General features: G+C 32.3%; 5 protein-coding genes and 1 pseudogene across 5 annotated transcripts; 4 read left to right on the plus strand and 2 right to left on the minus strand.

Annotated features, from left to right (window-relative positions):
* Positions 1 to 15652: 15652 nt before the first annotated feature.
* LOC140874108 (tRNA(His) guanylyltransferase 2-like) lies at positions 15653 to 23899 on the plus strand (annotated as a pseudogene).
* An 11533-nt stretch (positions 23900 to 35432) lies between these two features.
* On the plus strand, positions 35433 to 39217 carry LOC140883215 (hydroxyproline O-galactosyltransferase GALT6-like). Its single transcript, XM_073289596.1, has 7 exons — positions 35433 to 36642; positions 37254 to 37486; positions 37561 to 37851; positions 37952 to 38080; positions 38161 to 38334; positions 38547 to 38654; positions 38751 to 39217. The coding sequence occupies exons 1-7, from the start codon at positions 35790 to 35792 to the stop codon at positions 38958 to 38960; spliced, it is 1998 nt and encodes a 665-aa protein (XP_073145697.1). The 5' UTR covers positions 35433 to 35789; the 3' UTR covers positions 38961 to 39217.
* A 3245-nt stretch (positions 39218 to 42462) lies between these two features.
* Positions 42463 to 44103, plus strand: LOC140892098 (AAA-ATPase At3g28580-like). The gene has a single exon (XM_073300850.1). It carries the CDS (start codon positions 42522 to 42524, stop codon positions 44016 to 44018), a length of 1497 nt encoding a protein of 498 aa, XP_073156951.1. The 5' UTR covers positions 42463 to 42521; the 3' UTR covers positions 44019 to 44103.
* Positions 44104 to 46091: 1988 nt separating this feature from the next.
* LOC140892152 (HIPL1 protein-like) lies at positions 46092 to 49247 on the minus strand. Its single transcript, XM_073300921.1, has 7 exons — positions 48944 to 49247; positions 48638 to 48795; positions 47707 to 48504; positions 47408 to 47624; positions 47126 to 47304; positions 46727 to 46968; positions 46092 to 46603 (listed from the first exon to the last, which is right to left on the minus strand). Exons 1-7 carry the CDS (start codon positions 49035 to 49037, stop codon positions 46210 to 46212), a joined length of 2082 nt encoding a protein of 693 aa, XP_073157022.1. The 5' UTR covers positions 49038 to 49247; the 3' UTR covers positions 46092 to 46209.
* An 8357-nt stretch (positions 49248 to 57604) lies between these two features.
* LOC140874178 (protein NUCLEAR FUSION DEFECTIVE 4-like) lies at positions 57605 to 60966 on the plus strand. The gene is made up of 2 exons (XM_073277458.1): positions 57605 to 58099; positions 59637 to 60966. Exons 1-2 carry the CDS (start codon positions 57635 to 57637, stop codon positions 60783 to 60785), a joined length of 1614 nt encoding a protein of 537 aa, XP_073133559.1. The 5' UTR covers positions 57605 to 57634; the 3' UTR covers positions 60786 to 60966.
* A 3641-nt stretch (positions 60967 to 64607) lies between these two features.
* On the minus strand, positions 64608 to 67924 carry LOC140875263 (DNA-directed RNA polymerases II, IV and V subunit 11). The gene is made up of 6 exons (XM_073278916.1): positions 67816 to 67924; positions 67036 to 67145; positions 66843 to 66932; positions 66664 to 66742; positions 65604 to 65699; positions 64608 to 64975 (listed from the first exon to the last, which is right to left on the minus strand). The coding sequence occupies exons 2-6, from the start codon at positions 67086 to 67088 to the stop codon at positions 64931 to 64933; spliced, it is 363 nt and encodes a 120-aa protein (XP_073135017.1). The 5' UTR covers positions 67089 to 67145; positions 67816 to 67924; the 3' UTR covers positions 64608 to 64930.
* Between the last annotated feature and the right edge of the window lie 4165 nt (positions 67925 to 72089).

Raw genomic sequence — 72089 nt, forward strand, 5'->3', positions numbered from 1 at the left:
ATGTTGTATGATTATAAACATTGTAGCATATTAATTGACTGATTTCGCGATTATGTTATATGATTATACATGTAAGATATTAATTGACTGATTTCGCGATTATGTTATATGATTATACATATTGTAACATAATTATATAAGTTTGACCAATAATTAAATAAATTTGACTCATAATTACAACATTTTGTCCGATGTTCATTGATAATTGTACATATTTCAACAATCCACAAGTATGTTCCATAATCGTACATGTTTTAACATATACAATTCACTAATTTCACAAATATGTTCTAAAATCGTACATATTTTAACATATGAAACCGCTAATGTCACAAGTATGTTGACATAGAATCGTATATATTTTAACATATGAATCCGTTAATTTCACAAATATGTCATATAATCGTACATGTTTTAACATATGAATCTGCTAATATCACAAGTATGTTCTATAATGATACATAATATGTGAATCCAATTATTTCACAACTATATTATATAATCGTACATATTTTAACATATGAATCCGCTAATTTGACAAGTATGTGATATAACCGTACGTGTTTTAACACATGAATCCGCTAATTTCACAAATATATTCTGTAATGATATATGTTTTAACACAAGAATCCGTTAATTTCACGATTATGTTCTACAATGATATATGTTTTAACATATGAATCCAATAATTTAACAAGTATGTTCGTAAATATTTTAACATATGAATCCACTAATATCACAAATATGTTATATAATTATACATGTATTAACATATGAATCTGCTAATTTCACAAAACCCAAATTTGGGTCAACCCAAGTATCAATTGTGTCTGGTCGACCCAGCACAATCTTGGGTCGACCCATTTTTACGGAGCACAACCTTGGTCAATCCAACTAACTTGACTTGGGTCGACCAAGCATATGCTTGGGTTTATGGTCGACCCAAGCAAATACTTGGGTCAACCCAAGCATGGGTTGACCCAAACATATGCTTGGGTCGACCATAAACCTTGGGTTGACCCAAACATATAAGGTTTATGGTTGTCCCAAGCATATGCTTGGGTCAACCCATGCTTGGGTTGACCCAAATATTTGCTTGGGTCGACCATAAAATATGATTGGGTCAACCCATACTTGGGTTGACCATAAACCCAAGGTTTATGGTCGACCCAAGCATTTAAATTTTTGGGTTGACCCAAACATATGATTATGCTTGGGTCAACCCATGCTTGGGTTGACCCAAATATTTGCTTGGGTCGACCATAAAATATGATTGGGTCAACCCATGCTTGGGTTGACCCAAGTATTTGCTTGGGTTGACCATAAACCCAAGGTTTATGGTCGACCCAAGCATTTAAATTCTTGGGTTGACCCAAACATATTATTGTGTTTGGGTCGACCAAGAACATATATGCTTGGGTCAATCCAAGCATTTAAATTCTTGGGTTGACCCAAGCATATGATTGTGCTTGGTCGACCCAAGCACAATGAATGCTTGGGTCAACCAAGCATTTTTTCAAGTTTGGGTCGACCAACTTTGATGTCTTGGTTAGTCGACTCAAATTTTTTTTTGGTTTATTCATTTGTTTTGAAAAAAGTGTACGGGTGGGTAGTCAACTCCTTTTTTCTTAAAAAAAAAAGTCAAAATCCTTATTTTTTAAATAATACCTAAGAAAGTCCCTTTTTTTTAACCAGCCCAAGAAGCAACAGAGTGAAGAGGACGAGAAGATATGTTCACAATAATTTAATCTGTATATAAATTAAAATAATAATTTAAATAATAAATGAGGGTATTTTGGTAAAATACAATCTATTTTGACCATGATATTGTGTTTGGGGTACGTGTGCAATTTTTTTAAAAGGTTAAGGGATTTAGTGCTTATTAATTTTTCACCGGGAAGAAACGTATCTTTTCAATATTTCATAGGGGTGTTTGGTGTAAATAACTCTATATATTTTCAATTATGTAGAATTACAATACCACTACATGCAGTTAGTTTATAACATGTTTTGAGTAAAAATTTCCATTGACTAAAGAAAAATGGTTTTCTGCTCGTGCTCTAACTATTTTGAATGAGGGAAAATGGTGGAGTAGTAGTCCAAATTGTTATGATAAATCTGTTTTCTTCAATTGCAAGATCAAGGGATCTATTAGAACACTACATGATCAAAGAAGAGGGAACTACTATCGTAGTTGTCAAGTTTACGATCGCAATTACTTGAATTTTGGAGACGGTGCTAATTATTTCTAAAACACAAGGTTTGTTGCTGAAAACTAGATCAAGCGAGAAATTTTTTTTTCCACTTCATTTCACCACTGTATGTCGCTGATCAATAGCTTCACATTTCACCGTTGTGACTTTTACATATATGGTCAGTGAAAATGTCAAGAATAATTCTCTAGGATAGTTGGTGGATAATTTGGAGGGGTGTGCTGAAATTGCAGTGATTCAATCATTTATAGATGAAACAATAACATATATTGCAGTATATAATACTACCCCCAAATACCACAATGATTTTAATCTTTGATAATAATGGGCCTCAGACATCTATGGACAAACTATCCCCTGTTGTTAGAAAAATAAACAATCTAATAGTTGCGTCCAAGTTTTGTTGCAAATATTTTTAGAGAGGAGACAGTGGAAAGTCTCGGAGATGGAATTGAATATTATTATGTAATTGAACTGATTAGATTTTTTGATTAGATATAATGACAAATTTTGTCTAGCTTCACTCTTGTTTGAATTATAATTAGTTCAAGAATATTGTGGTGTAAAAAGAATTTAAGAAACAAATGTTTTTTAGCATTATTTTTTTTGTCATATTTAGTTAAAAACATAATGTGTTCATTTGTAGTTATTAAAAAAAATTTATTATGTTTTTTTATTATTTTATTTAAAATGAATTGTGGTAGTTATGGGTTAAGGGACTAAGGGAATTTTAGAGACAAAAATTGGTATGACATAACTTGTATGTCTATGACTATCTATGCGACTATGTCTCAAATTTAATAATATAGAAAAGATATTGTCATTTTGAGTTATTATAATACAGAAGGACAAGAATACCTTTCGACAATTTTTCAGATATACATACAAAAAAAATATATCACCTTAATACTATAACTAAATTTTGATATATGTTTATACACTTTTTTTAATAGTTCTTTATAATGTTTTTTTTTTGTTTAGATGAAATATTGTTAAAATAAGTTCTTTTTCAGAAAAAATCAAGCAATATATTATAAATTTGTGAAAATTTTTAAATCTATTGATTATATATATATATATATATATATATATATATATAGAGTTTTACTATGCTACCCACCTATCATGCCCACCAATCATGTCCACCAATGATGTGGCACTATTCTATTGAACCTACAATTTATCACATCTTTATTACATCCAATAGAATAATGACACATCATTGGTGAGCATGGTGGTGGGCATGATAGGTGGGCAGCATAGTAAAACTCTATATATATATATATATTATGAATGTTGGATTTGCTCATAGTTTTGATATTTGCGAAACTGATCAAGCTAAGTTAGTGGCAAACTACACGCGCTCAACTAGGAGAATCAAAGAAGAAATGGTCAAATCGCGAAGCTAAACTGAATACATCAACTGAGTTGACTTTGACCAAAAGCAAAACCGAAGACCATCTAGCTATCAAGTTGTATTAGAGTAGTCGAGTAAATAAACTACATTTAGTTTACGAAGATAAACTGAACAAGTTTTTCTAAACCCAAGCTGCTCTTAGCTAAAACTGCACTTCTACAGTTAAGCCAAATTGTATTAAAGATCAACCAAAGTCTATCCAAATGCTCAACTGGATCATCTATCAAACTGATTGATTTCTTGATCACTCTAACCCTTATGGATAAAGTCAAACGTACAAGATCAAACGCCGCATAATCAGAATACATCAGTGTACGATCTTGTCAGGGAACGTCTGCGGAAAAGACAAGCTAACGACATTTGATTTTAATGCAAAAGAGCCGTTGTTCGCCCAGTATAAATACCCATCACCAGCAAACTTGGAGATCATCCGGCTTCTTAATAAATACTCTCACTATCAGAGGCAGTGGCGGAGCCACACTTATATTCACCCGGGCTTTAGCCCGGATGGGATATATTTTTTCTTTAATTTTATATATATTAAATTCAAAAAAATTTGAAATAATTTGATATTAGCCCAGGTAATTAAATTTATAATATTGAATGATTCAAGAGCTAAAAATTCTAGCCGGGATAGATTGAATTTTTTGGCTCCGCCATTGATCAGAGGTAAAATGAACACCTTCAGTTTACCCACGTACAATCAGTATGAACGAAAAGCTTATTTAAAATCATATTCAAAGAGCCGAATAACATAAGCACGCACATCTGTGTATTGAAGATCATATTATGCTAAGTGTTGAGTTGTAACACGAGTGTTGTTGTATTTGTAATTCAAGTGTTATCAGTTGAAGTGCTGCAAACTTCGTTGTAACAAAAAGCAGCCGTGAACTGTGTTCTTAAGTTTTCTAAGAGTTTTGGGATACGTAGTATGTGTAAGTCCTAATCTTGGAGTGGTTGTTACAAGTTTATTGTAATAGTCAAAGTTTTCTAGAATGAATCCTTCCGAGGTGGAAGAAGGGGTGACGTAAGAGTCTTTTAAATCTCCGAATATCCGTAAACAAACCTTCACGTCACTTTACTTTCAGTTTATCACTCTCACACACAGTCCATCGAATTACAAGTTTAATCTGTTATTTGACCTCATTCCACACTTATTTAGTTGGTCGATTGACATCGACACACGAGAAGAAGTGGTTCAGTTGACCATAACCTCAACTAAAAATTATTATCGAAGAATTCAGAATTAACTGTTACAGCGTCACTCACTGCCTTAGTGAAAGCAGTTTACTAACACCCCCAGAACCCGATCCTAACAATGAACAATATTATTTCGACATTTTTATAATATTATAACAATATTATTAAACCAAGGATATATATTGTTATAATAACTAGTATCTCAACCGTGTGATGCACGTAATGTTATTTTATGTAATTAATAATTAATGAGGATAAGTATTTGCATAAATTAGTTATAACTATTGATATGATGTAATAAAAAAAGAACTTTTATTAAACGGTCTTATATGAATCAATTTTATGAGATAAATATCTTATTCGATTCGACTTATAAAGAAAAAGTATTATTTTTAGGCTAAAAGTACTATTTTTATTGAGATAGGGATTGGGTTGACCCGTCTCATTAATATGAATCTGCAAGATAGTCTTAGAAAATATCTACTAATGTAATAAATAGATTTAAAATTTTAAACATTTGTCTAAATATTTTTATATAAAAATATTTATGTCATTTGAGATAACACTAAAATAAGTATATCAATATTTATGGTGAAATTGAATTTTTTTTATCATTGTATTCGATTTTTTAATTAAGACCCCGTTTGGATTTGGTAGACATTTTTTAAAAAAAGCACTTTTTTAACTTATAATTTTTGGCTTTTGAAAAAGCTCTAATTTTGACTTAAAAAGTGCTTATTTAAGCACTTTTTTGGTCAGCCAAACACTTTATTAAATGAAAATCACTTAAAAAAGTGCTTTTTTGGTCTGGCTTTTGAAACCAAACGGGGCCTAAGTTGAACTGATAATAATAAAAAAGAACAGAAAACATATATTAAAAAGAATTTTTTATTTTAACTATCAAATTTTTAAAGAATGAATAAAAAATTTTCAAAAATTTAAAATATTCTTGTCATTAATTAGATTATTATATTTTGATTAAAATTCTATAGATGAATAAATTTTGATTAAAAATTTATATTATTTTGAGAACATGTTAAAAAATATTTATAATAACTTTTCGATTAATATACATAATAATATTATAATTATAAATTTACAAACAATCAATTTACCAAAATTTTGTGATGATACTCTTCAACAAAAAGTTAGAAAATGAAATATTATCAAACATTTATTTTATTGATTATAATATTTTAGAAAATAATGAGAATTAAATATATTAATTGAATGCATAACTAAATTAAAATCATAACCAAAATTAAATTGATATAAACAATTAAATGTAGCTTATGTTTTAGAGGGATGTCAAATTTAATTTTGAATTTAAAAAAAATTGAAAAGACTTCACATTTAAAGGGTGTTCGAAGAGTTTATAAGCTCTTAAAAATAGCTTGGAGCTTATAAAATGTTTTTTCGAGCAGCTTATAAGTTGTCAAAATAAACTGTTTGTTTGGTCATTTGGTGTTCCTAAAAAATAATAAATATAAAACATGGAATGTATCAAAAAATTACTCACCACAAAAAAGGTAAAGATTAAAAAATAGATTTTATTTACTCTAAAACTCCAAAGACAAAATCATTTAGTTTCGTGACTTCCATTAATTTTTCTGTGTTGAGAGCAGTCTCTTGAAATCATTACTCCAATCACATCTAGCAAAAAAAATGACAAATATAGGAACTGTCAGATTATCGGTTTGATCTATAAAAAAATAAAAATATTATTGTAAATATAAAGCTAATAATATTTGTTAAATTCACGACACATGAAAAAACGTACCACAAAAATTCCTTTTCATCTATGATATATGCGTTCGTCAAATTTTTTGAAGCTTTTAAATTCAAACATCTTTGACGGAAACTATTATCGAAAATCTCTCACACATTTGTTTTATTGAAAATATTGATTTTGTATTTTTTTTGACGTGGTCTTGTATTTAAATATATTATGTGCAATAATCATGTTTTTAATAGCAAAAATATGACATTTAGGGGCTGGCATACCGGATCAAAATACCGAGTTTTCGGCATACCGTACCGAAATTTTTTCGATATACAGACATTTTTTCGGTTTACCACATTTTTTTTCAATATTTATACGGTATCAATATAGATTTTTTTCGTACCAAAATTTTTGAATTTCTGTATCAATATGAATTTTTTTCATACCAATATTTTTGATACGGTATACCGAAAAACCACCCCTTCTTTGAGTATTGACTTTAATTTCTCAAGAACACCATATTTTATAGTTGCATGTATGCGTGTCCCCTGAAAAATCGAGAAAAAGTAAATTATACCGACATTTTTTAGATAAAAAACATATATAAATCATAAAAAAATTATGTATACGGTATACCTCAACATCCATTGTGGGATCCCTTTTTGTTTTCGTATGGAAGTAGATGGTAACAACGCACTAACCTTAGTTTTAGCGCTCGATGTCAGTTTGAATGATTTAGTTAACGGATAACTTTAAACAAATGTGCCATTTGGTTTGCAATTGAGTGGTGGTTGTTTACTAAAATATTACATGATAGTTTTTGCATGTTAACTTTATTTATACATTCGGTGTCTTCAAATTCATATTGGAAATTTTATGTGTTTATGTTAAGTTTTTGAGTTTTAAATTATGGAAAGAAATTAAGCTTTTGGGTTTTCGAATTTTAATGGTGGAATTTTAATTTTTTTGGAAAGAAAAGATTATGAAATGAATGCTGAACTTATAGGATATATATTTTTTTTAAAATATTCTTGTATGTATTTTAATCTTAAGTGTCCTTTTTAAGCGGTGGTTTTTTTTAAAAAAAAAATTAGGTTATATATATATATATATATATGAGTGTATATACATACATAGATATCTATATAAAAATACATACAAATATGGCAAGCTAAATTTGGTTAAATATATATCATTTATCGAATATTTTGGTTATATTATATATATATATATATATATATATATATATTTGCATAAACATATGGTGAAATAGCAAAGTTTGGATATATATATATATATATATATGTATATTTAACATTTTCGAGTATTTTGAATTTTTATGACATTTTTTTAATTTTAAAGGTTTTTAATTCAATCAAGAAATTAGAATGATTGATTTTTTGTATTTTTTGATAGGTTGTATATTTTGAAAGCCACTATGATGGATTGCATGTATACCTAACTTATGGAATTTTTTGTATGTTTTATTGATAATTATCGATGTTATTATATATAGAGTATGAATATATTTTTAAAAAACTACTGGGTATTTGAAAAGTGTTCATATTCAGAATGTTCAGGTATGTAAATTTTTAAAAAATGTAATGGTTGGCGGAAATTAAGTGTTGATTTTTTTTTCCAGAATTTTAAAACGAATTTAAATTTATTTGTAAATCAAATATTATAGATTGAATGTTGAACTTATGATATTGTTTGTAAATGTTCTGATATGTTAAAGTGTTCAAATATTTAATGATTGAATTCTGAACTTCTGATTTTTTTGTAAATGTTCTCATATGTTAAAGTGTTCAAATATTTAATGGTTGCCAGAATTTAAGCTTTGGTTTTTTTTTTTTTTTTTTTTTTGTATTTTAGATTTACGGTTATATATATATATAGAGTTTTGATAATTGACTCAGATCTAGAAACTTCAGAGATCAACTGATCAAATACCGAACACAAAAGACACTAACTGACCGAAAGTTCTCTAGGCAAAATCAAGAGATCAACTGAAACTGATCATCTGTAAATAAAATATAAACTGAATATATCATGAAAAAACAAGTATTATTCATTCATCGGAGCAGTTGAGCAGAGTTCAACTGAGAGTATGAAGACAACTCGACTTAGTTTATCAGAGATAAACTGGATCAGTTGGGCTTAACTAAAACCTATGCCGATTGAGAATCTGTACAAATCAATCCAAATCAAACGGAACTCTTGTGAATAGGTTTTTCCGTACCAGACAAAAGCGCTGAAGGCAGAAATACATCAGCGTACGATGGTGCCAGAGAATGTTGCGAAAAAGACAAGCTAACGACCAATGATTTGAATTCAAATAGAGTCGTTGTCTGTGGTTGTATAAATATTCACTCATATGATGATTCAAGCATCCGACTCCTTAAGAATTCTCATATACACATTAAAGGAATCAGACATAAACTGAACGCATTCAGTTTACCCACTCAATTGAGAAAGCAAGCTTATCATCTAAAAGTCAAAGAACACAAGCAAGAACATTCAAGCAGGGAAATATCAATTAGTGCTTAGTGTTGTTTCTCAACAAGAGTTGTATCAGTTGAGGTGCTGCAAACCTCATTGTAACAATGAAACAGTCATGAATTGTTCTCTTGAGTGTTTTAGGAGTTTTGGGATAGACAGTGTGTGTAAGTCCTAGTCTTGGAGTGGGCTGTTGCAAGTATATTGTAATAGTCAAAGTTTTCTTGAGTGAATCCTTCCGATAAGGAAGAAGATGGTGAAATAGGAGTCTTTGAAATCTCCGAAGATCCGTAAACAACCATCCGTGTTATTTTTCTTCAGTTTACCACAATCACACACAGTTCATTAATATTAAGTTCAATCTATTAATTGACATTATTCCACACAATATAGTTGTTTGTCAATTAACATCGACACACAAGAAGGACAAAGATCAGTTGACCAACCTCAACTGAACTCAACTTGAAAGATTTTGAAGTCAACTGCTACACTGATTTTGAGCAAATCAGTTTACCAGCAACACCGCACTCGATCCTATCATATATACACATACATACGAATGTGGCAAAACTGAAAAATTCGGTAAAATATATATAGATACACATACATACAAATATGGCAAAATTTCAAAATTTAGTAATATATATATCATTTATCGAATATTTCGATTATATTATATACATACATATATACATACATACATACATACATACATACATACATACATACATACATACATACATATATGATAAAATAGAATATATATAACATTTACAGCTATCATGGATGTACAGGAACATTTTTTAAAATTAGATTGATTGATTTTTTATATTTTTTATAGGTTGTATATTTTGAAAGCAAATATTATGGATTGTATCCCAAACAAATTAGAACAAATAAATAAATAAATAAACAGATTGTATCCCGTTGACTATGTCAGGGGCAAAATCCTCTGCTACACTTGGTGCTACAAACCGTGCTACATTTGCTAAAAAAAATCCCGTTTGCACAAATTATTAAAAATTAAATTCATTAAACAACATGGATGAACAAAATATAATTAATCATTGATAAAATTTTCGATTCACCTATTTTTTCAATTAAAAAAATCATCAATAAATTGTTTTACTCATTTATCGTGGTTGAGACACAATTTATTGCCTATTTTAATTGAAAAAATAGGTGAATCGAAAATTTTATCAATGATTAATTATATTTTGTTCATCCATGTTGTTTAGTGAATTTAATTTTTAATAATTTGTGCAAACGGGTTTTTTTTTTAGCAAATTGTAGCACAGTTTGTAGCACCAAGTGTAGCAAAGGATTTCGTCTCACTATGTCATATATAAAAGTTTTTGTCTAAATTATATCCATAATTTTCAAAATTCATTGTTTTAGTATGTATGTATATGTATATATATATATAATGTGTGTGTATATATATATATATATCATTTATTGAAGATTTTTAATATATATGGTAATTTTTCGAAATTTGATTTGAAGCAAATTTTTTGGCAAATTTATCTCCATTAAAAATTGTTTATATTGTTATTTATTAAATTTTTCCATTTTTAGCATAAGTCATTTATGAATCAAATTTAAATATATATATATATATATATATATAGAATTAAATAAATTTTATTTCTGTTTTTAGCAAAAAAAAATTTGGTGAGATTTTACTATATATGGCAACAAATCGGCTTTTATATATAATATGATAGATATAGATATAGATTTATTTTTGGTAGAATTTTGGATTATTTTTGTATTTTATATTTGACATAAACAAATTAATGATTGTAGTTTATATTTGACATAAACAAAATTTTGATGTTCCAAATTGAACATCAGCACAGTTTTATGGGAGTTTTATTTATGAAAAATATTTTATTCTCAAATAAAATAAAAATTTTCTTTTACTATATCATGCCATTTTCTAAAAATATGTCTAACTAAGATTGAAATTATATTTATTGCGAGATACAAGATTAATACTTTTTAGTAAATGATATTATTAATTAATAGATTTCATGCATGATTAATACTTTTTAGTAAATTAAATTAAATTATTAATTAATATAGTATTGATTTTTTTCGAATTGTTTAGCTCCGATTATATGAAAGGCTATATTACGTACATAATAGTAAGGTTATACACATATATATATATGTATATGTATAAACATATCAACCAAAGTATTATTGTTGATACATAAAGACTGTATCTTAAGTTGTCTCCATGAAATTAATGATGTCCTACATTCTTCTATTATGGATGTTTTTTTTCAACAGCGGGTTAATTTTTATGTGCAGTGCCACCTTAATCAACGATGTTTGTGTTCAAACCCGTGATCCAAATTTTTGCAATAGAGTTTTGGAGTTCGATCCTCGTACTAAATCAGCGGATCTCTACACGCTAGGAGCGGTAACAATAGATCTAGCTACACAACATGCTGCAACCACCTTAACCAAAATCAACGACTTGCAGATGCATTCCAAACCACCAAATCGACGACGTTTATATATGTGTGGTCAATATTACGAAAATGCTTTGAACTCTCTCAGATATGCGCTAGATTATTTGAGAAGCAAACGCTATGTAAGTCTTGTTGATATGGCAAGGAGTTGCTCTGTTGATGGTTTTGAATGTGAATATTCTTTCAAACAAGGGCCAGCTATCATATCTCCTCTCACCGATAACAATAATAAAATGGAAAGTTTTGGTGAGACGATAGCAGTTATTTCTCATATGCTCCAACAAGGAAAATTATAGTGCCATGATTTATATATATATATATATTGAATTTGTTCAACTTCTCAAATATCATGTATCTTGATGAGAACTTGGTTTCCTAAATAATATATGTGGTTATGTTCTTAAGAATTTCATGCATTCTCACTTTTTTCAGTATTTCGTATTTTTCCGGTCGTATAACCATCAACCAATACATGTATGCATATATTTACTGTGAGAGACTTTAAGGTAATTAACTTAGTGTCATGACATGTTTCATGGGAAATATAATTTTTTGATTCATTAACTCGGTTATTTTGAGTTTTGATCCATTAAATTTTTAAATTTTGGTTTTGCTACATTGATTTTAAATTTTCAACTATTTTAATGCAATTGTTAACGTGGCAATTTGATATGTCACCGTTTTCCTATGTCATATATCATCATCTGATGTCACGTTAATAATAGAATCAAAATAGCAAAAAACTAAAAGTTACTTTACAATAATCAAACTTTGAAAATTTAATAAACAAAAAAAATGGACGAGTTAATCGACAAAAAAATCATTTTTTCTAATTTAATATTAATAAAACCAAAATAGCCATTTTCTCAAGTTACAAACATATTTCTTTTTATTTAATAAAAAAGTAATAAGAACATGTTTAAGTAAAGTTGTATCTAATCTATAACTAGCATATTCTGGTAATTTTTTTAATTTATTTATATATTTTTCTTTTTAAAATCACTCAATAGATGAAAATTATTATAGGAAGCTATGTTTAACCTTTTTTTTTCATCTTATTATATAATTATAGGAAAATTTTTGGATCATGATCATAAAGGATTCACCAAAAAATTTAGTTAAATTTTGGACTCTTGTTTTATTAATAATAGTATAAATAATAGTGTCATGACCTTATAAGTAGCTAGATAGGAAATATTTAATAAAACAATAGCCTAAAATATAAGTAATTTTTGGTGAAGTTTTTCATAATCCCAAATCTTTCTTCTACACATTTTAAAATTTAATAAATAATTTTTTTTACCCAACTTCATGAATTGGGAAAAATCATTAGAAAGAAATTTAAAAACAAAATATACACAATATATAATATTCATATAATTATTTTACACATACAAAATATATTCATAGTGACTAGTATACATAAAACCCTGCAAATTAATTTTATCTCATGAAGCAATCAATTGATATTCATCTAAAAGAACTAATAATTTAAAAATTAAATTTATGGAAAAAAATATTTATGAGAAAATTATTTGGATTAAAAAATATTTTTGTTTGATAAATAAAATATTTGATGAAGTAATTGTAAGACAGAATGATTGCCGCTCAAATTTTTTTAACCGCACAGCAGTCAAAGCGCCGTAATTCGATCATTCTATCCAGCAGAAACAATTATTGCATCCCAACAATCTCCCTCTCAATAATTGCACTCCTTGCAATCAATGACAATCGAACACATGACCTTGGCTTTGATATAAATTGTAAGATCGAGTGCTTGCCGCTCAAATCTTTTAAACCATACAACAGCCCAAGCATCATGCATGATTTGATCGCTATATCCAACAGGGATAATTATTGCACCCCAACGGTAATTATTATAATTGTTTTTTTTTAACCAAAATAACTTTGTCGTCGTCCTCCTCCAATTAACTTTACGCACCCCCTTTAATCCTCAAGTCAATTATTCCCAAATCTTGAGAGCCGAATAACTTTACACACATTTTCAAATAATAATAATAATATAATAATAAATAACTTTATACATCATCTTTAATCCTTAAGAAATTCAAAAGATCGAGAAATTAAGAGAATAGTCATTTGTTTTGTAATGACTGATCGGATCTTTTTTAAGAGATCTTTCTCCCGACCTCTTCTAAAATTTATGGGAGCAAAGGAAGCTAATAATGTCTTACGAGAGATTCATGATAGATGTTGTGGAAATCACTTGAGCAATATAGCTTTGGCCCGAAAAGCCCTCCTAGCCCTTTTTTTTTTTTTTACCTACCATGCAAAATGATGCATTTATCCTAGTTAAATCATGCTATAATTGTCTAAAACACAAAACCTACAGTGGAGACTTGTGGAATCCATGAAAGCAATCGTAGCAGCTTGCTTATTTGATCAATGGGGGATGGACATCGTTGGGCCCTTCTCTATTAGCACGAGATAGAGAAAATTCTTGTTAGTGGCAATCAACTACATTTCTAAGTGGATGGAGGCCGAACCCTTGTCCAAGATAACGGAGAACGGAGTATTAAATTTCCTATGGAAGAACATTGTATGTCAGTTCGGTATACCTGGTCGGCTCATATCATACAACAGAAGGCAGTTTTGTGATTCCGAAGTCCAGGCCTAGTGTGAGGAAATGAAGATTGAACAAATCTTTACCTATGTCGTCCATCCTCAAAGCAATGGGCAGATTAAGGTCACCAATAGATAAATCGTCCAAGCACTCAAAGTACGACTAGACATAGCTCGGGAAAAATGTCCGATGGATGAGCTCCCCACCATCCTCTGGTCTTACCAAACCACGGCCCGAATTGGGATAAGAGAGACCCCTTACAGCTTGATATACGGGACAAAGACAGTACTCTTGAAACAATTTGGACATGATAGTGTTAAGATAATAGCGTATGGTCCGAACAACAAAGAACTACGAGCAATGGATCTGAATTTGGTTGAAGAGAATAGGTCTAGAGCAGCCGTAAGGCTAACGGTCTACCACAAAATGATGGCACGCCTACACCAAGGATGTTCAACCTGGAATTTTCAAAGAAGATGACTTAGAGAGTGTTTGACTAAGCTTATTAAAAATAGTTTATAAGCTCTATAATCTTATAAGTTGTTTTAGCCTTTTAGGAGCTTATAAACTGTCAGATCTTATTTTAAAAATAAGCTGTTAAAGTGTTTGAATAAACTTATTTTAAATAACTTAAATATTTTGATGAGTTTATTATTATAAGATTTTTTTATTGTTGAAATTATAAAAACAGTATAATACTATAAAAGCAATATAAATAGTAATATACATACAAAAATAGTTTTAAATTTATCATAAATGTTAAACATATATTGAAAAATGAAACTATTTTTTATTTTAATTTAGAAAAAAATTGATAAATTATCTAGAAAAAATGGACAGAGGGTGTGGAGAGAATTTAATAATTTATAAGGATAATATGGAGAAGTAAAATACCATGATAAGATATTTTTTTAAAAAAATATGGGTGATCTTATTTTTTAAAAACAGCTTATAAGCTGTCAAACAACTTATTTTGACAGATTATAAGTTGCTTAACAAAATTCAATAAAATTTTACATAGTTAAAATATTAAATTTTTTTAATCATAATCACTATTTATTTAATATTTTTTTTCAAAATATTATCGAGAAAATTATGTATACAAAAATCAAAATTTTAGCTACAAAATATGTATTTATTTTTTATGGTATCAATTTATTTATTCACAATTATTTAGATATTGTATGCTTTAATATAATTTATCTAATCTTTCTCGTTAATATAAAAAATATTATGCATAAATGAAAATTTTAATCAAATCATTTTTTACGTATAAAATATAATATACAAATATATTTAATTAAAATAAAAAATAAAATATGCATTTTTTGTAATAAAAGACAAATTGTCACTGAAAATTGACTGAAATTCGACGGATATGTATCAATTAAGTCACTAACAAAAATTCGTATATCAATTTCAACATTTAACCAATAATAATTCGTATACTAAATTAAATTTTATTCAGTTTAATTATACTATTTAGTTATCATTTCAAAATTTAAAATTTTCCGTTAAAAAATAAGGGCTTAAGCCAGCATCTCGAAACTCGAATACACACAATTAAACAAAAACAGAGCAGCCCGTCGAACCCATTTTCCGGCAGCCGTCGTTTACCGTCGTCGATCGTTGTTTAGCTTAGGCGCAAGGTCGTTTAGGTCGTTTGGAGCTTGTTTTCGAAGCTTGAGTATAATTTCGAAATCAGGGTTTCGAATTTTGAGGATTTCGAGTTAATTGAATTCCAACTATTGATATTTGATGTATTATTGGTTGTAGGTACTATTGGAATCAATTGAAGGTATTGGTTATTTTTCAGAATTTATTTGGCATAATATCGAATTTCCAGATTTTTAATATTGGGAATTTTCGAACTGGTGGGGCTGCATGACGATGCAGACACCCCTGTGGGTTGCTTCAGCATTGTTTCAGTTGTTATCGCACCGTTTATTGGCTCCTGTTTATCCTGTTCATATTGAGTCCAGTTACATGCATTTCATATTTCAATTTTAAATATGTTATGCATGATTTACGTTTAACTGTTCATACTAGAATCCTAACCTCAGTATTTCTGGGGGGCTGCTGTGGCTGCTCTTGGGCACCTTGGTAGGTCACCCAAGTGGTTTTGCAGCACGAGGCGGAGAGTCTGCCAGTGGAGCTCGTGATTGAGGTTGGATCGTGTCTCTGTTTCCCAGTTATATTTAAATGTATTATATAAGAGGTATATTTATAGTTTCCGGGGAAATGTCTCGAGTATCTGCATTATTATTTGGGAGAACGGAGATTTATTTGGATTATTCGCTGTTATGAATGTGCCTGTGAGCTCTGCATGTGCTTTTATTTTATTTGTCCAGTACTCTAGTCTTGGCTAGTGCGGTCGTAGGCTTGTGATTGTCATTTTTGTTTAAAGAAATTCTAGTTGAGCATATTTTACATAACCTGCTTCGAGCTTTCTGTGTTTTCAGGATGACCTTTTTATGGGAAGGTCATGTCTAAGTTTTTTTTTGGCCCAAAGAGTATTTTAAATCATTTTAAGCTGTTTACACTAATTAAAATTGCATGTTATTTAAATGTGATTGGCATAACGGGGCCTCACACCATTGTTCCTAATAACGCAAAGTGCAGCGAGCCTGGGATAAGTTATTTAAATGGCAAATAGCAAGTACGAGTACGTGAAGTTGTATGAGGTGGAGGATGAAGTCATGCCGCCTAATATTATTGTTGTTCGTGTTGACGGCAGAAATTTTCGCAGGTATATCATCAGCATCTCTTAACATTTTGTTTCACAAATATTTACAGATTGTGGGGTTCCTGATATTTGAGTAGATTTTCTGAAGTGCATGAGTTTGTGAAGCCAAGTTGTAAGAAATCATTGGATTTGATGAATGAGTGCGCCAGGGATGTTTTAGAACACTTCCCAGATATAACATTCTCGTATGGTTACAGTGATGAATTCAGGTTAAGAATGGATTTGTTCGAGAAACATGATCGTTCAGTGTTTGATTTTAACATTGTTGGGTGATACATTGCTCTTCGGTTTCAGTTTTGTATTCAAGAAGGAAACCAAGTTTTATCAACGACGGGCCAGGTTGATGCCTCTCTCTATTGTGCTGAGTCATTTGATTTGATTATCTTTGTATAACAAATAGATTTCTCCGTTAAAAGGATTTTGTTGTCAACTTTGTGGTAGGTAACTAGGTGTTGAAGCTTAATGTGAAACGAGGTTTAATTCCAGTTATTTAATTATTATATAATGTTGCCGAAGTTGCTAATTGTTTTGTTTAGAGTTTTTGGCATCTTAATTTTGAACTTTGTAAGCATTTCCTATAAGGAAGAAAAATGGATAAGAAAAACTAAGTTGAGCAATAGCAAGTCCATTTTTACTTTTCAAGTGCTTATTTGATTGTAAAAGGGGCAGTTATAAGCATTTTGTTCTGCGAGAGACTTAAGTAATCAACATTTTAAAAAAGAAGCTTAGATAAGCGTGGTTTAGAATTTCAAAATGAGGAGTGTAGCACGAATAGTATGTGCTTGCATTCCTTTATGGGAGCTAATTCTAGATTTAATGTTATCTATGGGAAATTGTGCGTACTAGATGCCGTTTCAAAACCAGATGCCAAAGATGAACTAGCAGCGGTGTCAGTGGTGTGCGTTGTAATTCATCTTACCGAAACTGAAAATCATAAATTAGGTTGATCACTTGATCCTCTGTCAACCATATGCCCAGCAAATTTTTTGGTGGTTGGAATTGGATAAGTTCGAATTATAAAATCATGTACTTAAAAAACTTGCTAGTAGAAGTTCTGCTTTGAGACCATTTAAATTTTTTCACAACACTGACTGGTGGTGAAAGGGTTGCATATGTTAGAATCCTATTTAATTTATGGAAAAGTCCCAAAGGAGATAAGAATAAACTCGGTTTTCAGTTATAGGTATTAATTCTGTACAGGCTTGAGCATATCTGTTAGGATGAGCTAGAATTTTGATTTTATGGGTTCTTGGTAATATGGTTATTGGATTACAAGGCTTCCTAAGCCTTTTTACTCCATTAACCATGATTGAAATTAAACCATTCATTGATCCTAAAATCACGTAAGTCGTCCTTTTGATGTCTTTAGTTTAACTTTATTACGCTTCCCTTCCTATTCCTTTTGTCTAATATTTGTATCGTCTCGCACTTTCTCATTGTTTCAGATTCCCATTCTTTTGCTTATCATAAAAGGTAAAAAAGGTTTATCTTGTATGCCTACTTCTTTCTTTGTTGCAGCAAAATCCTTTCCCTCATTGTGTCGTTCTTTACATCTGTTTATGTCTCTAAGTGGAAGGAAGTCTTTCCTGAAAAGGATTTGAGATATTCTCCTTCATTTCGAGGACGAGTTATTTTATGTGCATCTGTGGAGGTTCTTCAAGCATATCTTGCATGGAGACAAAATGAATGTAAGCTATAAATGGTCTTTATTTTTTAGTATGGAGATAGGTTTTGCATTGATTACTTGAAACTTTTTTTTTGTTTGGCAGGCCACATAAGTAACCAGTATGATACTTGTCTTTGGCAGCTGATTAAGGGTGGAAAGCCTGAAAAAGAAGCACGAGAAATGCTTGAGGTGAATTTTGGTGTTCTAATAGGCTGTTTATCCACCTCTTTAAATCAGTGCCTGAGGTGACAAAAGTAATTTTCTGGTAAAATTTTTGAACCAGCGAGGGCTCCTTAGTTCTTGTATAAAAGTTTTTGGGGTTCTTAAGCTCATAGGGCAAATGAGGAATGGTTGTAAGGCCTTTTCAATTATTTAAGTTCATTATGACATTGTTTTTCGCATTTAAGATAAATATTTGGGTTTAATATAAATGACATGTCAAATTGCACGTTACCATGAAAACACAAGAAACTACATAAAATGTTTTGACTAGGGAGGAAAGTTTTGGTCTTTTGGACTGTGCTTCTGAACCTACTGTTTCAGTAGATTAAATAAATGCTGAACTGGCTAAATCTATCCAAAGCAGTAGGCTTGGTGATAAAGCTTTCATCACTTCAGTGTTTTATTTTCTTTCATCCACCGGGGGGTTGCGTGTTGCAAATAGTGTTCCTTCATGTAAAAAATTTTCTGTTATTCACATTTATTATGGATTGGAAATGAACTAGAATCTATTTTCTTTCAGGTTTGTATTTCTTATTATTTCATTGAATTCAATGAATCACGGTGCTTTAATTGATATTTCTCATGGTTTATCTTAATTGTTTTTCATAGGGATCTCGGAAGCAAGACAAAAATGAGTTGCTTTACCAATGTTTTAATATCAACTATAAGAAGAGCATTCCACAGATATTTCGCCAAGGGACATGTGCTCTCAGGACAGAGGTATATCCTCGTTTATGTGCTGCGAAGTATTGCTTGTGGATTTTTGATGGTCTAGTTAAGAATTGGGACATAATCAGCATAGCTTCTGATCCAAACTTGTTTATTTGTTGATGTCTGTTTAAGTAATCAATTTTATATTTTTGTTTGTTTATGCACTAAAACACTAATTGGTATTTGGTATTGTTGCTAATTGCAATATCAAACTCGTCTAAAGTATTTATCCTCTTGTTACTTAGGTTGAAGTTAGTGTGAAAAACAAAGATGATTGTTGTCCCATAAAAAGATAAAAAAGGAGGGTCACACTAGTTCATATGGAAAATATTGCATCGAGACGGTTCTGGAATGATCAGTTGTATCTTTTGAAGGAGTTAGGTTACTTCTCTGAAGATGTTAATAAAATCAAAACTGAGTATCTCAAGTCTTTTCAGTATGAGAGCAGGTTGTTATTGTCCACTTGGATTGTTATTCGTATTGATGGTTGCCATTTTCATAGGTACGACCGCTTTTGCTTACTCTATAATCTTTTTTCATTCTGGCATCAAGGGTGGTTAACTCTAGAGAATGGTATGCATTTGTTTGGTGTAGATTGGCCAATATTTTAATGAGCTTCCTTAAGAATTTTTTTTAATGCAAGTCTAGGACTCCAATCATTCCCATTAAGTGCTTAAGTTACTCGGTTATCAGTGTAGAAGATACGAGAAAATACGAGGAAATTTTCTTTACGCTCATAGTTACCGATCTATATCGTAGAATGAACAGATCCTAATGATTTACTGTTAGTTAATAGATCAATTTTGATAATTAGTTGATAAAATTGTTATCTTTTTTTATTTTGAAGCTAAGATAAACTAGAATACATGGGTGGAATTCTAGAAGTGCGGTTATTTCTATAACTAGCATTGGAGCAGTACATTAGTTCTTGGCTGAGAAATGGTTGGGTTGGAAAATTGTTTGGGCAAAAGAGTAAAACCAAGTTTGAAAATAAATAGAAAGACAATAAATAAATACACTTCCCTGCTGATAATGAATTTAAATCACCGTTAGATACACTTCCCTGCTGATAATGAATTTAAATCACCGTTAGAGTGCTTTGACTGGGTAGAATAGAGAAATAAACAGTAGCATAAATATATGGTGTGAAAAGTAAATAATACTTGTGTTTATGGAGATTTGAAGGTGGTTTAGTCCATGATATTTTTTATGTATATGCGCATTGTTATTAACAGATCAAATATGTAATGCTCATTTTTTATATGCGTGATTTTGATGAGATAGCATAATGTTGCAACATAAATTGGATGTATGACATATGAATATAATACAAGGCAACAATTATGTGTGATATTTAGTTTTGTTTGTGTGAGATGATATGTGATCTTGATGATATAATATCCTTGCTTCTGATTATTATAGCATACTATTGTTCGTGTGAGATGATATTTGATCTTGATGATTGTAGTATCCTTCTTTCTGATGATTGTAGCATACCCTTGCAATATAAACGGTTTATCATCTTGCTCATTTTGCATCTGCTGTTTTGGGAATATGTAGAGAACATGTTGAATTTTGAGTAAACCAATGTTCTAAAAATTGGCTTAGGCGGCGCACCGAAAAAGTGCTTGTCGGAAATTTTTTTATAGGCTTTTAAATCACAAGCCCAATTAAAAAAACTGACGAAAATTATATTTACCCTTCCACGAGAGAATTTATGTAGTAGTAGAGTAAATTTGTGGAATTTTATTAGTTATGTAATTTTGAACTCAATTTAAATCGGATGTTATTGTAATATGTGATTTATAATGTTATACCGTGGAATCCGCCTAGTGGGCCTAGACGCTAGGCGCTAATCTGTCCCCCGACTAGCGCGGTAACGCCTAGCGAATTTTAGAACCTTGGAGTAAACAAAATTAATAACTCAACAGGGTTAAGCACCATGTGGGGATTAATTAAAGCCATTGCAATAAATGGCAGCCGCCTAGGCGGTGTCAAGGTGGGAGGCGGCCGTCGAGTGCACCGCCTTTGCTTAGGCGGTTGAAGATGAGCAGGCGAGGTTGTCAAAGGCAACAAATTTTTGGAGAAAAACCCTAATTATTAATACAGTCATACACTTTCTTTTCCAAAAGTTAATATCCCCACTGGCCGAGTTACCGTAATAGAATTCACCTGAGCTTAACATAATTTAATAACAAAGAAGAAAAATATAATGTGAATTTGTATTGATGTGAATATGTGATGTAATGAACAAGGGAAAAATCCCAGAGATAGGCTCTGTAATATTCTCTCCCACTCTCCCTTGCACTGCTAGTTGCAATTGTTGATCAAGAAATAACCGCATGCCCCTTCTCTCTCGTCCCTCTCTAGTTTTCTACTTAAGGATTTTGAATGTATTGTAGGCTATTGAAATAAAATAATTAATGCTAGGTTCTTGATACTGTTCATTAGTAGTTTTATATTCTTTTTCTACTGTTCTTTTTTTTTTTTAATATTACAAAACAAACATTGTTCTTTGGTATATTTTTAATAAATCTACTACAAAGTTCACAAATAGTCAGATAAAACTAGTCTTCAGAAAATTTAGCGCATTTGTATCTTCGCTCATATTGGAAATCTGGTTAAGGAAATGTGGCCTATTTTATAGTAAATGGTATAACTATGATGCTGCTTTCACCTTCGAAACATCATAATTTTAGTCAGCGCCACGGGGGGAGTTCTTGATCTAGTTATGATGGTGTAATTTTTCTGAATGGCTTTAGACTCTAAATTTTCTTATGGTATTACTGTAGGTTTTCCAAAGTTCATAAATTTGAGAAGCCAAATGATGAAGCAGCTCTGAACCTCATGAATTCTTGTGCGGTCGGCGTATTAGAAGAGTTTAATGATATTGTCTTCTCTTATGGGGTTAGTGATGAGTACAGGTATTCGATCAACTTCCGTAGCATATTACCTTGCTTATATATGAATACTTTGACTTGTTCTTGACTTGTTCTTGACTTGTGCTTGATAACCCACAGCTTTGTTCTGAAGAAAGAGTCCCAACTGTATGGAAGACGTGCCAGGTTTCACTCGCATACGAATATAATTATCACTGCTAACAGTTGGCTAGGACCTTAATGACCTTTTTGGTTCCTTAACTCAGCCTGAGAAGAGTTTGTATAAAGTTCATATTAACAGTTGACTGAATCACCTTAAAGACTCGATAGTGCCTTCACTGCTGCTTTTATTTTGTTTTGTGTTGCAGTGAAATAGTTTCCGCCATAGTATCTTATTTTTCATCAATGTACACTATGAAATGGAAGGATTTCTTCCCTCATAAAGAGATGATGTACCCACCATATTTTGATGGCCGTGCAATTTGCTACCCTTCCTCTCAGATCCTTAGAGATTATCTAGCATGGAGACAAGTTGATTGTGAGTTTATTTTATTTAGTTTTTCTACTTGGTTGGAGGGACATCCGCCTGTGATACCTGCTTTGCTTCAGTAGCTGTGATATAACTAGAAATAAAAAATATCCGAAGATGTTTCAAACTAAAATACTAAAGTAATAACAATTTGCAGGCCACATCAACAACCAGTACAATACGTGTTTCTGGATGCTTGTGAAGTCAGGGAAGACAAAAAGCGCAGCTCAATCTTATTTGAAGGCGCTTACTGCTTTTTCTTCTTCTTTCTAGATCAACACAGGGTCCGTCTCCCTTTGAGTTTCAAAGATAGATACATCTTACATCTCCAGCAGTGCGTGCAAATCTTTTCCAACGTCCAGTACGACATTCTTTGTGAAATTGACTAAATATTTGTCTTGTTCAAATATTTTTTTGGCCTTTATGTGTTACTAATACAAGTGACGAATATTTGAATTATGACCAAGTTCAAGTGTTTTGTCTGTATGAGTTCCAAATGATCATTCTGAATTTGCTAATCTGCAGGGTACTCAAGTTCAAGAGAAAAATGAACTGCTAGCTCAGCTATCCGGTACTACCGATTATTACAACAAATTACCACCAATGTTCCGCCTGGGTTCATCAATTTACCGGAATAAGGTACACTTTCCGACTCCTTCAATGAATGCCTTACGTGTTCAATTTTTAAGCTACAAAAGCATTTGGAACTAACGTTTTTGTTTAAGGGAGCTGAAAATTGATTACTTGATCAATAACAATCAAGAAGATAAGGTTGAGAATTTGAAACTTCTTTTTTCCCCCTGCAGGAGGAGAAGAAAATCCTCAGCGACAAGGAAGAAGAGGGTAGTCTTGATAAATTATGCGTAAAAGTTGTCATCGAATATTGAAATATAATAGAGCCAAGCTTTTGGGAAGCACATTCTACCACGGTACAGATTAATGACTAACTTACTGTACCTATATTTGTAATATTTGAGTGAAATAATGATGATTCAATTGCTTATATACTCACCACTGGGATTGGATCTCTTCATCGAATTCCCGTTGAAACCGAAATTCAGAGCAAAAAGAATCGAAGATATGATCAAACAATTAATAGGGATGCATATATTTCAATCACAAAAAAAAAAAAGAAAAAAAAAATCAATTTCTATTAATACTTTGTGACTAGCACATTTTCTATCAGTGGATCATTAGCAAGTAGCCTTGGTTGCACTTGTTAACACAGCATCTACATGGCAGTCTTCCTTGGCCGACGCATCGAAATATGGTGTTCCCTTTGGAAATCCATTCTCTAGCTGTTCTCTCAGAGAATTCACAAGCATTGTGCACTCGCAACACGGCTGTTTCCACCATCTATGTCGACAGGGAATGTCTAGGGTTGCAAGACCAAGCTGCATGCATGTTTTCCAAGAAAATATGTTAAAAATCTTACATGACATAAAAATGTATACTAATGCGCGCGCACACACACACACTAAAATTGTAAGAGTTTCGATAAGCGCTGAGTATCCGGGAAGCGCTTTCTTGGCTCAAAGATCTTTCTTATTCGGATATAATGGTGGAATCAGATGCTCTTACATTGATTGAAGTGTTGAAGAAACGGAGTCCGGATGATTCCTATGTGGGTTTGATTATTGAAGACTGTAAATTCCTAGCTTTGGAATTGAACTCTTGTTCTTTTGTTTTTGTTCGTAGATCAGCGAACCAGGCGGCTCATACTCTAGCCAAAGCAGCTGGTTCTTTGTCTGGTCGGGAAGGTCGAGTTATTCCTTCGCCTTCCCTTGTTTCAGTTGTGGTTGTTCAGGATCTTTAATATCAATCTTCTTATTTCAAAAAAAAAAAAAAAAATTACCAACAGTGTGCATTGCTGAGGTGGTTTCATGTACATATCCAATAGGTGAACGTCACCTCAGCATTGTTCACGTAAGTGTTCTCAGTGAGTGTTCATCATATCAAAAGTATAAAACAATATGTATTTATGGATATACAAAAAGAACTCGTTCGATCCATCCCAGTTATGTCCAAGGTTATACCAGTAGCTTGCAAGCTAAAGCTTCCTGAAAACAATCGCGTATGGTCCACCTTCCATGTGTTTCAACTCAAGCATTCCCACGAAGGGCCTGAAATTGCGAGATCGATGAGTGCTTATCTATATTTTGGTTGATGAGACCAGTATCTTAACACTGCATTCAATGATCTAATTTTAATTTTTAATTTTCAATTTTAATTTTAATATGCCGGGTCCACATTTTCATGGAGCTCACATTCTCAAATCAATTGTGGACATTAGATCTTACATTAAATTACTATCCTTTTTGGCTTCAAGGATCGTTAACTACAAAGGAAGACATATCAAACAAGTATTAACTACATGGGGCCATTTTCTATGAGATCTGGTTTTTTTTTACAACCAAGTGAACTTTGAGGACAAAGTAGGGGATGGTAAGCCCATATATGTTGAGATGGGCTCGTGGCTATTGGATCGGAAACTTCAAGAATGGGCCAGCAAAGGGATTTTAGACAAGGGCCAAGCCCAATTTCAGAAGAAACCGAAGGCATGGAGCCACATCCCACCACAAAGGTTTTCTTTTTCGGACTTTTCCGCAAGTTAGAGGGGGGGAGATATAACAAGTCGTTAGAAGCACCAGAGTTTTTTTTTTTTTTTTTTCTCGAAAAATCGCTTGCGGTGCCATAAATTTATCTTCGCATGGGTTAAACTAAATACTAAACTTCTATTTTGTAAACAAAATCACTCTTAAAAATTTATTTGTTTAATGGTGTACATAATATTTCAACCCATTATACAAATAGCAAAAAAATTTAGAACGAAGATTATTTTAGGAAAAACCAAAAATATTTACAAATAAAATAATAATACAACAAAGACATGATTGAAAATTTAAATAGAACTTCATAATTAGGAGTTTTACTTGAATAAGATAGCAAGATAATCTTAATATAGTGGAGCAAAATGGTCAAACACCAAAACATGGAAGGAAGGGAAAAGAATTCCCGTTAAATTAAACAGTGTGTTTGGTGGATATGATTTGGAGAAAATTTGGTAAGATTTGGATTTGTAAATACTGTTTTGGTGTTTGGCAAAATGGAATTTTAAAACGGGATTGGTATTTGATGAGATTTCATTTAACTAACTGAAATCCTTCCAAAATTGGTCGGATTTCATGAGATTTCATGGGATTTGGGTTTATAAAAATAATAAAATTATTTCTAATAATAAATTTATACATTTTAGTTATAAATTTAAGTTTTCCAAACATTTTTTTAAAAAAAATATCACTTTCCTAAAATTTATGCTAGCAAATTCCAATATGTATTTTAACTTTTTTCCAAACACCAAAATGGAATTTCAATTCCATGAATTTCAATTCCAATCCAATTCCAAATACTATTTTTTGGATATCCAAACACAATGTAAGGATCAGATATTTGAGGTCCTGTTATTTATTTATTATTTTTGGTGATTAGATAGAGGAGAACAAATAATGAGGGTTGTATGCTAAATGGTTGGCACCAAATATCCCCAAAACGGCAACAATTCAAATCATCATCACCATAATTAATTAAATTGAGGGGGTGGACATGTTTTCGTCATTTCGTGGTCCCCACAATCTTGATCCAAAAAATGGTACTTATGCCTCGAAATTTGGAATCCATATATATATATATATATATATATATATATATATATATATATATTCCAAGTAAACAAAAAGATCACTGTTATAGTGACCATTCATATTTCATACACATTTCAAAATCAAATACCCATTTCTCACATAAAATTTTTGCACAGATGTATCGTGGCCTTCCTTTTTCAATAGCATAAAAAGCAAAAGATTACTTTTGCTAGAGGATGTCATAGTTTAGGAATTAGGAGCAACCTTTGATCAAAGTCGAGGAACGGTCACTAGGAATTGACGAGTTGTAATAAAACAAGACGGTGAAAATTTTATTTATTTTCCACTTTTTTTTTTTTGTGTGGGTAAAGATGATGATGGAAATATTGATAAAAGGAATGAAGAAAGAATACAAGGAATTTTATGCCACTTAGAAAGAAAATGGGCAAAAGTGAAGATCACTTATATAACAAGTTGAGTGAATGGCATTTATTTTTATGGAACATTTGGTTCCATATGGATTTAAAGCCTGCGCACAAAATATTCTGGCGAAGAATGATAAATAATAATAAAATCGACTAGAATATAATTTACATTTAAACAGTTGGTCTTCATTCTCCGAAACAAGACAAGCGGATACTTCTACGCAAATTCCTCTCATTAATTTTTAATTGCTTCCTACGAAAGGGCCGGACTTGAGCACAATCTGATGAAATCATTCGTTTCAGGGCCCAAGATTAGAGGGCCCAAAAAAACCAGTTCTATTATTATATATAGATAAATAAAGGTACTGTTAGGTTTAAAATCACATTAATATTTTGAATCTTCTAATTTATTTGAGTAGTAATAGTATATACAAATAATGGCTCCTAAAATTTATATGTTTTATTTTATATGTTGTAGTTTTAATTGATAAAATTCATAGTTCATTTTAAGAAGACCTATATTTAAAAAATTCGATTTAGGCCAAGAAAATCTCAAGTACGACACTGCCAACGAACCTCATTTTCATAACAATTTTCTTATCCACTTTCTCTAAACTATTAAATATAAATATAATCATGCATTTTGAGTCGCACCCTCTCTAAATAGCTCGATTATATCGGCATGCAAAAGAGCATAGACAAAACCAAAATAATAACAATCAAAATTAAAGTGAATTATTTTATTCCAAAAAAAAAATTAAAGTGAATTAATCCCACACCATACCCTTTAAAATTTAGTTTCAAGATATGTTTTTTGGTGGACAAAGTATCCATATTCATAATAATATATAACTTTTAATATTGATGTTTATGTAAAGTTTATATATGTTTTTGCACAAAAACTCATTTGAGCCTATCTGATTAACCAATTTTATAAAACATATATTCGATGGATAGTTGAAAAAGTTATTATTTTTTATATAAAAAATAATAATTTTTATTATATATTTAAATCATATCAACTCGTCTAACAAATACAGAGACTCGTGATACACCTTATATTTTTTATTATTATTGTGCAATAATATTAATATCCTCAAGATAAACAAATCATTGTAACACACGTGGATCTAGTTTTCTACTAAACAGTTCAGCTTACTCTAACCACAGATTTCCTAAACAATGATACTAATCTTGTCAAAAATTATATCCCTCTATCGATTAATTAATTAAACATGGAATTGCAAGACAAATATTATGCTCCGCGTGTTAAATCTAACGAGAACAACCATTAAACCCAATGTTTTCATAATCGTTGATTGAATCGGTCTATCTTAAAAAAATAGTCCAACTGATCGGATCATTTTAATCGAACGATCAGACCGAAAAATCATTTATATAATATAATGAGTAATATATTTTAAATTTTAAAAACCCAAAATATGTATATAAATAGACAAAAAAATATATTTACCAAATTTTGAAAACTAAATAACTATATAAATATATTTAAAATATTATAATTATATATATATTTAAAAATAAATAAATTAATAAAAAAACTTTAGTATTGCTAAAATAATATTTTTAACAAAGTACAAATTTCAAATAAAAATGTATATATATATATATATAATAAAATATTAAGTTTAAGGTTTTAAATTTTTTTAAAAAAAACTAATTTTTCAAAAAAAACCGGTTCAACAATTAAAACGGTTTTTGAAAGTGTTTTGATCTGAACTTGTGATCGGTTCTCGGTCGAATCGGGCAAACCGGCCTTTACGATGCGGTTTTCTGAACATTGATTAAACCAACTTATCCATATGATTGTTAACAGAATAAGAATAAGATGCAACATTGATTGATTTTGTTGAAAAATATTATTATTATTAATATTATGTTGAATATTGAATGTTGAATGTTGAATATTGAGTTGTAAAATGTGGAAAATTAGTGTGTGATGATGTAGATGATGATGTATTTATTTTTGGACTAATCTCAAATGTGGATCTATAAATAGGTCTTTATTTGTGATGAAAAATACAATTGAATTGAGAGAAAAATATTTGTGAAGTGTAGAGTTTGATATATTTTGAGTTTTGGAGTTTTTACTTTTTACCATAAATTTTTACTTTTTCACAACATGTTATCAGCACGATCGCTCGAAAGTTCTCTATATTTTCCGCCGCTCCAAAATACAAGAAGAAGTCAAAAATATTCAACAAGTAAGAATTTTTATTTTACTGTTTATATATTTTTATTGTGTATATATATTAATATATAATATCATGTTATAAAAAAAAATAGTTTTTTTCAAAACTTGTTATAAATCCTGGGAGGATGTTAAGACGACATCCCACACTCCCGGTAAGGGATACGACAAGTATAAAAGCCTCTAAGGTTTTTAAATAATAACGTGATATATATTTATTATGTATATATATTAACTGTATTAATATATAATTTCATGTTATTATATAAAAGGTTGTCTATGACACTGACCTTATAATAACGTGATATGATATATATTATTGTGTATTTATATACTAACCATATTCGTATAATCTCATGTTATTATATAAAAGGTTGTCTACGACACTGATCTTATAATAATGTGATATGATATACATAATTATTTAATTATGATTATCATTATGTGCATCACATGATTATCACGATTTTTTATTCAACACATACACGATTTTTTTCCTTACCCCCAACGGTCACAAACGGTAATAAACGGCTAGTTTTTGCCCTATAAATATGTTCACTCAAACTCATTTTCAATCACACCAAAATTCATTCTTCATCTCAAAACATTTTCTCCTCGGTTTTTTTCGAAAAAGAAGAAGATGGAGTTTTTGGCTTTTCTAAGGATATCTTTCATAACGATTATGATCATCATGCTCACGAGTTTTGTACTCACCAGCGATTTTCCACCACATGCTTTTTCTCTATTTGTACACTTACTTGTACTCATCGTTTATCCATTATTTTGTATTGTCATATTAATGGAAATTAACTAATAAAATGCATTGTTATTTTTCTAGTCACCATGTCAAATTTGGCAAAGATTGAATTCGTTGCGCTCGATATCATTGGAAAGAATTATATGCCATGGACTCTCGATGTAGAAATGCATCTTGAGTCATTGGGTCTAAGTGATACAATCAAAGAAATTAATATATCAACCTCACAAGATAAAGCAAAGGCAATGATTTTCTTACGCCGACATCTTGATGAAGGGTTGAAATGTGAGTATCTCACAGAAAAAGACCCAATGATTTTATGGAAATGGTTGAAAGAAAGATTTGAGCATATAAGGGAAGTGATACTTCCGACCGCCCGTGATGAATGGAATTCGTTGAGAATCCAAGACTTTAAAAAAGTCAGTGAATATAATTCTGCAATGTATCGAATAGTCTCGCAATTAAAATTCTGTGGACTTCAAGTCACAGAGATGGAAATGCTTGAGAAAACGTTTTCCACTTTTCACGCATCAAATATAACTCTACAGCAATAGTATAGAGTGTGTGGTTTTACGAGATATTCTGAGCTCATTGCATGTCTTCTTGTGGTGGAAAAGAATAACGAATTATTAATAAGAAATCATCAATCCCGACCCACTGGATCAACGGCATTTCCTGAAGCAAATGTCGTAATGAAAAATGAAAACCAAAATTAAAGGCATAGACCAGATTTTGGTCGTGGACGAGGTCGAGGAAGTGGGCGTGGGCGTGGACGTAAAAATTATCGCGGTCGTGGTCGTGGCCGTGGATATGAAAATAATCGAGATAGTTATTTCAATAACTCATCTCAAAAGAACGTCACGAACCACCCACCAAAAAGACAGCATGAAAATACAAGTGAAAATGAAAATCACTCAAAAAGATCTGAGAGTGTTTGTTATAGATGTGGCACTCCAGGATATTGGTCACATATTTGTCGAACCCGTGAGCACCTATGTAAGCTCTATAAAGAATCGACAAAGGGGAAAGGAAAAGAGACCAATTTTGTTGAAGATAGTGACCATTTAATTGGTTCAACTAGTTTCAATGCTGCAGATTTTTTGAATGATTTCGAAGACATTGATTAAAAGATTGGTGGGACTATATTGTAACAAATTTGTATTTTTCATGCATTCTTGTATTATAAAGCATGTTATATTTTGCATTTGTATTGTACTTAATTTTTCTTTATTGCATTTTTTGTGAAGTTTGATATGGAAAATGCTATGAGCAAACATGGAAATAATATCATGGAAATTTGCATACCAGATAGTGGTACAACACACACTATTCTGCGAGATGAAAGATATTTCTTGGAAATAAAACCAACAAAAACAATGGTGAATACCATATCAGGTCCTGTAGACTTGATTGAAGGTTGTGGAAAAGCACATTTTTTGTTACCTAATGGTACAAAATTTCTGATAAATGATGCTTTATATTCACCACAATCGAAAAGAAATTTGTTGAGTTTTAATGACATATACTCTCATGGGTATGATACTGAGACGATAACTGATGAAAATCAGAAATATATGTGTCTTACCACATATAAATCAGGAAAGAAATATGTGGTTGAAAAATTATCAATGCTCCCTACTGGATTGCATTATACACATATAAGCCAATCGAATCAAATATGGTGGTTAATAATTCTTCAATATTAACAAATTGGCATGATCGATTGGGACATCCTGGTTCAATAATGATGCGAAGAATTATTGAAAATACGCATGGTCATCCATTGAAAGACCAGAAGATCTTTCAGAATAATAAGTTTCAATGTAAAGCATGTTCTCTTGGAAAACTTATTATAAGACCATCGCCAGCTAAAATCCAAACTGAATCACCCATATTTCTTGAACGTATTCAGGGTGATATTTGTGGGCCAATTCATCCACCATGTGGACCATTTCGATATTTTATGGTATTGATCGATGCCTCTAGCAGATGGTCACATGTATGCTTATTGTCAACTCGGAATGTGGCATTTGCAAGATTGATGGCTCAAATAATAAAATTGCGAAATCAATTTCCCGATTATACAATCAATAAAATAAGACTTGATAATGCTGGAGAATTTACATCCCAGACTTTCAATGATTATTGTATGTCAATGGGAATCACTGTTGAACATCCTGTAGCTCATGTTCATACGCAAAATGGATTAGCTGAATCATTGATTAAACGTCTACAACTGATGGCTAGACCAATGATTATGAAAACAAAACTCCCTATTTCTATATGGGGACATGCAATTTTACATGCTGCGGCATTAATTCGCATCAGACCAAGTGCATATCATAAATTCTCCCCATTGCAACTTGTATTTGGTAAAGAACCAAATATCTCTCATCTGAGAATTTTTGGATGTATGGTGTATGTGCCTATTGCACCACCTCAACGATCAAAAATGGGTCCACAAAGAAAAATCGGTATTTATATCGGTTATGATAGTCCATCAATCATTCGATATCTTGAGCCTCAGACAGGCGATGTGTTTACATCACGCTTTGCTGATTGTCATTTTAATGAAGAAATCTTCCCAGTGTTAGGGGGAGAAAAGAAACACATCGAAAAAGAAATCACATGGTATGTACCATCATTGTTACATTTGGATCCAAGGACCAAACAATGTGAGAAAGATGTACAGCAAATTGTGCACATGCAAAGAATTGCAAATCAAATGCCAGATGCATTTGCAGACACAAAAGGGGTAACAAAATCATATATACATGCTGTAAATGCCCCTGCTCGAATTGAAATTCCAAAAAAACAAATTGAAGACACTCATGATGTCATAAAACGCTTGAAGCGTGAAAGACCAGTCGGTTCCAATGATAAAAATCCTCGGAAAAAAAAAGGCATAGAGAAACACGACGATCATAAAATAGAAAATGGTGTTCCAGAAGAATCACCTGATGATGAAAATATTCTGTCAGAACCACAAACTGACGAGAATCGTGAAATCTCTATCAATTATATTAATACTGGAAAAATATGGAACCGAAAAGACATAGAAGATATTGATGAGATATTTTCTTATAATGTGGCTTGTGACATCGTAAATGAAAATGAGGATCATGAACCAAAATCTTTTGGTGAATGTAAAACTCGTCATGATTGGGCCAAATGGAAAGATGTCATCCAGGTTGAATTGGATTCGCTGAATAAACGTAATGTTTTTGAACCTATAGTCCTTACACCTGAAGGTGTAAAACCTGTTGGATACAAATGTGTTTTTATTCGAAAGCGAAATGAGAAAAATGAAATAGTCAGATATAAAGCTAGACTTGTTGCACAAGGTTTTTCTCAAAGTCCTGGAATTGATTATGAAGAAACTTATTCTCCTGTTATGGATGCAATTACGTTTCGATATTTGATTAGTTTGGCAGTGTCTGAAAATTTGGAAATGTGTCTTATGGATGTTGTTACAGCTTACTTATACGGATCACTTGATAGTGATATATACATGAAAATCCCTGAAGGATTTAAGATGCCTGAAGCACAAAGTTCAAAACCCAGAGAATTTTATTCTGTAAAATTGCAAAGATCATTATATGGGTTGAAGCAATCAGGCCGAATGTGGTATAATCGGCTAAGTGATCACTTGATGAAAAAGGGATATGTAAATGATCCAATATGCCCTTGTGTTTTCATCAAGAAAACAACATCCGGATGTGTAATTATTGATGTATATGTTGATGATTTAAACATCATTGGAACGAATAAAGAAATTCAAGAAGTTATGATGTACTTGAAGGAAGAATTCGAAATGAAGGATCTTGGAAAAACCAAGTATTGTCTGGGTTTGCAAATCGAACAAAAAGAATGTGGAATTTTTGTTCACCAGGCAAATTATACAGAAAAGATCCTTAAACGTTTTAATATGGATAAATCAAATCCATTAAGTACTCCAATGGTCGTAAGATCATTAAACATAGAAAAGGATCCATTCCGTCCATGTGGAGATGATGAAGTTATTCTTGGTCCAGAAGTACCATATCTAAGTGTCATTGATGCCCTTATGTATCTTGCAAATTGCACTAGACCTGATATATCTTTTGCTGTAAATTTATTGGCAAGATTCAGTTCATATCCAACAAAGAGGCACTGGAACGGAATTAAATATATATTTCGTTATCTACGAGGAACAACAGATTTGGAACTTTTGTACTCAAAAGACACCAATCAAAGTATCATTGGTTATGCTGATGCTGGATATTTATCTGATCCACATAAGGCACGTTCTCAAACCGGATATGTATTTACTCGTGGAGGCACCGCAATTTCTTGGCGTTCACAGAAACAAACACTCGTAACAACTTCATCAAATCACGCTGAGATTATTGCGCTACATGAAGCAAGCCGTGAATGTGTTTGGCTAAAATCAATGACACAACATATCCAAACTTCTTGTGGATTATCAGTAGACAAGAAGCCTGTGACGTTGTATGAAGACAATGCTGCATGTATTTCTCAAATGAAAGAAGGATACATCAAAAGTGACAGAACAAAACATATACCCCCAAAGTTCTTTGCCTACACTCAAGAGCTTGAGAAGAATAAAGATATTGATATCTGTTATATTCAATCAAGTGAGAACTCATCAGATCTCTTCACAAAGGCACTTCCCACGACGATATTCAGAAAGCATATATACAACATTGGGATGCGCAATCTGCGGAATATGTGAAGAATCACTCATATTAACATGAGGGGGAGTTTACGTGGCTGCACTCTTTTTTCCTTACTATGGTTTTTATCCCACTGGGTTTTTCCTAGTAAGGTTTTTAACGAGGCAGTATAAAACACGTAATGAAGACAGTCATCATATCACGATCATCATCACAAGGGGGAGTGTTGAAAAATATTATTATTATTAATATTATGTTGAATATTGAATGTTGAATGTTGAATATTGAGTTGTAAAATGTGAAAAATTAGTGTGTGATGATGTAGATGATGATGTATTTATTTTTGGACTAATCTCAAATGTGGATCTATAAATAGGTCTTCATTTGTGATGAAAAATACAATTGAATTGAGAGAAAAATATTTGTGAAGTGTAGAGTTTGATATATTTTGAGTTTTGAAGTTTTTACTTTTTACCATAAATTTTTACTTTTTCACAACAGATTTAACCATTTTGCTTCTAAAGTGCATTTTGTGGAGAACGAGTGAGTGTACACTCATTCCATTTGAAAGGGGATGCCATGTTTCACATTGTGGGTATCACTTCAAAAAGAAAAAAACGAAGAGTGAATATTAATTAACAATTTAAAATTTTTAAAGTGATAAACTAAATAGCATAATAAAAACTAACTAAGCAAGATATATAATTGGATAAAAGATGATAAAATAAAAACATTTGGTAGGATTAATGATTTAATACTATCGCAAATTCCTCGCAAGTATCTAAATAAATATTTTAATTTATGGGTACAATTTTGAATTGCTAATATATAGAAGAGAGGAGAAGAAAATCCCTTGCCTTCTCCGGTGAAGGGAGAGAGTTTCACCTTCGTCACCGTCTCCTCTGTCTCTCACTACGTATGCATAGTGGACTCTCTATCTCTATCGTTCGAGACGTGGATGAAGCTCTGCGTTGCTGACCTAACGTTTGGCGTCTATTTACTTCTGTTGGGATTATTCGTCACTTCTCCAAATCATACAAACGACACCCGTTTTTTTTTCTTTTAATTTGCATAAAGATTTCAGTTTTCACTTGGTTTTTTCGTGATCATCAATACCAGCTATTACTAAGCGTGAGCTGCCGCCTATATTCTCTGTCTTTTCTCTTTCTTTTTGTTGTTTAGAGAGACTCTTGATTTGATAGAAAGATGAAGAGAGCGACTTCAGAAGCGTTCTTTTCGCTGACCAGGGGAAGATCGATTCTGATGTTGGTTTTGTTGGGGATCTTATACATACTTCTGGTGAGTTTCGAAGCGCCTTTTTTGTTCGACAGTGGGTTTTCTTTGGTTTCGTCTGAAGGTTACTCTAGTAATGGTAATGGGTTGTTGAATCCCAAAGCTTTTGTGCTCGAAAGCGAGGAGAATTTGGAGGAGAAAGTGGCTCCCATTCGGCCCCTTGATAATGTGCCTCATTTAGATAGACCCGAGAGGAAAATTAAAGAGTTTACTCTACCTTTCCTTTCTGGCTTGAATTTTAGCTCTGTTAATATTTCAGAGCCTGCAAGCGAAGCCTTTGAACTCGGCAAAAGGCTCTGGCAAGAGCTCGAATTGATGGAAAAGAATGATAGTTATCGAGGGTTTAGTTCTAATAACACTCCTACCAATAGTAGTGGCCTTAAGGGTGAGGATTGCCCTCACTCAGTGACAATATCTGGCCAAGAATTTCTGAAAAATGGGAGAATGGCGGTGTTGCCGTGTGGGCTGACATTGGGATCACATATAACCGTGGTTGGGAAACCAAAAGTAGCCCACGAGGAGGTCAATGCAAAGATTTCGGTGTTGAGAAAAGGACAGCATGTGATGGTTTCACAGTTCGTGATGGAGTTGCTAGGCCTTAAGACTGTGGAAGGGGAGGACCCCCCTAGGATCCTGCATTTCAATCCGCGGTTGAAGGGGGATTGGAGTGGGAAGCCTGTCATTGAAGAAAATACTCGTTACAGAATGCAGTGGGGTACGTCACAGAGGTGTGAAGGTTGGCTATCGCGGGCTGACGAGGAGACAGGTGAGCAGCGGTTGTTTCTTTGTGATTGATGTTCTTCGCTTGCTAATGATAATTTATGTGGTTTTGGATTCGTATAGTACTTTATTTCTTCTTTTGAGGAAATTTATTATGATTAAAATATCTTGAATGAAATAGATGAATTTGGGAAGAAATCATAGTTACCTGTTGTTAGGTGGAGCAACAAGAGTATTAATCCAGTTCATTTAAGGCATTTGTGTGCAGATGTGCATAAGGTAGGTTGTCACATTCTTGTGTCTGCAGAGGGATATTTTTCTTCTGGTCACACGGTGTTGATCTTGAGTTCATAACAGAGGAATTGTTGCTTTGTAACAATTTTATTTCCAAATGTTTCAGCGTAATAGAATTAGGGAAATTTTACATATTACTCGAGCAATTTATTCCAAAAATTAATTTTGTATATCCTAATTATGAACTATCAAAGGATGTGGGAGACTCGTCTTGCTAGAATTGAACGTTTGCATCATAAAACTCTATTGTGCAGTTTAAGTTTGTTATGTAGTTGTTCCGTCTTGTGCTTGCTTGATGCTGTATATTCAGTACTTCCATTATGGTGCTGTGATTCCTGGTTAATTCTGTTATCTTTTCTGCAGTCGATGGGCTGGTGAAATGTGACAAATGGATTCGAGATAATGAGAATGGGGCAGAGAAATCAAAGGCAGCTTGGTGGTTAAATCGGTTAATGGGACGAACTAAAAAGTTGGATATTGATTGGCCATTTCCTTTTGCCGAAAACAAACTGTTTGTTCTAACTCTGAGTGTTGGCTTTGAAGGTTACCATGTTCATGTTGATGGGAGGCATGTCACTTCTTTCCCGTATCGCACGGTGAGTATCTTATCACTGAACTTTAGTGTTGGTATTCATGAGACTATGTCTATGAATCTGTTTAATGTTTATAGGGATTTGCCATAGAGGATGCCACCGGATTAACTTTGAGTGGAGATATTGATGTTCATTCAGTTTTTGCTGCGTCCTTGCCCACCTCGCACCCGAGTTTTGCTCCTCAGAAACATCTTGATTTCTCTGGCAAATGGAAGGCTCCTCCTATTCCAGAGAAGCCAGCCGAACTTTTCATTGGTATTCTTTCTGCAGGCAACCACTTTCCTGAACGTATGGCGATGAGAAAGTCTTGGATGCAGCATGAGTTAATCAAATCTTCAAAAGTTGTTACTCGGTTCTTTGTTGCTCTGGTAGTGAAAGTGATTGGTTTCTTATAAAAGTGAATTTTTTGCTTTTGATTTCTTAAGTCTAATGTTGCTGAAAGCGATTCTTGAAACTAATCTTTGACAGCATGCAAGAAAGGATCTTAATGCTGAAGTAAAGAAAGAAGCTGAGTTTTTTGGAGACATTGTCATAGTACCATACATGGACAACTATGATCTCGTGGTTCTGAAAACTGTTGCTATTTGTGCATATGGAGTGAGTAATACATTGCTCATAAGTTGAGAATTGAGAATCTTCTTCCCTTTTCTGTTTTGATCAACTCAAATTCATTGCAGGTTCGGACTTTATCTGCTAATTACATCATGAAAGGCGATGATGATACATTTGTGAGAGTAGACACAATATTTATGGAAGCAAAAAAAGTACCTGCAAACACTAGCTTGTATATGGGGAACATAAATTACTATCACAAGCCCCTTCGTAGTGGTAAATGGGCAGTTACATACAAGGTACTATTAAACCTTTACCTTTTTTTTTTTTTGCCTTTTGGATTGATACTCGTGTAACGTGTACTTTATCATTAATATGCACACGTATTTCCATGAATGATCCTCGATTATTTTAGACAAAACAATCTGACTGTCGATGTTGTCAACGCTTCAATAAAAGTTGTAAATGGCAAGAAGGCTGATATTATTATCAATTCTTCTATCGCGTACAGGAATGGCCAGAGGAAGATTATCCTCCTTATGCAAACGGTCCAGGCTATGTAATCTCATCTGATATCGCCAACTTCATTCTTTCAGAATTTGAAAAACATAAATTAAGGGTAAGTACTGTTGGCGCCCATCTTTTTGCGCCCATGTCCACTCTTGTAGAATTTCACTCAGAAAGTAACAGTTTAAGGATTTAATTTGATGTGCAGTTGTTTAAAATGGAAGATGTTAGCATGGGAATGTGGGTCGAGAAATTCAATAGCTCGAGACCTGTGGAATACGTGCATAGCTTGAAGTTTTGTCAATTCGGATGCATAGAAGAATATTATACAGCTCATTACCAGTCTCCAAGGCAGATGATTTGTCTTTGGAACAAACTGAGACATCTAGAAAAGCCAATGTGTTGCGACATGAGATGACACTCGAAACGCGGTGCAAAATTTTGCAGAGAAGATAACATATTTGTAAATCCTGTAGACCGAGTAGATTGGAGCTGTTCAAGGGCTTCATTAATCTCTCCTGATTTCTTTTTCCCTATGTCATTCTTTTCTTTCGTTTGGGGATGAAAAATAATATAAAGTATAGCGCGAATACGTGCAGTTTAGTGTAAAAAATCTTGAAGAGACTCGGGATACATATGTAGAGTTTTTCATCTTCATTATAATGATATTATTACAATCAATTCTTCGTTTGCAACTTTAAAACTTGAGAAGGATCTTTTAACATGTATGATTTTGTGTCATAGTGAGTTCATTTAGACATCGTTTGGTTCATGGATTGGATGATGATGGATGAATAATATAAGGATTTTAAATCAATATATTTTGACTAGATAATGGTGCATGACACTAATTTTTAGAAGAACTTGAGCCAAATATTGAACAAATCAAGAATGATTAATCAATCAATGTGTTATTCTTTACATCAAATGGTGTCTTAGTGTAATTTCAGTGACACAATAATTTGTAGTTTATATTGAATAAATGTGGGAAAGGTGGCATGATACTTGAGACATTTTTGGGAATGGAAACCACTGTGGGGCTTTTTCGTTTATTGTTGCCATGTGAAAATTGAAATCGTCAAATAGGTGAGCTCCAAAAAACCAAAAAGAAATCTAAATTCGGCAACACGTGTCCCTTTCAATATCTTCATTCACTTCAATTTTCTGTGGCAGAAATATGAAAATGAGTTATTTTTAGGATGATAATAATATAAGGAAATTAGTATATTGATTTAATGTCATTGGTATTTCACTGATGAATTCTGGAATTCAATCAATAAAATTGGGTGCTTCATTGCTCCCAAAAACAAAAATGTAGAAAAGAAAAGGAAATAAAAAAGAAGGGTGCTCCAGACTCCAGCGGCAGAGACAAGTTTTTCATTCTTTTCCTCGTGTTTTTTTTTAAAAAAAAATATTAAATGTTTTTATGATCAGTTATATACACAAATTGAGCGAGTAAAAAAAATATAACACTTTGATAAGTAAAACAAAACTCAAATAGGTAGTTTCCTTTTAAAAAGGCAAACTAGTTAGTAGTTGCAATTTAAACGATTTCGGCAAATTTATATATTTTTTACATCATCTTAATCCTATAGGTACAAAAATTTTTACAGATTTATTTGTTCCTTTCGCCCCTTTTTAAGTCCTAGAAAGCAATTTTCTAAAAAAAAAAAAAAAAAAGTCCTAGAAAGCAACACATTACAATAATAGGGGAAAAAAAAAGTGCTCAATGTTATCTCATTCTGTTTTGTTTTCAAGTATATATAACACGTCATTCCGGTCCCCTTGCTCACTGATCATGATGTATTAGTTCCACCAAACCTCGAGCTTTTTCTTTTTTTCTTTTTTTTTTTGTTGTTGAAGAACTACCAAAATAAAAAAGTGAATGAAAAGTTTTGTTTTCTCATTTAAGTGGTTTGTAACTTGTAAGGCTTTTGTTCTGGCCAACTTTCTAAAAATGTACAAAAAAGTGAAGTTTAGTTACGTGCAATTGCTTGGTATATATTGCAATCTAGCTGTCAAAATTGTATCCATTCGTGAAGGTGCATGTTTTTGTACACTGCTTTGATTTGGACAATATGATGGTGTAATATATAACATATATGATTCCCATCGCATTCATTCATATGCTGTATTAGCACTTCACGTACGGTACCAAATTTTGACTTGCACTAACGCTCGTATCAGTCATCCAAACAAGCTTGAATTTGTTAATCATTTGTCACAAATGTAACCTTTCACTTGTTTGAAAGGATCTTCACTTGGTTTGCTAACCTTTCGTTAATCCTATGTGCTAACTTTATGTTATCGAAATATAGATATATCTTTTATTCATTTTCATTTTTACTTAAAAACCGAATTCATTCAATAATTTGATTAAAATTCAACCTGTTTTATAGATAAAATTTCCGGAAATGAATATTACTATTTTTTTTAAAAAAAATTATCCGTAGTCGATACGTGTTAACAATTAACATCCAATACATATACATGAGTGATCGAGATTTTTTGACACTATCATATGCAAATAGATTTAGCTCGTCATGAACTCTTAAACTAAGTGTCGGGACACTATACTGTGGGTCGAAACATAATCAACCTAGTGAGTGATGGCCGCCACACATATTAATGATGTGACTTGTTGTCTAAAGCTTAGATTATATTAATCAGATTACCTTAAAGTAAACATATTATTAGAAGCTGACAAGAACCAGTAAAGCCAGACAATTGTCTCTTCATTACTTTTAGAATAAGTCACCGCAATTTAATTAATTAATTATAATTAATAGTCGTTTCTTTTTTCTTTTTCTTTTTATTTTTATAAAAAAATACACACAAACAAAGAGAGAGAGGGACAAGAACAATCCCCCGAAAGCCACCCAAAGAAGACCACAACCACATTTTATAGTGTTTTTTTATATAAACAAAAAAAGAACAGAAAATCTAAGTGTCGTTGCTCAAACTAGTTCCATTTTATTTTATGTACATTAGCGTTATTTTCAGGGTCAGGTTGGAGTAGAGCAACCCTATCCTTTTTTTTTGTTTTTTTGTTTCTAATTAATTCTTTAAATATTTAAATAAATAAAATTAAAATTCATAAAATAAATAATAACTTTAAATATTTTAATAAATAAAATTAAATATTTTAAAAATTTTAAAATAATTCTTAAAATATATGTAATTAAAAATTTTAATTCATTAATATTTTTATATAGAAATTATTATTTTAGATATTATTGATATTTTAATTATTGTGTTTAAAAATATTTTGTGAAATAAATTAGTTGTTGTGAATAAAATAATAAAAAATATTTCAAGAATATTTTTTTTAGTGTAAAGTTTAGAGTTATTGGATTGGAGATAAGTGTTGTATTTGATATAAAAACACTATATTAAAATTAGTGTTGCACTAAAATAGCTTAATGAATTGAAGATGGCCTTAAAAGTTAAAACAGTTTCTTGCTCCTTCGAGTCTCGATAGATTCACATCGACCAAACTCTCATTAAAAAAAACAATGTTTGATAGTCCAAAGCCGAGGGTATTTTTGTAAAATGGGACCTTGGGTCTTGGTCGCGCTTACGTTGCGAAAAAGGAGTCCTCATGCAAGCAAACGTGTACGTCACAATCACAAATGGAAGAAAAGTTGAATCAAAACTCCGCACCCCTATTTTCTTTTCTTTTCCAAAAAGCAAAGAAAAAATAGAAGAAAAAGTGCAATATACTATATACCTACTTCCACAATGAACTAAATTTTCTTCCAAATTTTAAATTTTGGATCGAGATCTCGACTAAAATTCAACAATTGATTACTCTTTTTTGGTTTATAATTGGAAACCACTAAATTTTCATAAATTTATAAAAAAAAAATCTTAACTAAATACCCGTTTGATTTTTGAATTCCACTTGGACTCTTCAAAACTTTGTATACAAGTAATACAACCCCATTAGTGGACTCGACGACTCATCGAGACCTATTGCATGCCTCTTTTTAAGCGAGCAAAGCAAAGCTCGAAATCAAGAACGATGATCATGAATCCGACCAAAGTAACGCCGGAGTCGTGGGGAACTCTCGGATCGGCGATCTTAACGTTTATATTTTTCTGGGACCTGATCCGAAGATACTGTCCCCCGGAGCTCCGGCGCTACCTCGAGAAAAGTGGCCGCAGAATCTCTGTATTCTTCAATCCCACCATTCAAATCTCCATCCACGAATACATCGGCAGCCACATGAAACCTCACGAAGCCTATGGCATAGTCGAGGCCTATCTCAGCATCAGTTCATCCAAAGATGCTAAGAAACTCAAAGCAGAGATGGCTCGAGAAACCGAAACCAAGCTAGTTTTGAGCATGGATGAAAACGAGAAGACTACGGACGAGTTTCATGGAGTTCAAGTGGAGTGGGTTTCGGGTAAAATCCCAAGCCCTCCACAGACAACAACCATGTCTTACTACCGGGAGACGGAGAAGAGATATTACAAGCTTAAATTTCACAGACGGCACAAGAAGTTGATAACAGAGTCGTATTTGGATCACGTGATGAAGACGGGACAGGTTCGAATTCAAGAAAGAAACAGGCAGAGGAAGCTGTACACAAATGGCCACAGTAAGTCGTATTGGAGTCATATCGTGTTCGACCATCCCGCTACGTTCGAGACTCTTGCGCTGGAGCGGGAGAAGAAGGAGGAGATCATGGAGGATCTTTTGAGTTTCACCAAGAGCAGAGATTTCTACAAAAGGATCGGAAAGGCCTGGAAAAGGGGTTATTTGCTGTATGGCCCCCCTGGAACTGGGAAATCCACCATGATTGCTGCCATGGCCAATTTTCTGGACTACGATGTTTACGATTTCGAGCTTACATCCGTGAAGAACAACACTGAGCTGAGAAAGCTTCTGGCGGAGACCACGAGTAAGTCCATTATAGTGATCGAAGACATAGACTGCTCGCTGGATTTGACGGGCGAAAGGAATAAGAGAATGGAGAAATCTTGTGAAACAGACACGGAGATAATCAAGAAACCAAGCTCTCGCAGAGACAGAGAAGCCGAAAGTGGCAGCCAAGTGACTCTATCAGGGCTGCTCAACTTCATAGATGGGCTTTGGTCATCCTGTGCAGGGGAGAGACTGATCGTGTTCACAACCAACCATGTAGAGAAACTCGATCCGGCTCTCACGAGGCGGGGTCGAATGGACAAGCACATCGAGTTTTCCTACTGTAAATTCGAGGGATTCAAGGTTCTTGCCAAGAATTACCTCAACCTCGAAGATCATCCGATGTTCGGATCGGTTCAAGAGTTGATGGAGAAGGTGAACATCACCCCCGCGGATGTCGCGGAGAATCTGATGCCCAAGTCTGCCAAGGAAGGTCCGGACGAATGCCTTCAAAGTCTGATACAGGCTCTTGAACTAGTGCAGGCAAAAGAGACCAACAAAGCAGGGGCCTCTGCTGAAGAACTTGTAATAGATCAGTTGAGTTGAATGGATTCCCCATTGTTCAAGAAACCAGAGGATGATTGAAATATTTTACGGAATTATATATGATTTTTGATCAAGTTCAGTTCAATCTAAATCCATGTCTATCTGTTATTTCCCATCCCTTTTTTTTTTTTTTTTTTTCTTTCTGAGGAGGCATATTCTGTTGGACAATTGGTTCATTAAATATATGTATTGGTGTCTTTTGAGTTTTCTCATTTGAAAGTTTCAAATAATATAACAAGCCCTAAAGATAAATAAATTTTTTGTTATTCCATTTATATTTGGTTTTAATGAGCGTTCTTTCATGTTTCCACCTTCCATAATAACACATTAATTAGCCAACGCACTTTATATTCTTATACAAAAACTATTACCATTATCAATCAATCTTTTCAACTTGGAATTGCTGAGTCATACTCCACCAAAATTATGGATCTGGATCCTCTGCTGTGGAGAAAGAAACAACACAAAATACTGTGCAATATATAAACTTCTGTAATTCATATCACATGATTAAATAATTAATTATTTAATTAATTACACACATGAAATATTGAAATCATTTATATTTTTAATGCACAGTATCCTGTGCTGTTTTTCTCTCCACAGCAGAGGATCTTTTTCCCAAAAATTATATAGTGATTTATGAAAAAGGGGACGATATCATATCCAAAAATTAATTTGTTAAAATTTTTATTATTGTTATGTGCATCATGTGTGAAAAAAGAATAAGAGGATTAGAGGAATATGCAAATTATTGTAATCTTTCCTAAATTCTTTTCAACTTGGAATTTCTGAGTCATACCCCTAGATTAAGTCAGAATATGCAACCATACCATGTTCGTATATGCTTGTGAATCCAACAACATATATAGATTTTATGATAATGCTATGTGCATATAGAGTTTTACATAGAATGTTATATGCATTATAAATTAGAAAAGTATATCAAAATTTTTTAAAATGCTTTTATTTTCAATTGTTTGTATTGCTCAAAAAAATCTTAACAAAAGTATTATTATTTTTTATTTTATTATTTACTATGCAGTTTTAGGAGTGTCAAAATTGAACTCAACCCGAGTTGATCGAAAAATTATCGGATTAAGGTTGAGGTATTGGGGTTCGGGTTGAACCCGAAGTATTTGATTTTTTTTATTTTTGACAAAATAATTTAATACACATAATAATAATCAAATATATTTTGATTTAAATACATAATAACAAAATCTCACTTATATAGTTCTATATAATTTAAATTTAAAAATTTAATTATATGAAATTTAAAATACACTTACTACACAAAATAAAAATTATTTTTAAAATTCATTTTTTTACAAAATAATTATTACATGTTGAAAATCTATGTTACAATATACAATAAATTTTTTTTTCCAACATACAATATATAAAAATATAGTAAAAATTTCTTGATTCTATAAATAAGTACACAAACTTTTTAAAAATTTCTTAAACCAAACTCGAATGAATCAATAACGACCGACCCGAATTCGACTAACCCGATCAACCTAAAACTACATGATTTGATTTTTTATTTTGTTTTGTAAAAAAATTTTAATTATTATACATAATAATAATAATAAATACATTTTAATTTAAATACATAATAATAAAATCTCGCTTATATATTATTTAAATTTTAAAGTTTAATTTTAAAATATATTTACTATAAAAAAAATTAACAATTAATTTTTTTTAAATCAGTAAAAAAATTATATATTTTTTCATAATTATTTAATAAAATAATGACTTTTGTTGAACTCAATAAAATTAATTTTATAAGTAAGTAATAAAATAAAAATAATAATATTTTAGTGCAAAGTTTTTTAAAGCAAGACAAAAAATTGTGGGTTGAAAAGAAAAAAACTTAAAAAGAATTTTGAACTAATTTTTTAATTTAATAGAGCGTGTAACTCTTTATATAACACTTTATGTACGCATAATATTATCCTAGATTATGTCACATAAAAGCTTTTTTTTTCAGATTATATATATACAATATCTATGGTTGCAAGTACCTTTTTCACACGTAACAATAGCAAATAAATCTAAGTTCAAACATGAAAGATTATCATACTAACTCAATGGCTCCAACATTACATTTTCTTGCACCATACAAGCCAAAGCTTACAGGAGTTCTCACAATCTCCAGTATGACACATTGTTCATTGTTTTGCTAACCAAAATTTACAAAAAGCAAGCATAAAACTGAGATAAAAGCCATGGCTACCGTATATCGACCTTGAAGCACAACTCCTGTCGAAGGAGGGGGAGAATTGGAACCCGGAGACTCTACAATTTCCTTAGCACAAGTGTATTTGCAACGACTTGGGCGAACAATTCTGTAAACCCCGCTATTGGTAAGGAGATAAACGTCATTATTATTATCTTGGCCGAATGAAAAAATGTAACTCAGAGCAGGAAGTTGACTGTTTGGAGCAAAAGTGCAGCTTATAGGAGAGTCATTGGCACAAGTGAAAGAGACTTTGCTGCTGCTGAAGTTTCCACTGTTTATCGGAATTTCAAATCCTGTCCATATAGAACTTGCATACAGATCTGCGTATAAATACCTGCAAAGAAAACACAGTGAAAAGGATGTGCCTTGCAAAAGTATACATGACTTTTGTTACATTTGCTTTAATACATGTACGTGGAGTGATTAACAGAGGATCTTGCAGGGGTTGTAATCGAACCTTCCGTTGATACATGGATCGGTCATGGACCGATAAAAATAGCCGCCTGTTATCGATGCTGAGCCTTGGTTTGAGTTGACTTCAGAGTGATTATATCCCATAACAGGGAAGATTGGTGTTATTGCAATGGCTGAAGTATTCCCCACTGGCGAATTGGGGGTTGCATAAGTGTAAGGGCCTTCATAGTCACGCCACCCGTAGTTTCCATCCTTGGTGATCAAATCTACCTCCTCATAAAGATCCTATTGTATGATCAATAAAATTGAACCCCAGTGTGACTCAAGTGAACTCAATGAACAAACAGCAGAGAGCTACTATGAAATTTAAAATTTTTCAAAGGTGCACCCTGATGGATTCCTATAAAGAACTGAAATTTAAAAAGGAAACCATGCAATATACCTGTCCTACATCTGCACATACAAAATAAGAAGGCCTTAAGGAATCGAAACTGCAGCGCCAGGGATTTCGAAATCCTAAAGCCCATATTTCTTTTTCGAGTTCTTTATCTTCAACGAACGGGTTGTCATCTGGGATTGAATAGTTTCCCCACAAACCAAGCTGGAGAATATCAGCTGCACCTGAAAATTAGAAGATAATATCAAGAGTCTTTTCTGATAAATGAACAACTTCTAACTAAAGAGAAAATTTCAATATTGCATGGCTTATGGAATAGTAACTCACTTGGTATGTTATCAACATCGAGCCTCAAGATCTTTCCAAGCAAAGATTTCTTGTTCTGTGCAAAATTAAGTGGATCTCCTGTACCCCCTCCATCTCCCATCATGAAGTACAAATATCCATCTTTAGGCCCAAAAAGAATTTGTCCCCCATGGTGTGAAGTAAAAGGAAGTCCCATAGTGAGAATCCTTCTGATTTCTAAAGGCCTGGCACTTTTTGCCTGATCAAAAACACAAAATTTCTCAATAAACATTCGAAATAAGAAATTGTATATTTAAAGAATCTTGAGTTACAATCTGTACCGAGGATGGCTGAGATGCGGTATCGTTAACGGAATACTCAGCAATGACACTCTGATACTGGCAAGGTTGCGCTCCATTGTCGCTCCCTAGTTTTGAAGGATCACAATTCACATCAGAGTTACATGCACATCTTCCCCCACAATTCGGATTCGTTGACTTATCGCAGTTAAACGAGGCAAAGAAACGCCCGTTTTCTGAAAACTGTGGATGAAACGCTAGACCAAGCATTCCAAACTGTGTATCAAAATGAACTTCATCAGTCAAGTCAAGAAACGGAGATTCTTGGTCGATCTGCATCGTTCCACCCGAGCCTTGTTGAGGTATCGTCGCCAACCAGATCTTACCTTGCTGGTTCGAGAAAAAGGCACGGTTCGAGCCATCAGGGTGAGCAACCATGTTTATGTAAGATCCATTTCCGATTTTTTCTAGGCACATACCATTGGGAGGGGTGGGAGTTTCCACACTGGTCAAATGGACTGGACTGCCATCAAAACATACCGAATTATCGTCGGAAGATCCACCGAATGCATCACAAAAATCAGTTTGTGATTGCCAGATTTCAGTTAACGATGTAATGTTCGAGCTGGTTGGTGCTCCAACTCGACCTTGTAGTCCGGTGGCGAAGGGCGAATTAAGCATGGATGTGTTTAGACAAGTAGTCCATACTTGTGAGCAAAAGTTGGTTATTTCTTGCTTGGATTGTGGTGAATTGGGTGAGATTGTGGAGTTACACAGAACCGGAACTTGTCGAGGGACTTCATCGATCCTAAAGAGTTGGGCTGAAAATGGATCACACCTCTGTAAATGACACAGACACACAGCCAGCACTCAACGTATGATTCTATCATCATATTCAGTATCAAAGAGAGCATATATAGATAGAATGAATAAAATTTCAGAATCTAAAAATCCAAATTCGATAAGTTCTCACCGCACAAAGGATGGATTTGAGAAGGGGAGCACAGGAAGAGTCTGAAATGTTCATAGATTCAAATTGCTGCTTCAACAGCAAATCTTGAGCAGAGTTGCAGCATGTGGCTCCATTGTAAGGACAAAAATCCAGACTAGAGTTTGAGGTAAAGGGTGCTCCTGCAACATATACCATAATAATCAAGACGAAAACTTTTAACATTCAACACATCATTTCGTTCCAAGAAATTTCTTGTTTCAAGAAAAAAAAGATATAAATGATTCAAGATTCAATGAAACAGTTGAAACTCAGAACTAAAAGACCTACTTGAATCAGTACACAAAGGGAGAGCAAAACAAGGATCAAGAAACTGCAGCAAAATCAAGAAGCAGACTGAAGTCAAGAAATGAATGCTTCCCATGATGCAAAACACGATCAGAATGACAGCAACAAAACCACCCTTTGTTTTAAATGGGGAAATCGATCACAGAAGATTGACAAATTCCCATTTTGACAGAAAACTGGACCGAACAAATCTCGTTTCAGACATTTTATTCAAACTTAGAAAACATCCAAGTTGTTCAAAGGTTTTACAGTCGAAATTTATTCAAAGTAGACCGGAAGCTTAATAGAGTATAGACTACATTTCCAGAGGCACCGAATATTATATATTATAATAAGAAGACAATACAACAACTACATAAAGTCTTTTTTTTGAATTTTTTTTTTAAAAAAATTAGAACAAAAAAAAATTAAAAAATTGGCCGTTTACCAACTTTTAGATGACAGAGGAAGCGCTCTCACGATAGATATAATTAATAATTAATCCACCCTTAAAAAAACACCAAAATCTGCAAAATATCAAAGTCCTCTTTCCCCCATTTTATCTGCCTGGCTGGGGCATTTGACCATCTCGGTGGACATGACCACCTATTAGTAAGGTACACGAAAGTCAAAATAGTTGACTTTTTGACAATCATTTTTACAAAAAATGATTTTTTTTTTTTGAACTCACAAAAATAATGATTATCATATAATATATATATTATGGTCGATATCAGAAGCATGCTTACAATTAGATAAGCTAAACCTTCATTCATTTTTTAATTGTAACTTAATTTGATTGGATCAAGAACATCTATTATCTCACTCGACGATGCAGACCACACAATTGCATGCAAATATATACTTTTGAACTTATATTGCTTTTACTTACAAAATAAAAACACAATAATTACAATATAATTAATTAACTTAATTAAAATATATGCATGAAATAAGACATGAGATAAATTTAATTTAGATAAACTTTAAAAATAATTTTAGGAAAAATTGCTTTTTTGGTCCTCTATGTTTGTCACTTTGCGATTTCAGTCATTTATATGTTTAGATTTCATTTTAGTCCGCTATATTTATTTTTTTGGCAATTTTAGTCCTTTTTTCGATGCGGCGCTGACGTGGCACCAATTCAGTGCTGATATGGAGCTAACGTGTACAGTGCCACGTAAGCATTTTTAATAAAAAGGACCGAAATTGCAAAAAAACAGAACATGCAGAACTAAAACTGAAATGTGAAAACATAGAGGACCAAAATCGCAAAGTAACAAACATACAGGACTAAATTTACAATTTTCCCATAATTTTATAAGATATATATATGATAGACATTTTAAAATGACAATTCAAATACATTATATAGTAGCTTCATGTAACTGCAAAGTATACATATTTAATTAAAACATTTGTCAGACACGTCCAACAATTATAGATAATGTCAAAGATCATACAAAAAGATTGTCCTAATCTCATTTCAATTTTTAATTGTCCGTCGCTATATATTCCCCATTTTGTCCAAATGCATGGCCCCATGTAACGGCGTTAATATATATTTATATATGAGTAATGTTAGATGTATATCTCGGTGTACACTTTGGTTTACATAATTCCTTATTAATTATAAAATTTTTCTTGATCAACTAGATATTTATTTCTTATCATGGGTATTTTGAAATTAATGAGAGAAATTAAGAAAATTTTAAGTAAGGGTGTAAACCAAGGTATACACTATAAGATGTACATCTAGGATTTTTATATATATATATATTAACAAGATAATATTTGACCATCAAGTTTTTCAGCAAGCATGCGTCATGCATGATGCCATCTTTATCAATAATAATATATATATTTGTTTAAGAAGGATGTATCACAAGGAAAGAACCAATGCAACAAAATTAATGACGAAAGTTGAAAATTTAAATAAACAAGTTATTATAAGTAATATACTGATCAAATTAGCCGATACTATAAAATTATAATCATCAAATTCTAATAGGTAATCTCCGAACATATGACGGGGCTTGAAAATCTATATATATATAAAAGCAGAGTTTTTACTAAAAATAATAGTTTTCCGCCAAAACGTAATTGCTAAAAAAAGAAACCAGATAAATTAATAGTGTATATATATATATATATATATGTAATTATGGATGATGATGATGATTTTTTTATTCAAAATTTGAATTTTAATCGGATATCATCATTATTTTGAATTTTAATTAGTTTTTTTTTGTAAAAATATCCATAACTATATGATAATTATCAATTTTCGGTTTAAAATTTGATAAAATTTTATATTTTTTTAAAAAAAATCAATTAATTTTTGTGTATCTAAATACATATGAAAAATAAATGTTATATATATAATAATGTCTCAAACTTCAGTTAATTTTTTTTATTTCGATAGTGAAATTTTCATAAATACAATATACGATAATGTATCAATTTTTGGTTCAAAATTTGAAATTTAATTGGATTTTATCATATATCATTTTTAATTTTAGTTAATTTTTTTGTCCAATGTCCAGTGAAAATTACTTAACGCAATATATGATAATATAAAAATACTCCGTTTTATTTTTAAAAATTGATATTGTGTTATCACGGTTTTTAATTTCAGTTAATTTTTTATGATATTTTATGATATTGCACCAATTTTTCATAAAAATTTGAAATTTGGTATATATATGGAGATTTTCATAAACTCAATACATGATAATATAATAATTTTTAATTCAAAATTTGAAATTTGATAATATTTTATCATTATTTCTAAAATTTAATTAATTTTTCTCTCTCTATATATATAAATTTCAATTAATTTTGTTTATATATGTGTGTATGAAAATTTTCATAAATATTATACATGATAGCATACCAATTTTTTATTCTATATATATAATTAAAGCACGTAAATTCAATATTAAATTTTTTTTCGTTTACATTGATTCACATTTTCATGTATATATATATATATATATATGTGTGTGTGTGTGTGTGTGCATATATATATATATATGTATGTATCGTTGACATAATTTAGAAAATATAATTTATTTTAAAAATAATTATGTTGTAAGAAAGAAAGAGAAAATATTAATTCTATACTCATTTTTTTTTATGAAGAAATAAACGTCTGAAAGTTTATTTCTATTAAAATTTTGTAGATTTACAACATATGCAAAATGTATTAATTATAGTTAATTATATATATATATGTATATATATAGAATTATTTGATTGAATTATTATTTTATGTTTTTGTATTTTAAGTATGTTTTTAATATTTTAAGTGTGCTCAAGTTAAAATAGAAATTTTTATGTATACATGGTAAATCCACCAAATTTGAGTCGGTATATATATATATATATATATATATATATATATATATATAGATCCGATCCCCTGCACACTGCACCTTAGGGTGCAGGAAATTTTAGTGCGACCCCCATGGGTTTTAGTGGTTTTTGTTTTTTTTTTTTTTGCACCACAAAAACCCACCACGGGTAGTGGGTCGTAAACTCTTTACAAATTTTTCTTCTTTTAGAATTGGTTCACAATATAAATATATATCTATAATAATGTCCAAAAATAATTCGTTCAATTTAATTTATTTAAAGAAATTTAATTAGCAAAAAAATTAATAATAAAAAATAGATAATGATTAATACTATAAATAAATTAGTAAGTTTCTATTGAGATTATCTCACTAATCTTTATCCGTGAGACGGGTCAACTTTACTCATATTTACAATAAAAAATTATACTTTTTTCATAAAAATAATATTTTCATGGGTAATCCAAATAGAAGATTAGTATCACAAAACTGATCCGTAAGACCGTTCACAGTAGTTTTGTGTAAAATAAATATAACAATATATAAATTTTAATTCAAAATATGTTATTTCGTTTACATAATTTAAAAAGTCGAATTTTCTTCAAAATATACTTATGTTATAAAAAAAAGAGGTAAATATTAACATTGTACACATTTTTTATGGAGAAAAATACGTCTGAAAACTTGCTTCAATTCAGATTTTGATATATTTATAATATATATGCAAAATATTTCATAAATGATGTATCTATATAATATAACAATCTACTCAATCAAAGTTTGATAGTTTACCATATATATGTGTGAAATGCTCAATAATTTTTATATGTATGTATATCAAATCACAATTTACTGTTTACTGATGAAAATTTGAAAAATCTATCATATATACAAGAAAATTATCATTTCGATTTGAACACACACGTAATATATAAATATTTTTGGGGTACAATAAATGTCCCTATTGGGTAGAGCAATCGAACCATGACGTTTGAGTTGCTGCGTAGTTTAAAAGATTTGAGTTGTACCATTACCACCAGCTATAACTTTTGATAAAGCGACAAGTGTTCTGTCCTACATTTGATATCAGAGTCAATATCATGTGTTCGATTATCGTTTACAATTATTAGAGTTATCCATGAAGTAGACATGCATTGAGTGCTTAGCTACGATTGGTTCATTGTTACGATCTACTTTCGTATGAAAACAAGATAGATTTCAAGTTGTGATGCATATATATTTCATAATGTTGAGGTATATATATATATATATATATATATATATATACAGATTTGATATTATGAGCACCCATGATGTGCACTTTTGTGTGCACCGCTAACGTGGCACCCTCTACATCCAATAGATGAATGCCACGTCAACAGGTGCACACACAAGTGCACATGATAGGTTCTCACCATATCAAAACTCTATATATATATATATATATATATTTTCTTATTGATATTTATCTATCTATAAATGTAAATATAATTTTTTTTTCTATTTTATAGGGTTCACGCATGCATAGAACAATAAAATATGATGTCACAGAAAAAGTGAAACCAATCATAAAAAAATAGTCATCTTTATGCTATAAAAAACATAACTGTTGCAGAAAATAGACTGAAATATAAAATCAAATTTATAACTAAAACAAATGTATGCGAGTTTTTCGATGATACTTTTATTTCGAAAATGTTTGAATTTAAGAGCTTCAGAGATTTGAAAAGTATGGATGCCATCGATTAAACAAAAATTTTTGCTACATTTTTTTCCCTTCTTGATGTGTATATCACATTTTATATCTTTTTTACACATCTTATATCTTTTTTTTTACTTATTAGTTTTTATATTAGGTGTAATTTTTTACTTATGTTTTATTAATCTAACAAATTTTCTATCATTCTAACTTTTTCCAGATGTCATTGACAAAATGATATAAAGAGATTCCCTCCAAAATAGAGATTAATATCGTGTTACGAAATTTATTAATTTTGTCATTGAAGATTAATTAGTGAATTCCATTTTTCTTAACTTTCTCATTTTATTTGAGGTGAGTATCTATATTTTTTTTTTGTCGGGAACAATAAGTTACCATGTACTTTGTGAGAATTAAAAATTTGTTTTCTAACCGTACAATATATAATTCATTTAGATATTCTAAAAATAATAATCGATTTATCTAATTTGTATTTTATTTATTTGTTCAAAATTTCATATTTACTAATATTTATTGTTAATTATATAAAATAATATCCCGTGCATCGCACGGGTGAAATACTAGTATATATAAAAGTAATCTTTTTGGGTTGCATGACATAATCAAATATTTGAATTTTTTTGTGTGTGCTTGAAGTTACATATAATTAATCTATCTATAAGTTATCTTATCTATCTCACGTTTTTTTTGTCATATTATTTATATATCTTTCAATTATTTATCTTATATCAATCAAATCATAAATTATTTATCTTACATCAATCAAATCATTGAATTTAAATTACTATATTACCCTTTATAAATAATATTATTCATATTTTTATTAATTATTAAAAATATAAAATAGTAATTTACTATTTTCATATAATATATAATCAATCAAATCAAACAAACTATGGGAAAGTCTATGCTACCCCAAGGGCACTGTGACAATCCGTGATTGGTTAAAATTAGTGGGCCCCACTGATTTTAACCAATCATAATCAATCAAATCAAATCTTATATTAACTTTTATTTTTTTTTTATTTTTTATTACAATATATTACTTATCTATATATTATTTTTCTTATTACCAACTTCAAACGGACCCTTAAATGATAAAAACTAGTATTTTGATGTACGTATTCTGTACAATTGTATAATTTTTTTAAATTAATTTGGTTGATATTAAAATAGTTGTAATATAATAACTATAAAATTAATGAGAGACTTTATTGTAATTTATGTTCTTCTTGATCCCACTAACCTACCAAATTTTTGTGTTTATTAGACTAATATTTAATATAGTACACAGATACTAATTAGATTTAATTTATATATTCAACCAAAACTTCTATAAACTTCAATTTTCTACCTAGCTTCAGTCATTATGTTATGAAACCTTCGAGCCATTACATCATACGAAATTTTAATGATCATCAAATCAAAATCAATTACAAGGGATCAATGGTGAACGGATTTCAAATAATCTAACGTAGACTTTAATTCGCCTACGTACTCTATGCATTTATATATTTACTCCTGAGTTTGTGCATAATTCACGTTAAGAGATGAGATTGTTAAATGATAGATTAAAATATGATTATTAATATAATTTGATAGGATATTAAGTGGTTATGGAAAAATAGTAATATGTTTAGTTTGATTGATTAATTTGGGATTGATTTTTTTTTTTCTTTTTACCATTAGAAATTTATTATCCCTTCTAAAATTTAGGATTAAGAATTATTTTAAATTCCATTATTAACGGGCTTAAGAATTTATAATGATTTTTAATTTTGCAACTAAACATTAGATTAGTCGGTATTAATAATGTTATCTCTCGTTTATCAAAGAAAGTAAACGCAACCTTAAGGATTAAAATCAATACAATTGATTCTATTTTTTTCAATAAATGTCACAAATATCGATAAATCGCATCCCTTAACTATATGATTAGGTAATGTCCATAAAAGTATGATAAAATAATCCGATCAAGCGCACTTAAAACATCGGATTAGTAGAACCAAATTAATACGCACTTAAAAATCGATCGGATTATTATGTTTTTTGGATTAGTGTGTACTGTGGAGCAAATGGGTTGGGGAAAGTGTGTTCATGATTTGAAGGAATTGCTGAATATCAACTTAATTAAATTAGAATGGTCTAACTCATACCGTGTGAATAGAGAAGCTCGAGGTTCTTTTGGGTGATGAAATTATTTCTCATCATCCCAACAAATAAAAAAAAAACATTTTTTTTTGTTAAAACGATAAAATAAATATCATTCAATCAAAGGTGAACATTTTCATTTTACAAAGAGCGTCGATTTTTCGAGGGATAGAAAAAAAAAAGAAAAAAAGAGTTAGTTCTCAATAGAATTTTTTTTTAGCTAGAAAGTGAATCGAGATTAATTAGCTTGATACGACAATATCGAATTTTTGCACCATTGACTTTTCTACATTCTACACGAATATCGGCTACAAAAAATGTTCGTCCATCAATAGAAGTAATTAAGTTTTGATCAATGGTTAGCACAACATTCAGTGCATCCGATACAAGACATTGTGTGCTACCTTGTATTCATAGTTATGGATACAAGAGAGCAAATTGAAAGTGCTGACAACCAAATATATAATAATAATAATAATAATAAGGAAGTTGATATTTACACTCCATTTTGTGTTATTTATACTCTACTTCATGTGTAAAGTGGAGTGAAAATTTATTCACAAATGAAATTCAAATAACAAAAAATGAAGTGTAAATATCAAGTCTCTAATAATAATAATAATAATAATAATAATAATAATAGAAGAATGGTTATTTGAACAGGTATAAAAAGTTTTTCTTGTTATATGAATTTCAATTAATCAGAGATGGAGAGAATCAAGATTTGATGAATTTTTTTATTTAAAAAAAGATTTGATGTTTTTTTCAATATTAATCATGAAACTAGAGCTCGGATACCGAACCAATATATCGATTTTTCGATATACTGTATCGAATGTTTTTCGATATATAAACATTTTTTTGGTATATCAATTTTTTTTTTGTTATTTATACGATATTAGTATAGATTCTTTTTCATATCAAAATTTCTAAATTTCGATATCAGTATCAATATGAATTTTTTTCATATCAATAATTTTAATATAGTATACCGAAAACTCATCCAACATAAAACAGATGGTTGAACAGTTGCATGTCCCCTCTCGCACACTCACCCACAACTCAATCAGCCAAGGTGGTACCCACGCAATTATAGTGAATTAAATGTCCAAAATACCCTTTTAAATAAACTTACTAAAAATAAAAACCCTTAATTACACTATTATTTATTAGCATCTATCGATTTAAATATATATTTTTATTTAACATTAAAATTTAAATTTACAAAATTTTGCAAATATATATATATATAATTTCTTTAAATATTTTCAATGGCTATGTAAACGATGAAAATGGATGGTACACGTAGAGTTCGTTGGTGGTTATCTTAAAAATCTGAAGAAAACGAGGGTAAATTTGACATTTTAATATAGTGATAGAATATCTTACACGTCACTACAAGCAAGGCGATGTCCTTTAACTCATAATTTCATTAGCTTCAATTGAAACGCTAGCTTGCCACCATTCATGGTGATGGAGGCCGCCAGCGGCAAATGGGTGGCGGTGGTGGCCAGCATTTGGATTCAGAGCAGCTGCGGTGCATCCTATGCTTTCGGAATCTACTCCCCTCTCCTCAAATCTACTCAAGCCTACGACCAATCCACGCTCGACACCATCTCCGTATTTAAGGACATCGGCGCCAACGTCGGAGTCCTCTCCGGAATTCTATATTCCTCCGTTAACCGCCCCGGCCCAAGCTCTCTCTTCCTCGGCCCCTGGGTGGTTCACGCTGCCGGCGCGATCCAGTGCTTCGCGGGGTACTTCTTCCTATGGCTCGCCGTCACCGGAGCGATTCACCGGCCGCAGGTTCCCGTCATGTGCCTGTTCATGTTCCTCGCCGCTCATGCTCAGACGTTCTTCAACACTGCCAACGTTGTGACTGCTGTACAGAATTTTCCCAATTACAGTGGGACGATTGTGGGTATTATGAAGGTTAGGTTTCTATTTTCTTTATCCCGTTTTAGGTTTGGTTAAGTTTAGCAATCTTCGTTGGAGCTGTGATTAACTAGAATCAGAGAAAAAGAAAAACTTGATGAACCAGATAAGATTGGTAAAACTTGATCTTTCTTGTTGAAGTCCAATAAGATTGGGAAAAAAAAAAAAAAGAATACGTTAAAAAGTGAAAGGAAATCAGGTTATGATGGGACACGATATTTTTTATTTGATGATCATCATCATATGTTCCAATTGGAATAAAATATATTACTGTGATCACATTGTTAAATGAATAAATGTAGTGATGAGAATTACTCCCTACTGTGCTTAGTCATCCTGGATATTTTAATTGAGTTTAAGCTGTGTTCTGAATCTATATTCAATATTTATTCATATAATAAGATACAAAGGTATCGCCGCCAGAGGATTGGAATAAATATCTGGACTGAACCTCCCTCATATATTTTTGAAGAGTTTTGTCCTGTGGTGTTCTGAAAATCATTTATTCATACAAGTTTGAAACTTTCTCCACTAAAACCTTTTTAAATCGGCATAAAATATAGAATTATAAATTTCTTTTCGAAATATACAGAACAGTAGCACTCTTTCGGGTATCATCTGTCCAGGGGCATATGTTTTGTAGTATCATATTTACGTCCGAGTTTTTTAAATGAATATCACTACTTAGCCCAGAACTTTTACTCCACATACAGAATTACATGCTGAAGAAAACATGATATATTTGCAATCAGTACTGCTTTTGAAGTGGTATCAACTGCAGCAAAGAGTATATTATGGAAGCGGTTATCACTGAATATACATCACAGACACTGTCTCTCTCTCTCTCTCTCTCTCTCTCTGATTAAGTGATATGAACTGCGCAAAGAGCATGCTTTTGAACTGTCAAACCTAGCTGGTGAGTTTATGAGTACGATTTGCCACGAAAATTCTTATGTGTGAAAAAAATAAAGCTTGATTGAGACCGTGATTAAAAGTGACAGTCTTTTAATTCATGCATTTTCTTGTTAATATTTGTGATTCTCCTTGTCCCCTTCATCTTATGATTGAAACGGTTGTTGTAGGTTACTGATTTTGATTGTGCATAATGTTTATGTTTTTTTTTTTGAACTGTTTTCACTGCGCATCACAGAGTGCTATGACATTTTCTTATCAGATTGACAGTGTGATTTGAGTCATTTGACGATGATGATGCAGTGAACAAAATGTTGTGTCTCTGAAAGCATATTAATTTCCTCACCAATAAATTGTAAATATGCTTGATAGTAAGATTGAATCACCACAAGCTCATCTAGCTTCATCTTGGCCGCGTTGATTGCTATTTGTGCTGATGTAGAAACTTGGAATGCCTAAAAAATGGTCTCCTTGAAAATATTTGTTAATTATTATTCCCTACTTGATTTGATTCTTTTGCTGTTTTATCTGGCTCGTCAGAACAGTTGATTTTATCCTTTTTTTTAAAACACTTTACAAACTCTTTTTAGTTCTCAAGCTAATAAATTTTTTTGCTCGGCAGGGTTTTCTTGGTATAAGTGGAGCTGTGCTTATACAATTCTATCAGACTTTATTTGAAGGGGAACCAAGCAATTTCTTGTTGATGCTTGCGCTGCTACCAACTATTCTTTCCCTTGCGCTTATGCTCCTCGTCAGAGTCCATCATGCACAAGCTAAGGATGAGAAGGGGTACTTGGATGGTTTCTCGTTGATTTCTCTGATTGTTGCAGCATATATTATGTTCTTGATTATTGTGGACAACATCTTATCGCTGTCTCAATGGATGCGCTCTTTGACCTTAGCTGTTCTCTTCATCATACTCTCTTCACCTCTTTATATCGTGTTTAAAGCACATGAAGATGCTTTAGTACCAGCTTCTTCTACATCAACAACCCCGTTACTGAATAACCCTGAGTCTATAGAACCAGCAGATAATCCCACAGAAATTCAAGACACCAAAGTCCAGCTTATGGTTACAACCTCCAAGGATAGTTCGACTTTTGGCGAAGAACTAAATCCAATACAAGCGATGCAAACTCTTAACTTCTGGTTATTGTTCATTGCCATGATATGTGGAATGGGTTCAGGATTAGCAACAATAAACAATATGAGCCAAATAGGAGAGTCCCTTGGCTACACAGAAGGAGAGAGGAGTACATTAGTTTCTTTGTGGAGCGTATGGAATTTTCTAGGCCGTTTTGGTGCTGGATACTTGTCCGATATTTTCATGCGTAGAAAAGGTTGGGCAAGACCGTTGTTCATGACTCTTACTCTAGCCACCATGACTGCAGGCCACGTAATTATCGGGTCCGGTTTTCCAGGAAACTTATACATCGGTTCTGTATTAGTAGGCATTTGTTACGGTTCACAATGGTCGTTGATGCCCACCATTTCTTGTGAGATATTTGGCATTCAGCACATGGGGACTATATTCAACACCATTGCTATCGCTAGTCCTCTCGGATCATATGTATTTTCCGTGAGAATTATTGGATACATCTACGATAGAGAAGGGTCAAGAACAGAGCGTATGTGCAGCGGTACTCACTGTTTTATGCTTTCATTTTTCATATTGGCTTGTGTTAGTTTTTTTGGGTTTTTAGTTGCATTGTGTCTGCTTGTAAATACAAGAGGAATCTATGCTAAAATTGCTCGTGGGAGACGAGCGTAGCATGTGAGAACTAAGCTTGATGTGTTTTGTGTGAGCATGAAAGCTAGTTCTTGTTTCCATACCCTGTTATTCAAACCTGTGGCCAGCGAAGTCTGAAATATCCACTTCATGTATTTTTTTGAAATATCCACTTCATGTATTTTTTTCATCAGAAAAAAAAGGCAACATTTGACTTGAATTTTGCTATATTATTTAACTTAAACAAGTGTATAATTTATTGTATGCATTTACATTTTACTGATATAATCATATAATCGCTTTGTGTGAGACAATTATTTAACTTTCCCGTTACAAACCTTTCACTCTTGAATTAGTGAGTGATCCATCTACTCCCATCTCCACAAAATAAATAAGTATTTAATCTCACACAATTATTTTGAAATTATTATTAGATTTTTTTTTTAAAAAAAACTCAATTTACCTGAAAATAATAAATATTCTCAAATTCATGGTGGCTACATTCAAATTAATGCGAGGCCGAAATTCGAAACCATGTTCAAAACTACATGCAACAAATGCATCCTTTTGATTAACAAGCCACCAATATTACTTACTTATACTTGACCAAATTACACAAAGACACCTACATACCTAAATGAAAGAAACAGAACAAGAAAGTTCAATAGGAGGAATTAGGGGTAGTAGTGTTGCAAACAATGCAAGCAAGTAAAAGAATAGCAGAAGAAGCACCATCTTCTTCAACATTGAAACAGCTCCTCTTGAATTTGGTGCAATGAACATTATTAATCTGTTTCGGGCGCCGCTCGTCTCTTCCTTTCATCGTTTCTTGCTTCCTTTCTTTCATCGCTCCGCCCACCTCCCGCCTAGCTCTTACGATTAATTGCTTTATATATGTATGATCAAGAATTATATGTGTGTGTGTCTCTTGAGTGCATGCATGTCTTCTATATATATAGCCTTAGCAATGAATATGAATATGATTCCTGTCACTTTGAGGGCCATACAAAGCAACTTTTGTCTTTTTGTTGTTTTATTTTATTGGAAGTCAAGAGGGATTGTATTCAAATGATCGGCGCTAAGTTTTCTTGTATTATTTTACTGATTGAATTGAATATATGTTTTTTTTCCAATTAAACATGATATATATATATATATATATATATATATCGATCGATAGACAAAAAACCCCTTGTGCTAGCGAGTTTAAACTGAGAAATGAGGTGATGGGGCATAGGTCAAAAAGGACATTTGGTGTAATATTGCTCTGGCACGAGGAATTTTGGTTCTGGATATAACAATTTTATTTTTTCAAATTTGAGGAGGAGGGAGTACTCCTCATGCACAAACGGTAAAATTATAATGCGCTTGCATTTTTCATATATTATTCGCACTTTTTGGTACAAAATTTCCCCTCCAATAATTGGAGTTACTTTGAAGCTACTTCAAGCCATTCAACTAACCACATTTATTTTTCATACTTTTTTTCTTGTTCCATGTTAGGAAATACATAACATGTACGTGTTATATAATCACTATATTTATTTCAAGAGTGTAATTATTTGCAGAAATATAAAAATAGAATACGAAAATAAATGTATTATTGTTTTTTTATGGTGATTTTGGATATCATGTATATATAAGAGTAAATCAAAGTATGGTATTTGCATAAAATATTGTAAATTTGTAACATGTTAGCGTTTGATAATGTGTGTGTGTGTGTGTAAATCTAGTAAAAAATTCCTTTTGAGAACCTTGTGCAGCAGTACTCTCAAGATTTTTCATCAATAATGAGAGTCCCGAAAATGTAGCTAGGCATGTGCAAAGCCATGTGAACATGTTACACCCATAATGCGTATTGTGTACCTTCTTCCTTCATTTTTCTTTCTTATGCATAATCATCTTCATATGACCACTGACGTAGCTAATTGGTCTCGAAAAGATGCGACCGCCCCCCCTGAAATTTTAAAAATATTTAGTATTATATACATGATCTCTCTTTTAAATACAAATTTAATTGAAAAACCACCTCCCTTAAATTTTTTTTAAAAATAACTTACTATTATGTATATAATATATCTATAAAATATTAATTTACTTATTCATTGATTAAGATGATCTTTGATGAATAAAATAAGATAAAAATAAATTTATAATTTAATTTATGTTATAATAGATTTGGCATTATGTTTTGTATTGTCTTATATATTTTTTTAAAAAAAGAAAACTAAAAATCCTTTCGCTTGAATGTGTTAAAAAAAATTGCTTCAGTTTGCTCGGTTTTTATCTCTGATGAAGTTAATACATCTTAAAACTAATTTGAGAACTTATTTTTGGTATGCAAAATAGCAATTAGTCATTTAAAGCAGGAATTAGATAGTTTTCTTGTAAAATAATGATTTAATCAAATAAACATTAATTATATCATTTTATATATAGATATAATTTTAAATTTAGCATTACTAATATCCGTTATACATGTAGAGAGATTATTTTTAGCGATGAAAATCTTAAAAAATCAAATCTTGAAAGATGATATATTGTTAAATGATTGTTTGATATCATATATTGATCGATGAGTATTTAAGACAATTGATAACGAGCTAGTATTCAACATGTTCAAATTATGAAATATCGATATGTGTTAGTAGAAACATATGAAGTTAATATATGATATTTATTGTGTTGTATTAATTTTTTAATTTTTTTTAAATTCTCCCCTCCTAATTGAAAATCCTGGATATGCCACTGATTCTTATCCCTATCTAATCGATTTTATATAAAATTAATCTTCTAATATCTTAAACATTAATGCGATTTTGGCACAAAATTAAATAATTCTATAAGGTCATCATTTCTTCTTATAATAATATTAAACGTACAACTCATTACTTAAAATTTGTCGCTAATTTAAAAACATATCGATTTATTTTTCTAACCAAATTGTATCATACATTGATCCATTTGAAAGATTCCTTTTATTTATTCAGAAATGGTCATAATTACTTTTTTGTAGGAATTGAACGAGACGAGGGGATGGGAGAAGCATGCATGAACCCATAATTCTGGGCATGTCTTCCACAAAATGGTGTGTTTGCTATTCTCACAACATGCCATGCGCCAATGCTTTAAACCTTGATTCGACACTTTGCTTGGACTACATTAATCGATTAGCTTTGACGATATGGTAGTGTTAATAAATGCTTAAAATAAAGTGATTTTATGAGCTTTTCTTTACAAAATTGGTTTCGAATAGGGAACACAAATCGAAATCACCGTCTTGAAGTAAAATGGATCCAAAAAATTTATTTGATAATTAATGTAGTGTTTGCAACCTCAAAAAAAAATTTAGAGGTTGCAAACACTACTTAAGTATATTTGAAATCACCGGGTATGTATGTATGATTTATGGATAAAGTAATAGTAAATATATACACATGCAACAAGATAGATTTTGTCCTCGAACGATTTCGACATAGATTTGTCCTCAACTTGCCAATTAAGGCATAGATTTTACCTCAACTTGCCAATTAAGGCATTCAAGATCTACAAAGTCTTTCATTTTGTGTTCCTTTTTTGCGGGATTAATTAGATAAGCCATTAATATTGATAATATTATCTCAGATGTTCAATTTCCTCTGGTTATATTGGACTTGTAAATATAACTAAAATTCAACTTTATTATAAGAATAAAATTTGTCCAATTTTCTATAAGAACGTACACCGTGAAATATTCTATGAATGTGAAATAATGGAATTAATCACCAAACTACAACCTAGGATCCTTTTGGATGCGCCCTTAAATTTGCTTGCTAGCTGGCTACATCATTTTTTTTGTGTTTATATCGTTAGAGCCAAAAATCGTGATCCACCAAACACGAGGTACCATTATTACCTCTTATAAGATAATGTTTAAGAGCTAACCTCATCCTTAATTTGACGTTGAATAAACAACGGAGGAATCTGGCTTGCTATTGGTGTTTGTTCCAATTGAGAAACATTTAAATATCTTTTATCTTTTGTTTTTAGCGTCCAGACGAACAAAGAGTAATTTCCAACTTCCCAAGAGTCGATACAGTTTTGGGTTACGAGTTGAAAAGGTACACCCCAAGTCCTAGTTTCCAACTTCAGCAGTGGGGGGAAGATTTCACTGGCACGCACAAAAACCATAGCAGTTGCCATGCAGCTTAATACTCCCTTGGCTGCTTTCCGGTGTGCCTTGCCAACTCCATCTACAAAAAAAGGTTAAAGATACCTCATGATTCACAGATGAATCTTTTTTCGGTTCAAAACGACTTAACTAAGCATTATAAAAGTTAAGATGGCAAAAAAACTCAGTCAGTTGTGATATGTAATGCATTCGAATGAAATGTTCATGTCTTCACCAAAACTTCTCTCTCAACAGTCAACTCAAGGATACAACACTCAGAGGGAGAGAATACTTCTCCTCCTAATGTAATGTGCCAAGATAGTAAAGACTACCAAGGAATACCACCATTTCTATAGCTAATGACAGAACCCCTATGGGAGAACTATGCATGTAAACAAGCATAGTTTGCACAAATTGATGTTGCTCCAGACTTTAAACCAAGTTCAGCACGACTCCGAATTGCTCTTTTATACCGCTAGAGAATCTAGACAATCACACCAATAATTCCAAATATTCAAGAAATTTGGCAATATATACCCTGGACCATATTAATACATCGATTTTATGATTATAAAATGCAACCAATATTCCTTCAAATTATCACCAGCATGACTTCTAAGTTGCAGATATTAACAGTAGACTCCAGGCATACTGAATTCAGGCTCTGCTCCCCAAATATATAATGCACACATCATGTAATCTAACAATACCTCAAATTCATTCTTCAGATGATCAAGCTCCTTATCCAGATCATTGATAGCCTGATTATATGCTTGCATGGGGGAAGATTGGCTGGTAGTGTGGATCTACAGATATTAGTATCACAAAGTCACACTTTCAGTAACATTGAAACCCAGAGAACAAGTTACATAGGAAACATCTGGAAGCTGGGGATATAAATAAATGCACAGATAAGAATATGTATCTGTACTACTCTCAAAATTTTCACATTAAGTATTCAAAAGCTTAACAGATTTCCCTTCACCCAAAAACGACAATGCTAAGAAATAAAAACATATACAACTAGAATTTGTAAGGGCGGAACTATTATTTTAAAAAAAAAAAAAGGGCGGAACTATTCAGAAGCTATGTATAATGTCAATATGCTGCACTGCACAAGCAAGTTGAAACATCAACCTCGATAACAATTATGAAAGTTGAAAAACACGTCATCATAATTAATTCATCAATTAAAGAAAATTCCTAGTCATGTTGCTGGTAAACATATGCCTTAAAAATAAAGGCCATGGTGACAGGAGCGTAGTGGCGAATATTTTAGTAAACCATGTGCCAAATGTAACAAGAACCGACACATTGACGATTATTTTCCTCAGGGGTGACCAAGTAGAATCAACTTTACCAAGATGATAACGATGTAAATCAAGAGTCAGGCACAAACCAACTTTATCCATGATGTGAAAGTGACTACTAGAACTCGTTTTCCTGTAAGAAGACAACCGTGCGCTCGAATTGAAATTTGTAACATTGCATCCAATAGGATTATAGGACTGATCTACAAGTCACCATTAAGTTGAATACGTGTATTCTAAAATCAATTCACATTAACAGGAGTAGGAAATTTGCTAATATACCTCCCTAACCTCCCATTTACAGGGCCAGGGCAACACTCATTGACAGCCATTTTAACCAATTACACCAACTGTAATAACCGAAAATACCATTATTGCCAGATGCCGCTCATAAATCACTTCTTTCTACAACCATCACAAAAACAATGAACAGAAAATCCAAAATAATATAAGCACACACCCTGACAATGATTTTGTACTGGAGGGGATGAGGCAACTTGTAGCCGGCAAAAAGTACATTTTCATCCCTGTGCAGCTGCCTGAGTTGTATCTCGCACGAAAAACCAGAGCCTTCAAACTAGGGTTTTGAGTAAAGTTGAACAAATATTCAATTACAGAAAAGAGGGCAAATTCAATTACATGCGGAGGATGTTTCCAATAGTGTGGTCCTCTCGCTCGATGGTAAACGATGCTGCGTTGATGATTTTCGTGTCCCTTTCGTATGAAACCCTATTTAAAATTTGAAAAATGAAACGGTTATAAAACTCCACAAGGAAACACATAAATCGGTGTGAATATATTGAGACTCATTCAGAGGTAGACAGTAGATTACTTTGAGATGCCTTCAGGAACAACAAAGCGCTCGTAACGATCAGGAGCATTCATGGTTTACTTTATTCCCCTTCACTGCAAGAACTTCCAACGGAGCTTCACTTCTCTCACCTGAAAATTTTAGATTCAAAAGATACCAAACATTCAATGTCCCATAATTTCACAATCTAAATAAGAATATTGTGAAATTAATTTAACTTAAGAAATACTTCTCCAAAATAGCACTGTTAAATAACAGGAAATCACTGTAAGCACCCGTGCTTTAAAATGAACAAGGATAGAGTGTACAAAAATATAAAATGGTTTAATAAAACAAAACCATAATTTATTCCTGTACATAAGCTTTAACTCTAAAGCTTATTTTATTTTGTGTTTTCAGGATTTGTAAATACCTAAAATCTAAATTTAAGCAGCCATTTCTCGACATCCCCGATTGTTTTAATTCCTAATGACTGTCGCATCCTACATCCCAAAACAGAGGCATGAATTAGGGTTCTTAAAAATAACTAGAGGTTCGAAAAGTGAATGGCACAATTCAATTCCTCGATTCCCTACACTATCCTGGCTCCACAATCATAAACAAAGTTTCGAACTTAGGAGTTTGGCAAGCACGAACGAATTTGAGAAGAGGGATTTTACGGTTAAACATGAACGGGCTTTTTGGCAAATGGAATCTGGGTACTGTAATTTTGCTAATTAGTTTAATGCAGACCCAAGTTTTATGCTTTAAACCGAAGATTTTTAAAAAAAATTAATTAATAGCTGGGAAAAATGAACATACCCGAGATTTTGATAGAAGAAATTCGATGTATGCTCGGAATGAAGATGAACGAACAGTTTAGAGCCCCTTTATTTCGCCCCTCAGATAATAAGACAGAGAAGGAGATGAATTGGGCCTATTTTAGAGGGTTAACTTAATTGGGCCAAGTTAAATTATAGAAGGGCCTTATTAACTAGCGTAGTCAAACCAAACACAAGTTCATCTAAAATATTGTTCGGGAATGTATTTTTAAAATTTTGTGAAAATAAAAAAATAAATAAAAATTGAAATACAGTTTTCGAAAACAATCACAAACACTTCGTATAAGTTAATATTACATGTTAATAAAAATATTGACAGGGAAACATGTTCTCTGGTGATAAAATAAACTATTCATATCCACAAATTTAATAGTTTCAACGGAATCTTACAAATGAGTTTCTAAATTTGACGAACTATTTGCTCTTATGCAATAATTCCAGTAGTCTTGTTGTAATTTTTTTAATATAAGAAAAAGTTCGAATTATTCAAAAAAAAAAAAAAAAAACTATTCATTTATGTACTCCATATATATGTACACTATAATATATGATACCCTGGTAAGCCAGGGGTGGCAGGGCCATGAAAGGCCAGGGGTGTCAGGGCTGTATTAAAGCAAGGGTAGCAGGACTGTTAGTCAGGACAACGAGTAAGGCTCTAGCCCGACTATTTTTGGGAGGAGTAGTGATACCCTGGTAAGCCAGGGGTGGCAGGGCCATGAAAGGCCAGGGGTGTCAGGGCTGTATTAAAGCGGGCTAGGAGCTTCAGGATCCCGGGAGACCAGATCTGCATGACTTAGACAAAGCCCATGTCTCAAAGGCATGATCCCCACGATTGCCATAATCCCGAGCCTTCCGGCTCCATCGTGCGTCACAGGTAAACGTGGGTAACTCCTGCACCCACGATCCTGGAAATGCGGAGTGACTCTCTCACTCCAAGGCCTATAAATACCTGGCCACAGGCATTTGTAGAGGTATGTTTATCTAAAATTTCAAAGCACTATACTCATTTTTCCTAAAAGCCCACTCTATTTCTAAGTCTGACTTAAGCATTGGAGTGGCCCCGTCGAAAAACCTTCCGGCGCCCCACTAACGTGCTTTCATTCCTTTCCCTTGTGTGCAGATCATCCTGATCCCAGAGGGACAAATCACATTTTACACCTATTAGCCCGGCCATCACGTTAGGCCCACTTAACTACCCTGACAACCCGGGCCCCGGTTTGATAAACCATCATCATTGGCGCCGTCTGTGGGAAGCTTGTTCTATAGACGTAGATATGGCTTCTCATGAGCAAACATCACCTGGAGACCACCAGCAAGGCCGGAACATTACCATTCCTGTGGAGCAGTTCGAATCATATGTTCAGGATATGATACGGAAGTCGTTGATAGCTGCAAAGCAACCACAATCAAAGGACATAACAGTGGAGGAAGAAAGGAACCGGGGTAATCCAAACCCTAATGCCCAAGTTAGAGAAGGAGAAGAAGAAGAAAGCTCTTGGATGCACTCAATACAGCCTTCCATGGCAGATGAGTTGCATGAACTTAGGAGAAAAGTACAGAAGTTGGAAGAAGGGGGTTCCAAAATGGCTTGGCCTATCAAGATTCCGGGTTGCCCTTTTTCGCAGGAGGTGATAGAGGAACCCTTGCCATTAAATTACAAGTCGGCAAAAATCCGGGAGTATGATGGGAGCACGGACCCAGAGGAGCACCTGGCTCGGTTTGAGAATGTAGCTGTGTTACATTGCTATGGGAATAAGATCAAGTGCAAAGTCTTCTTAACCACTTTGGTGGATTCTGTCCAAAGATGGTTTGAGAAGTTGGAGCCCCAAAGTGTTCGATCCTTTGCAGAATTCAAGCAAGTGTTTTTGCAGCACTTCGGCAGTAGCAAAAGGTATAGGAAAACTGCCTATAGCCTATTTGAAGCAAAACAGTCAGGAGAGGAGTCTCTACGAACCTATATCAAAAGGTTCAACAAGATCGCTTTGGAGGTCCCGACCTGTGCCCAGGATACCAAGATCACTGTAACACCCAATATTTTTAGTACGTAAATTCGCATGCATAATTAGGGATTTTATTTATTTATAATTTTAGATTATGGGTTAAATAATTATGTGAAATTATTTGTGCATGTTTTAAGTTATTTTTAAGCATTTAACCCATAATTATTGATTTTTCATGATTTATGGAAATTTAATTATTTTATCGCGTAGACGGGACCGTGGACGGACGAGATGACAACTTTCCACCCAAATTATTTTAGGAGTCTTTTAGGAGCCCAAAAATATTATTTTGAGTTTTATTTCCTCAAAATTATCAGTACTTAATTTTATATAATTTTAGGAGTCCATTTTTATCCAAATTTAGCCAAAATATTGACTTTTAATTACCTTTAAAATTCCCTAAAATAATTATTTCGGGATTTAATTTTGGTATCAGATTTTACTTGTTATTTAGATTTTTTAAGTTATATATATTGTATATTTAAAACCCTTATTAATATCTTAATTACCCTATATTCTAATTAATCAAAAATCACCCAAATATAAACCCCAACCCTACGTTCAAGCTTCTAGCCGCCTCCATCATCTTTCTCACCCCCATTCCATCGTTCCAACAGCAGCAAGCCATCTCCATAGCCGTGCATCAGTTTTCCTTGAGTTTTTTTGATCGTTCGTCGTCCCGGAAACGTTCTACGCACTTTGCATGTTTAATTCTTTCTCAACACCATATAAGCTATTTAATGCACTGATGTCAGATTTTTTTTGAGGCAATTCACGTTTTATGTTAAGTTCTTGGCTAGAACATGGTAAACTCATGATTTTTTCTTTGTTTCATGCAAAACCCCACGTTTTTCTGTTATGGGATGGGATCGGTCTGCTGGTTCATGAGTCAAGGGGTGTGTTGGGGTCATAGGGGTCGAGCCATGGCCAGGGTTAAGGCTGGAACAGGTCTGGAGTCGAGTTGCATCAGATTTGGGTCCAAGGGTTCGCAGGTTAGGGATTATTGGAAGAGAGCTCGGCTGGACCATGCAGGGCTGTTATGGGTCAGAGGACTGCATGGGTTAGGACCGGTAGGACCCTGGGAAGGTCCTGCCAGCGGCGCTCTGGCCGGTCGTGGCCGGAGACGTGCGGCAGCAGCCCTTGAAGGGCTGCTGCTCGCGCAGCGAAGGGAAGGGGAAAGGGGGGTTCGGGTTTTGGGCTGGGGCTAGGGACTGGGTCGGGTCTTGGGGTAAGGGTCGGGTTTGGTAGGTCTAGGGTCGGGTCAGGTGGTCCGGGTCCGGGTTAGGTGGGCCGGGCTTGGGTATTTTAATTTTTAAATATTTAATGGTTCAAGTGTATTTTGGGCATTTAAAATTAGTTAGAAAATTATTTGGGCCTCCAAATAATTTTATTTGGGCTTTTTAAATTATTTTTAAGCTAACCCAATAATTTTTATGGGCTCGTGGGCCCATAGGAATTTTTGGGCCAGTCAGGAGATTTTTGGGTCTGTCTAGAGTCTTATTGGGCTTGTTTAAGTTAATGGGCTTAAATATTTTCTTTAGGCCCATTTAAGTTGAATAAAATGATTGGGCTTTTATTTAAGATTATTGGGCCTAGAAGAGTGACCAGCAGTCTGGACCAACCCATAAAAAATAAATAAGTCCGGGATATATATTTAATTATTTTTATGCATAAAGTCTATTTTAAGTATAAGTATATTATATTATGAAAAATTAATTAAATATATATTACGGACATATTTTCAGTGCATGCATTCATGAAATAATTTTATGGCATGATTTAATGTTTAAGGTTGAGCTAGAAAATAATTTTATGTTGGAAGTTGAAGTAGTGTGACAATTTAAGGGGGACCAGTCCCCACATGTTAAGGGCAGTTTACTGTCAATTTAAGGGTAGTTTACTACCAGTAAGAGGTGATTCGTCACCGCCGCGTACGTTGGTTCTAAGAGACTGATCAGTCGAACTTTTAAGTTTAAGGTTACACTACGGATATGACCATGCGATGTTAAAAAATGTTATGCTCAACAATGTTTACGTATGTAATATATGATTATATATAAGATCAAGTTTAAGCAAGATTTTCAGTCATGATTCATGATTTTTAAGCATGCTCATTCATGTATATGTTATGTATTAGTATTCCAGTGATTTAAATTATTTTAAACCCTTGTTATGTTAGCATGTTGGGCCTCTAGGATCACTACACTTATATGGTGCAGGTGAGTACGTAGAGGAAGTTGTAGTTCCTACCAGT

This window comes from Henckelia pumila, chromosome 1, assembly GCF_033568475.1.
Source record: "Henckelia pumila isolate YLH828 chromosome 1, ASM3356847v2, whole genome shotgun sequence".
Lineage (NCBI taxonomy): Eukaryota > Viridiplantae > Streptophyta > Magnoliopsida > Lamiales > Gesneriaceae > Henckelia > Henckelia pumila.

What these genes read in the sequence shown, in the direction of transcription:
- LOC140883215 (XM_073289596.1), top strand. Translation starts at nt 35,790, where the DNA reads ATGAAGAGAGCGACTTCAGAAGCGTTCTTTTCGCTGACCAGGGGAAGA. An exon ending in GCGGGCTGACGAGGAGACAG is followed by an intron (nt 36,643 to 37,253) that starts GTGAGCAGCGGT and finishes TCTTTTCTGCAG; the next exon opens with TCGATGGGCTGGTGAAATGT. An exon ending in TTGCTATTTGTGCATATGGA is followed by an intron (nt 38,081 to 38,160) that starts GTGAGTAATACA and finishes AATTCATTGCAG; the next exon opens with GTTCGGACTTTATCTGCTAA.
- LOC140892098 (XM_073300850.1), top strand. Translation starts at nt 42,522, where the DNA reads ATGCCTCTTTTTAAGCGAGCAAAGCAAAGCTCGAAATCAAGAACGATG.
- LOC140875263 (XM_073278916.1), bottom strand. Translation starts at nt 67,088, where the DNA reads ATGAATGCTCCTGATCGTTACGAGCGCTTTGTTGTTCCTGAAGGCATC. An exon ending in GTTCCTGAAGGCATCTCAAA is followed by an intron (nt 66,933 to 67,035) that starts GTAATCTACTGT and finishes AATTTTAAATAG; the next exon opens with GGTTTCATACGAAAGGGACA. An exon ending in AGTACAAAATCATTGTCAGG is followed by an intron (nt 65,700 to 66,663) that starts GTGTGTGCTTAT and finishes TAATATCTGTAG; the next exon opens with ATCCACACTACCAGCCAATC.
- LOC140874178 (XM_073277458.1), top strand. Translation starts at nt 57,635, where the DNA reads ATGGTGATGGAGGCCGCCAGCGGCAAATGGGTGGCGGTGGTGGCCAGC. An exon ending in CGATTGTGGGTATTATGAAG is followed by an intron (nt 58,100 to 59,636) that starts GTTAGGTTTCTA and finishes TTTGCTCGGCAG; the next exon opens with GGTTTTCTTGGTATAAGTGG.
- LOC140892152 (XM_073300921.1), bottom strand. Translation starts at nt 49,037, where the DNA reads ATGGGAAGCATTCATTTCTTGACTTCAGTCTGCTTCTTGATTTTGCTG. An exon ending in CCGCATCTCAGCCATCCTCG is followed by an intron (nt 47,625 to 47,706) that starts GTACAGATTGTA and finishes GTTTTTGATCAG; the next exon opens with GCAAAAAGTGCCAGGCCTTT. An exon ending in GATCCATGTATCAACGGAAG is followed by an intron (nt 46,604 to 46,726) that starts GTTCGATTACAA and finishes TTTTCTTTGCAG; the next exon opens with GTATTTATACGCAGATCTGT.